This window comes from Ipomoea triloba, chromosome 3 (genome assembly GCF_003576645.1).
Source record: "Ipomoea triloba cultivar NCNSP0323 chromosome 3, ASM357664v1".
Taxonomy (NCBI): domain Eukaryota; kingdom Viridiplantae; phylum Streptophyta; class Magnoliopsida; order Solanales; family Convolvulaceae; genus Ipomoea; species Ipomoea triloba.
Genome location: NC_044918.1, coordinates 14,523,748 through 14,593,201, shown reverse-complemented (window position 1 = coordinate 14,593,201; position 69,454 = coordinate 14,523,748). Strand labels below are relative to the sequence as shown.

General features: G+C 35.6%; 9 protein-coding genes and 3 non-coding genes across 14 annotated transcripts; 5 read left to right on the top strand and 7 right to left on the bottom strand.

The window, feature by feature from the left end:
- Positions 1-10,010: 10,010 nt before the first annotated feature.
- Positions 10,011-13,744, bottom strand: LOC116011841. Its single transcript, XM_031251258.1, has 4 exons — positions 13,191-13,744; positions 11,725-12,198; positions 10,772-11,266; positions 10,011-10,439 (listed from the first exon to the last, which is right to left on the bottom strand). Exons 1-4 carry the CDS (start codon positions 13,671-13,673, stop codon positions 10,350-10,352), a joined length of 1,542 nt encoding a protein of 513 aa, XP_031107118.1. The 5' UTR covers positions 13,674-13,744; the 3' UTR covers positions 10,011-10,349.
- A 453-nt stretch (positions 13,745-14,197) lies between these two features.
- Positions 14,198-17,786, bottom strand: LOC116014341 (probable inactive receptor-like protein kinase At3g56050). Its single transcript, XM_031254379.1, has 6 exons — positions 17,266-17,786; positions 16,986-17,103; positions 15,843-16,291; positions 15,537-15,727; positions 15,313-15,445; positions 14,198-15,037 (listed from the first exon to the last, which is right to left on the bottom strand). The coding sequence occupies exons 1-6, from the start codon at positions 17,378-17,380 to the stop codon at positions 14,469-14,471; spliced, it is 1,575 nt and encodes a 524-aa protein (XP_031110239.1). The 5' UTR covers positions 17,381-17,786; the 3' UTR covers positions 14,198-14,468.
- Positions 17,787-21,655: 3,869 nt separating this feature from the next.
- On the bottom strand, positions 21,656-25,425 carry LOC116011786 (probable methyltransferase PMT23). The gene is made up of 8 exons (XM_031251198.1): positions 24,741-25,425; positions 23,810-23,959; positions 23,441-23,711; positions 23,250-23,360; positions 22,941-23,115; positions 22,571-22,831; positions 22,272-22,466; positions 21,656-22,134 (listed from the first exon to the last, which is right to left on the bottom strand). Exons 1-8 carry the CDS (start codon positions 25,182-25,184, stop codon positions 21,933-21,935), a joined length of 1,809 nt encoding a protein of 602 aa, XP_031107058.1. The 5' UTR covers positions 25,185-25,425; the 3' UTR covers positions 21,656-21,932.
- A 1,834-nt stretch (positions 25,426-27,259) lies between these two features.
- On the bottom strand, positions 27,260-27,341 carry TRNAS-CGA. Its single transcript has one exon. It is a non-coding gene; the product is annotated as a tRNA-Ser (tRNA).
- Positions 27,342-27,436: 95 nt separating this feature from the next.
- TRNAK-CUU lies at positions 27,437-27,509 on the bottom strand. The gene has a single exon. It is a non-coding gene; the product is annotated as a tRNA-Lys (tRNA).
- Positions 27,510-28,153: 644 nt separating this feature from the next.
- Positions 28,154-32,611, top strand: LOC116013452 (probable apyrase 7). Its single transcript, XM_031253219.1, has 3 exons — positions 28,154-28,323; positions 28,909-31,024; positions 31,794-32,611. The coding sequence occupies exons 2-3, from the start codon at positions 29,017-29,019 to the stop codon at positions 32,096-32,098; spliced, it is 2,313 nt and encodes a 770-aa protein (XP_031109079.1). The 5' UTR covers positions 28,154-28,323; positions 28,909-29,016; the 3' UTR covers positions 32,099-32,611.
- A 69-nt stretch (positions 32,612-32,680) lies between these two features.
- TRNAV-AAC lies at positions 32,681-32,754 on the bottom strand. Its single transcript has one exon. It is a non-coding gene; the product is annotated as a tRNA-Val (tRNA).
- A 6,043-nt stretch (positions 32,755-38,797) lies between these two features.
- On the top strand, positions 38,798-40,066 carry LOC116014129 (LOB domain-containing protein 12-like). Its single transcript, XM_031254134.1, has 2 exons — positions 38,798-38,998; positions 39,551-40,066. Exons 1-2 carry the CDS (start codon positions 38,834-38,836, stop codon positions 39,986-39,988), a joined length of 603 nt encoding a protein of 200 aa, XP_031109994.1. The 5' UTR covers positions 38,798-38,833; the 3' UTR covers positions 39,989-40,066.
- An 11,882-nt stretch (positions 40,067-51,948) lies between these two features.
- Positions 51,949-56,891, bottom strand: LOC116013662 (cytosolic endo-beta-N-acetylglucosaminidase 1). Its single transcript, XM_031253544.1, has 11 exons — positions 56,172-56,891; positions 55,681-55,818; positions 55,082-55,191; positions 54,872-54,983; positions 54,679-54,786; positions 54,428-54,540; positions 53,962-54,043; positions 53,704-53,784; positions 53,334-53,386; positions 52,970-53,105; positions 51,949-52,895 (listed from the first exon to the last, which is right to left on the bottom strand). Exons 1-11 carry the CDS (start codon positions 56,661-56,663, stop codon positions 52,176-52,178), a joined length of 2,145 nt encoding a protein of 714 aa, XP_031109404.1. The 5' UTR covers positions 56,664-56,891; the 3' UTR covers positions 51,949-52,175.
- A 2,414-nt stretch (positions 56,892-59,305) lies between these two features.
- Positions 59,306-63,475, top strand: LOC116011713. Of its 3 annotated transcripts, none has more exons than XM_031251110.1 (11): positions 59,306-59,665; positions 59,887-59,929; positions 60,232-60,294; positions 60,974-61,037; positions 61,702-61,758; positions 61,881-62,074; positions 62,176-62,214; positions 62,404-62,492; positions 62,622-62,700; positions 62,793-62,840; positions 62,941-63,475. In XM_031251110.1, exons 1-11 carry the CDS (start codon positions 59,439-59,441, stop codon positions 63,019-63,021), a joined length of 984 nt encoding a protein of 327 aa, XP_031106970.1. In that variant the 5' UTR covers positions 59,306-59,438; the 3' UTR covers positions 63,022-63,475. The 3 variants fall into 3 exon arrangements, with proteins under 3 accessions (XP_031106970.1, XP_031106971.1, XP_031106973.1); XM_031251111.1 differs by having other exon boundaries at positions 59,307-59,665; positions 60,241-60,294; positions 62,941-63,456; XM_031251113.1 differs by having other exon boundaries at positions 59,308-59,665; positions 61,974-62,074; positions 62,941-63,456.
- Positions 63,476-63,943: 468 nt separating this feature from the next.
- On the top strand, positions 63,944-66,080 carry LOC116014326 (protein trichome birefringence-like 33). The gene is made up of 6 exons (XM_031254359.1): positions 63,944-64,144; positions 64,286-64,499; positions 64,884-65,058; positions 65,158-65,330; positions 65,404-65,565; positions 65,694-66,080. The coding sequence occupies exons 1-6, from the start codon at positions 63,952-63,954 to the stop codon at positions 66,037-66,039; spliced, it is 1,263 nt and encodes a 420-aa protein (XP_031110219.1). The 5' UTR covers positions 63,944-63,951; the 3' UTR covers positions 66,040-66,080.
- Positions 66,081-66,346: 266 nt separating this feature from the next.
- Positions 66,347-68,472, top strand: LOC116012951 (protein trichome birefringence-like 33). The gene is made up of 6 exons (XM_031252619.1): positions 66,347-66,536; positions 66,678-66,891; positions 67,276-67,450; positions 67,550-67,722; positions 67,796-67,957; positions 68,086-68,472. Exons 1-6 carry the CDS (start codon positions 66,347-66,349, stop codon positions 68,429-68,431), a joined length of 1,260 nt encoding a protein of 419 aa, XP_031108479.1. The 3' UTR covers positions 68,432-68,472.
- The last annotated feature ends 982 nt before the right edge of the window (positions 68,473-69,454 follow it).

Genomic DNA, 69,454 nt, shown 5'->3' with positions numbered 1-69,454 from the left:
CTAAACCATATTTAACATGTTCATATAGGTTAAAAAGAATCATGTATGTGTTTGACACATGTTACATCCTCAGCTCATCATCCTTAACTGAAAATGCATTCATACAATGATATGTATGTTCCATTGCATACTATATATACTATACGGTGATGGATATATATGATAAAATAAAATAAAAAGAATTAATGTTGCAAGAAATTAATTAAAGATGTGTTTGATAGGCAAAGTTTGAGAGATACACGACTATGTTCTATGTAGCATATATATGTCCGATTCGATGTAAGTGATGATGTGGACGAAATCGCATGCAGTGCATCACTTCATCAAGAATTTTGACTTTGTCATCTACTGAATTGAAGTTGAGAGTTGAATTGAATTATTATGACTTCTTCACTTCTTGACGTAAACCATTCTTCTCTATCTACCTATATATACACAACACAATTTTGACTACATTATATCATAAACATTTTAATTTCTAACCCCATAGTTTGGGACGGTTATTAGCTGATGAGTAGACGATTAATACAATTACTAGTTTTGAGTCATGATATTCCTTCAATAGAGAGTTAAATTTTAATTTGTGAATGTAATTCAATTTGAGTCAAATTCAAATTAGCATCATAACCGACTAAATACATAATACAATTAATTCAAGTTGTGATACCTCTTTCGACCAAAATTGAAATTAAAAAAAAAAAAAAAACACTTATTGCAGTTACCAAAAAACATATATAGCTATTGTGGACAATAATACCCACCATTGTTAAATTCGAATGGAAATGTTGGATGAGTTTGTTGAGCATATATAATAAATAAACATAAATATGCATCCAACTATATATCAACTTAGTCTTTTAGCTGAGATTGAATATATGCTTCAATTTGTTATCATTGTTTGAAGCTCTTCAAAATTAATCAGCTTGCACACGTGAAAAGACGTGTTGAGCATATAATTTAAGAACATAAATGTACAATCCAACTATCAGTTTAGCCTTTTAGTTGAAATTGAACACACGCTTCAATTGAGTGGACCACCACCTTTGTCATGAGATTTTCCAACCACCTAAAATGGTGACCAAATTGATAGACAAACATTCTAATTTAATGTTAGTTAGAAAATACGAATTTTTCAACATTGAACTGAGTAAGGAAATATCAAATTATACCGTAAATATCATCATCATCATCATTATTATTATTNAAAAAAAAAAAAAAAAAAAAAAACTTTTAAGGCTAAACCATATTTAACATGTTCATATAGGTTAAAAAGAATCATGTATGTGTTTGACACATGTTACATCCTCAGCTCATCATCCTTAACTGAAAATGCATTCATACAATGATATGTATGTTCCATTGCATACTATATATACTATACGGTGATGGATATATATGATAAAATAAAATAAAAAGAATTAATGTTGCAAGAAATTAATTAAAGATGTGTTTGATAGGCAAAGTTTGAGAGATACACGACTATGTTCTATGTAGCATATATATGTCCGATTCGATGTAAGTGATGATGTGGACGAAATCGCATGCAGTGCATCACTTCATCAAGAATTTTGACTTTGTCATCTACTGAATTGAAGTTGAGAGTTGAATTGAATTATTATGACTTCTTCACTTCTTGACGTAAACCATTCTTCTCTATCTACCTATATATACACAACACAATTTTGACTACATTATATCATAAACATTTTAATTTCTAACCCCATAGTTTGGGACGGTTATTAGCTGATGAGTAGACGATTAATACAATTACTAGTTTTGAGTCATGATATTCCTTCAATAGAGAGTTAAATTTTAATTTGTGAATGTAATTCAATTTGAGTCAAATTCAAATTAGCATCATAACCGACTAAATACATAATACAATTAATTCAAGTTGTGATACCTCTTTCGACCAAAATTGAAATTAAAAAAAAAAAAAAAACACTTATTGCAGTTACCAAAAAACATATATAGCTATTGTGGACAATAATACCCACCATTGTTAAATTCGAATGGAAATGTTGGATGAGTTTGTTGAGCATATATAATAAATAAACATAAATATGCATCCAACTATATATCAACTTAGTCTTTTAGCTGAGATTGAATATATGCTTCAATTTGTTATCATTGTTTGAAGCTCTTCAAAATTAATCAGCTTGCACACGTGAAAAGACGTGTTGAGCATATAATTTAAGAACATAAATGTACAATCCAACTATCAGTTTAGCCTTTTAGTTGAAATTGAACACACGCTTCAATTGAGTGGACCACCACCTTTGTCATGAGATTTTCCAACCACCTAAAATGGTGACCAAATTGATAGACAAACATTCTAATTTAATGTTAGTTAGAAAATACGAATTTTTCAACATTGAACTGAGTAAGGAAATATCAAATTATACCGTAAATATCATCATCATCATCATTATTATTATTATTATTATTATTATTATTATTTTGGATTTTTAATCTGTGAATATGATGCATATGATGATTTAAAAATGAAGACTAAAAACACTGTACTGTAAATGGAAAGTATATCAGCACATTGAAATCAAAGGCTCCCTTGCTATTAAGACAAAATAGTTTATCGGTGAATGATCTCACAACAATTATACTATACATCGAATGATGTTCACACTGTATCCCAGAAATCAAGATTCCGATGTTGTTGTTAGCTAGTGTTAATATTTATTTATTTATCTATTTTTTTAACGAATAACGTTGACAGTGACGATGATCGATGCTGAATGCTGATCCTCGAGTGTTGACAAATTATAAAAATAAATTAAAATAAAAACAGGAGTGTCTGTATATGTGTGTGTGTATATATATATATATGTGTATATATATATATATATATATATATGTATGTATGTATAAAAGGAATGGATCAAATGAGAATACAGGCCTAGAAAAAAAATAAGAATTCATTACAGTCGTCCATCTGGATAAATCTAACAGATCATAAACAATTTAAAAAAAAAAGTGATGACATTTTTATAAATAATCTAACGGATCATAAATAATTTATATATATTCGGTGAAATTAATTATATTGTGGGAGGGTATGTTGCTAAGCTACTATAGGTACCTTTTGTAATATGTGTGTTGTGCTCTGTGTTCTTTGTCCCTTTTTGTAATTTAAAAATAGCATACATATACGTTGTTGGATGAATGGTTACGTTCCTCTGATCTTATAATAGAATCCTTCAGGGGTGCCATAACATTATTTAGTTAGACTCAATGTATTGCTTAATGTAATAATAATGACTTGTCATAATTCTTTTTTAGACGAAAAAACTCGCCAACATTATTTGATGATGTATAATGAACAAATTGTTTCTATGTAATATAACGTGTATAATCTTAAATTTGTTGTGGATTTTTCTTATTATCTAAAAAAAATAGTATTGACATATATTAAAATTAAGATGATAATATCTGTATCACTACACTAGGAACTATTGAACGGGGAAGTTTGTTAGGGCCCAAATTAAGATTACTTTTTTTTAGAAATTGGCAATTAAGATTTAAAGAAATCTCTCACTTTGCCACTTTTTCAAGTCGTCATCAGCACAGGTGTTAAATGAAGAATTGAGGTTGGGAAGAAACATCGCGGTGATCTTTATGAAAGGTTTTGTATAGATCACGTACGTTTCCTTTCTAATTAATTGTATATTATTAGTATAAATTATACATATAAATTTAAAGTTATTGATTGATATCTTTGGTATTATCTTTGCTTCCAAAAGGTTGAATCTCCAAATCCAATTAAGATCCTCTCACTCCCCAACCCAACAAAGCATTTGGGAGGATGTAAATCAACTGAACACAATGTGAAGTACTGTTGCGAGCCCTCGGCGATTGAGAGTGTAGGTAAGCTAGCTCCGAGTGGAGCGAGCTTGCCGGCAATTGTTGTTCTTATAACGCTTGGCAGTCTAAATTTATTACTAAATTTTTAAGATGTCGACTAGTACCCATGACTATTATACCTAATACCACCTTAAAATAAATAGTGAAAGTTTTGAGTTCATATTGGTGGGTACAAAGTTAATATTGTCTATAAACTTTTTAACTTTGAGTTTGTACAAGAAACACAATGCCGGTCGGTTGTAGTCTTTTATATATATCTGAGTTGGATCAAATATGGTAGCCTCCCTGGGTGCGGAAGTATGGATAGATATGAGTTCTCCATCTAAACATGATCAAAGGGCTCAAAATCAATGAGGAGAAAAATGTGCAATGACATTTTTGTAATTTTGTGCACCAAGCTAAGTATATTTTTGTGGTGCACTATCTTTTGATTTGTTTGGTCTGTAGTGCCCTTAGTGCTGGTCCAAGTGTATGCGCGTGCACTGCGTCTACCATATATGTGTGTGCGTTGTATGGCATTGATATGAGCTCATCCAATGGTCTAGATCTATCTGGACCTACAGACACACACATACACACACATATATATATATATAAGACAACTGTGAAGATGAGCAGAATAATTGTATATCACCCATTACTATCTAACCTAAAAGTTGTGGTAATTAAATAACTCGTTTGGCTATTTCGCTTTTTGCATGAAAATTCAATATTCTGTGCTCGTGCGAAAGATTAAAACAGCAAACACAGCTTCAATTTCCCTACTTTTGTTGAACCCTAATTACAAAGTCTTTACCCTCACGAGCTTCTTGAGCTGCATGCAACTCATCACAGTCGTCCAAATAAAAGCTTACACAGAGAGAGACAATACATACACACACAGTTGGTATATATAATTATTGTCGGGTCGTTATAAAAGTATGATGCACATTATATTGTATGAACATGTATCTATAAAAGCATATATGCACATTATATTTACTTACATAGTAAGTTAATACAATTTTCACGTTATATATTATTTATTCACGTAATTATATTATATGTATATTTCTTATTAATACGTATACACTTTAGTTTTACTTATATATGATGTGATATGCCGACCAATCATCCCTATCAACATATATAAATCGATCAATAACAAATTGCAAGCATTATATGACACTAACATGTTGTACTACTAAGAATAACTAATTAATAACATGTGAAATTTTTAAGACGACCAACTCACATATTTATATTAGTCCCATTGTAATAAATGTTTAATTAGTCCAAAATATTATAAGTATCATAACATATACATTTTATTATGATAATATTAATTCAGTCAAAATGTTACACATTCTCAAACACACATATATATACACATACAATATAATATATGTATGTATGCATGTATGTATATGTGTATGTATGTATGTGTATTGTATAAGGTAAAAGGTAACCTATTTCTTGTGATTAATGTGTGCGTGGAAACTGGAAAGAGAATTGCATACCCACTCCCTTCCAACTCAATTGGTGAGAAAGTTACCCTTTTCCTAACTTTGTAGTACAAAACATATTCCAAGAAAATTAAAATAAAAATAGAATAATAATATTTTACCATTTTAATTTTACCTCTTAATGTTTATCTCTTGACGTGATAATATAATTCTAAATTCATTTCATTCATTAGTTATTGTAAATTAAATTGATTGACCTCGTCTGACATTTAAACAAATTTATTTATTAATTAAATATAAAAAAAAAATATTACTGCCTAAGGAGATGAAATCAGGAGCGGATATATAGTGTTGTGCTTTAAGATAAAAAAAAATGATGAATTTATTAATCATAATAATGAACGAAAAGGGACCAAAAAATCACCCATCTATCTATCTAATTCCTAATGCCTAAATTAAATGGAGAAGTTGGTTCAATTCATTTCCTTCACCTAACATGTCGTACAAATATAAACTAAAGTATTCAAAAAACAAAAAAAAAAACAAAGATTTCATATCATCATATCAATCGGATTCGATATATGTCCAGTCCTATGTAATAGCACGCAAACTAGGTCGCAATTTTCATATCATATCAATCGGATTCGATATATGTTCTCGCTCCTAAATTAGGATCAAGCATTAGTGAAAGCTTTTTATAGTTGCGTAACTGTTAGTGTCACGTTTTGATGACAGAAAGACCACCAAGAGAGTGTTGGAAAAATCAAACTCGTAACTTTCAAGTACGAGAATCATATATGCTCCACCTATTCGGTCACCCCTTTCAAAGCCACATGTTTTCTTTTTCGTTACGTATTATCTTCTAGCGGTATATATATAATAGAAAAAGAAACCCACAGAATAAGTAATTGTCTAGAATATAATTTTTGAATGAATCAAGAGGAGAACTTAGCTTGTACTACTAGCCAATATATATTTAAGAAATTATTTGGTTTGGTATATATGAATGTGAAATGTTCTTGAAAAGGGATTGTATGTAAATTTTTTGCTTAACAATAACTTGGGTTGATATGTCGTATTTAATGAGAAATGTATAAATAGTTTTATATTTGTTCTTTAAGTTTAAAGCTGTATTTAATTATATGCATGTTATTAGAAAATTTAGTTTATTCAATTTTATTAATTAACCACTAATAAAACTAGGATGACTTTTATTGGCAATATAATATTTTTTTATTTGTACTTTGTTTAAATTTTTGAGCAAGTCCAACATCTCACAATCAAAATATGGCGTTGGTTGATACGTAAGTAAGACAATCTGTCAGAACTATGCCAAAAGTTAATAGCGAAGGCTACTCTGATACTAATTATCGAGATCAAGAACTTACCACTACTATACGCCTAAAGTCATAGCTAGCAGTGAATGAGCAACTATATATATTTTTTTATATTTCTGTAGCAGTTAACGTCAAATTTCAATAGCATGATACTAGACTCGACCCTTCAAGCCTCCACCAAACACAAACAATTAAATAAACAAATAAACAAAGATTAAAAATCACTAAAATATCAATACAATTAGCAACAACTTATTAATGACTACATTTCTAAATAAATAAAACTAAATACCTTCTATTTAGAATAATTAATTAAGATATTATCCGACCTAGAAAAACATTAAAAATGAATACTTACCCTCTTGGTCGAGCCTGTACACAAAGTCTTTATAGTATGATTTATCTCTCATTTATATTTTGTAGACTATTACACAAAAACAGAATATATATACGCCATCGGGTAGTAGCTTGGGTTTAATTTCCTCGTCATCATCAAAATTAATTATTATTATTATTATATTAATGAAAATAATCCAAATTAAACAAATAATTACAGATTAAAATTTAAAATTTTAATTATAGTAATTAAAATTTGAGTCCAACACCCTTCTATATATCCTAGTTCGGCCATCGGCTTGCATATTAAAATAAATAAATAAAGACAGGTTGGTCTGCAGGATTCATTTAAGAGCACACAAGCTGTAAAGTCAACCCCCAACGTAAGACAACTTATGTTTTCTTCTGTGAATTAATTAATTATCTCAATTTTAATCATTTTAAATGCCTTTTAAAAAATAAAATAAAATGTTTGAAATTCGTGAAAAGCTATGAATGCGGATCTATCATCTTCTCCTCCATAAAAAATCATGAAAAGCATGTCTGTCCTTTTTTGTCTTTACTTTATTAATTCTCTGAAAAAATTTTACAATGTCGTGAATTATAATATCGTGTACTCTATAATATATAATTTTATAAACATCCGCTATGATATTATAACTTACGACACTGTAAAAATTTTGTTTTTCTGTATGTATAATTTATTTCGAGCTCAGATTCTCATCGAATCATATTTTAATTGAAGAGCTCTCCTAATCTGTGTTATTTCATTATTTTTTTCTCTTTTTTCTTTTCATTAAATTAAATATGCTATTTTCATGATTTTATCACAATATTTTAAAATTAATATAGATAATAATTTAATTCATACCATTAGAAATTAAATATTATGAAATTTGGTATCTTCAATTCTCCCCTAAATGCCATTGAAGAATTTGCATATATGCATGCTATAATACTTAGAATAGAATTTCTTGCCACTTGCCATTGCGGATATATATATAATATAATATATTTGCACTGTCACGTCATCGATATTACCATACAACTATGCAATTACAATTAAATTAATGATAAGTAATTAACTTAATGGTATTCTTAAGTGTTGTTGTCCATTGATGGAGTGAAGGTTGGTCAAATATATATTATATATATGGCTTGGAAACCTAATTATGCTTTCAGAAAACTTAATAATTAAGGATGGAGATCAAGAAACATTTATTATTATTTAAAATATCATTATTAGCATTAATAGTAGGATGTTCGACTCAACTTTTCAAACCTCTATCCAACAAATCTAACATGGCATGATAAATAGATCAGATAAGCATAACCAATGCGAATTTTATATTAGTTGCGTTTCACACTGGTGAGTATACCAGCTAGATCTCTCACGTAAAGAGAACAAATAAATTAATAAATAAATAAATATGCATCATATTAAATATTATCTCCAAACTTTGGCACAAGTTTAATTAAACTCCGGAACTTAAGGGCTCTTCATCACTCTAGCCCAAGAAACCTCAGAATATGGCCAATTGGCCCCAAATACTACATATAGTACGCACAACCAGGTCAAATACATACTTTCCTTTTTTACATTATACCCGATTGCTAGAAAATAAAAATTTATTATAAATTTATTTTGAATTGATTGACCAGTTAAACTGCCTCGAGCCTTCAAACTTTGGTATGCATGGATGTATGGGTGTGAGGGCAGATAAGAGAATATTAATAATAATTAATAGTTGAATAATTGTGTGCCAAAGACCCAAAGTTGTTGTTCGTCTCTACTACTAGTCTCGTTGTCGAGTATATGTTTGTGTCCCACGTGAGTGACATCTCACCTTACATGTTCTTTTCTTTTTCCCCATGGAAGAAGAAAATTAAAGAAAGCAGCCATTAATGTACGGTCCATCTTTTTTAATGAAGGAAGTAGATATACGGAGCATATGGCATGAAATAATTGTTAATTTATTGGTGTAAACATGAATATGGTATTCCATTTCACTTGGCATATACCATGATTTCCCTCACCATTCAAATCTTCTTCAATATTGAATTGAAATATGGTAAATATTTTGATATATATATTGAATGTTTAGGTTTGTAAATTGTAATTGCCCTGATAAACTCTACTTTATAGTTATGACTTATGAATCAGACCACAAATTTCCTCAGCTAAGATCACATTAAGACTAAACATACTAAGTAAGACCTCAAGGTCAACAAAGCATTCATACATAAATTTTGTGTAGTTTGATTCCTAAGGCTTGAACCTAAGACCTTTAGTTAAGTTAAAAGAGACCTACTTGGCCTATTGATTTGAGACATTTAGTTAAGTTAAAAGATGAGACCCAATTGGCATAGTTCTATTTAAATGGCCTTAGGATTACATTAAGAACTCACTTATCAGTTGTTCCAAATTGTTGGGTAAAATCACCACTCCACTTTTTATAATAATCAACATTTTTACTATTCAATGGTGTAAAATTTTCCATTATGTAATACTGGAGTAGCTTATATGAAGTGTTATTAATAGAGCTGTTAAAACGGGCTAAACTCGTCGAACTAACCCGTCCTGCCTTTATTGTTGGGCAGAGCGAGCTTTGATTTTCGAGGCCCACCAAAGTGACAAACTTTCAAGCCTGACCCACCACCCCACATTGACAATACTAACCAAGAGATGTGTTACAAATCTGAATAATCAAAGATTAGTTGGAGTTGGAGACTAATAAACACAACTTAACCATTGCCAGACAATGATTAGCATTAGTGGTATTGTTAGAGATTTCTCAAGATTTGTAATTCTCATAATCCAAGTTGGCATCCTCATAATCCAAGTTGGTCAAATATCCATTTAATCTAAGTGGAATTATGATCTCTAATAACAGGGGTGACATCTAAGCATGAAGTCTATGACTAATTTCAAGATTTGAATATAGTAATCTGTCCCCATAATTATATATTATAATATATCTTCCCCTACTTAACATAAGTGCACAGAATAATATATAGTCCAACTGATCCAAAGAGAAAGCATTCTTTATTTCATACCACATAAAAAGTAATCTCCTGCTGGTAATCCTGTCTCAATATCAACCAACCATTTTGTCTTATTCCTCAACTAGATTACAAAGATGCTACAAGCCTACAATGTTTGACTGAATAGCATTTTTCTTGGAGATTGAATGTTGTAAATTGTAATTGTTGGATCATAGAATACTTGATTGAAGTAGAGAAGAGATCAATCTGAAAGTGAAAGCCATCTAAAACGGGCAAAAAGCGATGAATTTTTACCTTCATTAGATGATCATGATATCAAGTTGAAGAAACGAAAAATTTGTGGCTTCTATGATGATGATGAAGAAGAAAAGCTTAGCTGCAAACCGGTCTTCCCTCTGTCGTGCTCTTGTTGTTTCAGTATGTGGCAGTAATTGACCTGAAGAATGCGCAAAATCAACTCGATCATCAGGCAACCATGGATAATTTGATTGATTTAACAAGAATAGTCTGTGGGAAAGTTCGTCTATGAAAAAGGAAGACGAGGATGTAACAACAATTTTGCCAGTTTCAGAATGCAAAACTTGTTCTGTGGCACATAATTGTAGTGCAATTTCAAATACTGATAAGGAGATACAAAACCAATATAAGCAAAACCTTACGATATATAAACCTTATGTTAGGTTCATGCATCTCGCAAAATTGAAATTTTTGAAAGGAAAAGAGGAACGAGAAAACAAAGGCATGCAGATTGTAAGGCAGATGACCGACCTCCATTCTGAGTCGCTTAAGTGGTACAACAATTCCAAATCCCGCTGAGGCCTTGTATGATTCTTGGAGTTTCTGGAGAGAGAGGTCTCGGAATGTATTTTCAGTCAATCTGTCAAGGTTTCCAGCACAGGCAAATGCATGGCCATGAATCCCAGCGTCTCTGAATAGCTTCAGTGGAAGATCAAACGAAAGATCTGCAAAAGCAGTAACAGCAAGATCTCCAGAAAAATTAGAACTTTCACTGTTAGCACCTTCTCTAACTTCGCTTTGAGGCTCAGCATGGCCAAGCCCGCTTGACTTAAAACCCAATATAGATATCGGGCCCCCAAACGAGCAGACCGGAGAAGAATTACCCCCCATGAAAAACCTCTCACGAAGATACAAAGGCCTGTTCAGGGATCCAGTTCCCCATGGGAAAATCGCACCAGCAGAAATTCCAATGTTTAGTGCAGCATTGTAAAATCCCAAAGGTAAAGCATAACGAAAACCAAACTCCTGTTCCACAAAACGAAAACTGTTGTTAATATTATGAAGTAATTTTTTTAGCAGGGAACATACAGTTTAGGGCCACTTGGGCATACGCTTTAAGCAAACTATGTAGCATACTTGCATAAAAGAAAGCAGACCTTTAAGTGGCAAGCAAATGACAGAAAGATGCAAATCCATCCATAACATAATAGTTCATAAAAAAAACAACACTTAATTGCACTAATTGGCAATGGTATAGAGAATTTAGAGGAATCCGAGAAAAGGAACAGGATAAAAAAAATACATTGAATATTTTACTTCCAAAATTGAAAGATGATAAACTCACAAGGTAGCATGCAACATATATGATAATCAGCCTACATAAGCCAGAGAGAAATAAACAAATAGGTTGACAATAATACACTTAAAAGACAGAACATATAACAAAATAAATGTAAAAGGACAATATGGAGAGTGCACTAAACCTGACGAAGAAAGCATAAGCTCTGATAGTCTGGTGCAAGGCCACCAATTTGTGACGTAGAAGCAAATGCATATCCACGGGTTGGTCTCCAAGATGAATTTCTCTTGTCAATTTTAAATGTGTACTTCAGGACAGAAAGTAAATCATGTCCAAGCAGCTGTCTTACAGCCGTAGATGCTGTTTGTGAGGGTTCTGTCAAAGGTCGCCAAGAGGTATTGAATACTAGCTCATGGTTTCTAGATGATAAAAGGCCAAGAGAAAGGCCTAAAGCTTGGTCTTTGTAAGAAGAAAACTTGAACCAATCATTAGAAAGTAGAGATAATCTAGCAGTCACGGGAGTAAACTTTTTGAACGTCACACCAGCACTAACCTCTGATGTCTGGTCCCAGCCATAGGACAAAGAACCGTCCCACAAATCCCCACAACCAACCAAGTTTTTCAATTTTAATGAGCCTTCAAGTGACCAACTTCTATCCTACAAATGCATTATAAGACATTACAGATCAGATACACAGCAAATGCTGAGTCATTCATGTATAGTTCAAGTACACTAAAGAGCGTCTTGGGGCAGAACCGCAGAAGTATAAAAGAAGTTAATAAACACATAATAGTATCTGCAGATATAATCATTAGTAATAGTGGTTATGTCTGATCTTAAAGGAAGAAAGACAACAAACAGTCAAAACTCTTTCAGCTAGTTTATATGCAGTGAAAAACCTTCCCACTTGGTGACAATGGTAAGAAGTTAATAAATATAATGTAAGAGGATCCCCTTGAAACAGAACTAACAGCATTCCTCATTGACTAATCATGATCACAGAATTTGATGCACATGCTTCCCGGGAACATACCCCAAGTTCCTAACAGCTAGTTTTGTGCTTGTTTGGCCCGGCTTATTTTGGAGCTTACCTGCTCAATTAAGCTAAAAGGAGGACCAAACACTACTTTGGAGCTAAAACCTCTCTTCCCGGTGCATTTCCTATCATTACAATTTGCAAAAAATCTGAAACCTAGTTCTTTTGTATGAACATATACACCCAAAAAAATCATTATCCAGGAAGCACAATGCCCTATCCCACTCATAGGTAGTTCAGTTGGTTCCTAGGTGGCAGATTACAAGGACGCAGGATCGAGCCTTGACAACCGCAATGCGGATTTTCACCCTTTTGTGCAATTATTATACCATGGACCAGGGTTCATATTGCATTGTGAACCCTAATACAAAAATTCTATACCTTCAGTTAACATATTTTGTACTTACACTTAACTTTTTTTGTATATGTAAATAAATAACTTGATAATTGCTAACACATAATATGATAGCTACAAGTACAGAAACTGTCAATTGCAGAATCAATTAATATTGAGACGTATTAAACCAATTACTATATACCATGCCAGAATCAATTGCCACCAGAAAAAAATAAAATTAGAGAAAAATAAATATTGATTTGAGGAAAGGAGTACCTCAGGTTTCGAGAAGATTCCAACGTCCCCCGTTAGAAAGTTTTCAGCTTCGGCAACCTCAACAACCACGGTTGCAGTCCCAGGGAGCTCCGGCGGGCCGGCATCGAGAGTGATGCTAACGGAATCGAAAATTCCGAGCTGCTGAAGCCGAGCATTGGCAATACTGGCGGCCTGGAGCAACTCCTGGACCGTAGAGGCGGACTTCAAGCCCTCCAACTCGGCTTCGATGAGGGAATCTTTAGTGTTAGCGTTTCCCTTGATCAGCACGCTGTGGACTCGCACCGGCACTCCCCGCCTCGACAATTGCCGGACCAGGCTCTCCATCCTCGCCCTGTCCATCGGGATTCCGGCATCTTGACCCAGCGTCTCTAGTTCCTCCTCATCCTCATCATCATCTTCCTCTTCGTCGAATTCTTCGTACTCATCGTCGGCGACGGCGGAGTGGATCGGCTCCTTTTCATTTTCCGGTGATGAAACAGCCATTGATTAACCTTACTACAATTCCGGTAGGTTTTTCCGTTGAGGTTTGCAGGACAGGCGTTGTTGAGTGATGGTGAGTTTACAGCTATAGAGTTGAGTTGAGCTGTGAACAGGAAAACGACGTCGTTTTCCAATAGGAATATGTGTTTGTTTGTGTAAATGAAATGAAATAAGCATATAATATTAGTATAATTTACATTTTAGTTGAACTTTAGATTTATTTTTTTATAACTTAAGTTTTCTAGTTTTGGCCGTCTATAAGGTAAATCGAGCGCCAAGCCATAAAGAGGGCAAATTATCCTGTGGAAGGTAGACTTAGTTTCAAAATACACAATTTATATATACAAAATGTTCACAATTTATATATTAAATGTTCATAACTAAATGTTTACAATTTACTGAACGTTCACAATTTAAATTATAAATATTCAATAAATTATGATGGTACACCTTGTTATAACTATTGCATGGAGAGGTGATCCACTAAATTTTAAGTTTTATAGTAATTTTCAGATAGCTAATGAATATATAGCATGTTGTGAAGCATTATCTACATATTCAAATTACATTCCAAATGTATAATATATTCATCTGATCCCCAAACCAAACAATTTTACAAGCTAAAAAAAAAAAAAAGAAAAAAATGAATCAAACTCCCACAAGCCTTTGAATTTACAGCTTCTGTAAAAATACAAGACTTCTAATTGCCATCAAGAAGATGGCACAAGATTCATGTATCAAGCTGTGTTGAACACAAGTACGATCTCACTATCAGTTTAGACTTTTAGTCGAAACTATTCAGTTAGAAATGTCTGCGGATTGTATCTCGAGCTCGGCCCACCAGAGAGGAGATAGTTTAGGGATTGCACCATCAGGTCCAATCCCAGTGATCTCCCTCAACCTATCTGCAACTTCTCTCATGGTAGGTCTGAGTCTCGGGCTGAGACGCAAGCAAGATTTGATCACTTCACCAATGCCATCAAGCTGGTGTTCTTGGAAGGAAGTGAGAGTTGGATCAGCCATTTCCCTTAGGGACTGTGTGCCTCTGAGATAGTCTGATGCAAAGTCCTCGAGGGCGGTGCCGTTGGGAGAGTATGGCAGCCTCCCGGTCACCACCTCGAGCAGGATCACCCCGAAGCTGTACACGTTGCTCTCTGGCGTTGCGTCTGTTTCGTCGTCAGCAGACTCGTTCCAGACCGCAAAATCTGATATCTTGGCTGCAGAATCCTCCGCGAGCTGTATGGCCGAGGATTTCAGGTTCTTGTGCGCGATTGGCGGCGCCATCTGGTGCATGTGCCCGAGACAGTATGCCGTTCCCATTATGACCCTCATTCGCGCCCCCCAGTCCAAATGTTCGGCCTCCCTAACTGCAGAAATGGCGCGATTCAGACCAAGAAAAACAGCATTCCCATTAATCTTTCCTCATTGTTTGTGTTCCAGTTTCATGGTTAAAATCAGCATTGGCAAATAGACTGAAAAACCAATCTGGCCAGCACTTTGTCCCTTAATTGGGCCGGCCTGGAACAGGGATTAGTCTGAGTATGGTAAGAGCCTCCTACAGTTAGGGTCTGCTCAGGAGACCTCGGTGGTCTAACAAAAAAAGACTAAAGAAGATTGGTAATGGTTGAAGATCAGAGCTTACTGTGTAAATGTTCGAAAAGCGTTCCATTTGGAGCATATTCAAACACCATCATTCTGGTGAAAGGCTCCTTTTCCTCGCAATATCCAATGAGGTTCACAAAGTTCTTGTGGTTCACTTTTGACAGTGAATCAATCTGAAACCACAACCAGATATATATAAGCACTGAAGGATTGCAAATTGCAATGGGGAAAGGGATCTCAAGACTCGAAACTCGAAAGATTTACCTTCTTTCTGAATTGGGCTTCGTGATCTCTCGACCAATCCTTAGCAGACGCGAAAGTAAGAGACATGACAGCAATCTCAACTCCACTGGACAATGTGCCCTTGTACAACGTACAAACCGACGAGGAACCAATGACATTGCTGAAATCTTCGCACGCTGTCTCGAGTTCTTGCCTCTTCAGCTTTGGCACACCTGGTTTTAAGAATGCAGAAACGAGGAAAGCAAAAACGTGAGACAAAAACAGAAGGATATCTAGGAAACTAGATGGAGACCCTATGGTGATTAATTAGCATACAAACAACATTACCCGTGACAAACGCTCTTTGCAGCTGCCCGCTTAGCCCCGTTGCCCAAGGTCTGACAACCGCCATCTTATTCTTCTGAGAGAATACTATGACAATGAACAAAGCTACAACCAAGACAGAACCGCCAATTGCTGCAGAAACTATCAAAACTCGATGGTGTTTCCCACTGAAATTATCAGACGAAACGCTAGGGCTAGGTCCCTCTGCAGGAGCAGGAACTGATGATGGGGTTATAGAAGCAGCACGAGGAGGGGCCGGGGCCAACTGTGGCACCATAGATGGCAATGGCGCAGGAGATGGCGAGAACGGGGATGGAGATGGCGGTGGAGCACTCTGTACAGGGCCCGGGCTAACCCAAAATGGAGGAACAAAAGGGCCAAACAGATTAAAAGGTGTTAGTGTTACAGCCATCAACTTCCTGTGAGCTACATTTCTAGGCTTTTCCACGCTCCTACACACACACAAACGCAAATGGCGTTAGGAAGAACAGAAACCTAACTACTGCAAATCAGAAGAACTAGACCAAACCAATCATATATGCACCGGTCAGAGCTTCTCAATCAAGAATTTGGAGTTATTCCACATGTAAAAGGCGGAAATGGTTTATACTGAATGCTGCTATGTTTCTCAAAGCTTTAACAGAGGTGAAGGATTATCAAGATAATAACATCAAGGAACAAGTTTCAACTTTTAGTCAGAAGACAAACTGCATCATAACATTGGACAATAAGAAAGTATGCATTATGAAAAATTCCTATGAAACAAACAACAGAACTGAAAGATGCGTTCCAACTCAACTAAAACCTAAAACCCAAAGCCGATATGGGCAACCCTAACCAAGTTAATCATACTGTTGACTTGGTAACCACAAGATTTCAAGTTCAACTCTCATGGGAGTAGCCTTTTGGGGTTCGAGCCAGTCAGCTATGGACAACATAAGCTTATTTAGCTAGCTCCCTATGGTCCTTTAGGGGCTAGGGTGGTTTACCCTGTGGAAAACTAACTGTGGGTTTTCTCGTCACTAAAAAGTAAAAGCCTAGAGCCGATAGTGAGACTACAAACAAAACATTAACATAGTCCGACTTACTCTAAAAATGTGTTCGGTCTCAACTAAAATCTAACCATTTCGGAGGAGAAAAACTTACAGAGCCACAGCATTTCCTCTAGAACACTCAACATCAGACCGACACAGATTTTTTCCTCCATTGCCATCCTCAAAAGAATCATGAACTACAGTCTCCTTAGATCTGGACAAAACAATACCTGCATATATATATTCCATACAACACTCATCATCTGAACCCCAGAAATCAATCAACAAAAAATAAACTAAACATTAAAACCCCTCCTCCCAAAGTAATAAAAAAAAAAAAAAAATCCAGCTAAACCCAAAAAGAATTTTTTTTAAAAAAATAAAAATCATACCTTTATCACTCAGGGACCAACAAAAAGACAAATGCTGGTAAACCAAAACCAAAACCAACACCACTGCCAGCAACGCAGGACGAATCTCTCTGAATCCCCAAAACCCATTCATCATTTCCTCAAATCAAAAGCAAAAGTACCCAGTACAGTCTGTAAAACCGCCTCCTTAAACTCATCAAAAAAAAAAAAAAAAAAAAAAACGTAAATAATGAGTGTTCTTCGCGCGTTGCTGGACTAATTAACCTTGGACCAGAAGACGAAGGGTTCTGAAAAACGCGTACAGATACACAAAACCCAAACCCCAGAAAGGTCTGTTGACTTCAAAAGCTGGCAAATCAACCCAAAAAACAAAACCCAAGAATTAAACCCAAAAAAAACATCCTGAGATCTTCGAGTCTTCCGAGGATAGTTTCCCAGGTTGTTTCACTAGATAAAGCTACTAGAACACGATACTTATCTGCGGCAGAATGTGAAGGGGATCCTATCATTTCATAATCATCGTCATCGTATAAGACTATAAGAGAATGATTTTCAGTAGGTTTGTGTTTAATATTATTAATTTTTGTTACACCGGGAAAATGTTGCGTAAAAAAAATGGGGCCAGGTTGACTAGGTAGAGAGAGATGTAAATGACAGGTCAGATGTGGGCCCGGGGGCGTTGTTAATATCCAACCGAATTAGTAGTTACCATCAGAAGTCCGTGAAAAGTGGGGCAGCGGCTTTTGGGCTTTGTAGGCCTTTGGTAGTTAAGGTTGGTGGCCACTATTACAATGACAACTATATATATATATATATATTCTAAATAATATTCGTTCTTTCGATTGAGGCTGTCACATAGGATTTTTTTTATTTCTTTTGTATGATTTGTAGATTATTATACAGGATTACTTAATTTTTTATAACGAAAATCAATGAACGTCACCTTTGAAGAAGAAAAATGTAACTGGTAATTGTTCATTGGCTATCGCAGTTTCTATCACCGGAACCCTGACAATTGGTTGTTATCACTTACCGAGGAATTGTCTATTGGGATCAAATGCACAAAAATAATAAGTTGATGTGTTTAATTGTAACTTTTAAAAATTCATAGACCTAATTGTTTTTTCATATAAAATTCAATAACATTTGATCATTTTCCTACAACAATATAATCAATTAAGTTGTGTTAGAAAAGACGGTTGATCCTCGGTCTAATTCGTGGCATTAGGAGGGGACCCCTCCCAACTTTGTCCTTGGTTTACTTCAGTAATATAGTATCTTTCCATTGTTGGGTTTCAAAAAAAAAAAAAAAAAGGTGTTTAAATATGTATATGTATATTCTAAAATGAACCAAACTCAAAAGTCTATTTAAATTGATATTTATGAATATCTATAATCTACATATAGAAATCCATTAATGTTTTTCTTTAACGGCAATAATTAATGTTACAATTAGATTTCAGTGATTAACTATCCGTTACTTGAAAACATTAGTCAAATGAAATTTACTTAATTAAGTTTAGGATTATGATTCTAAAATCTAAAATGATAAAAGAATAATTTTCCCTTAAATTACCTCATATTTTTCACATCATGACAAAGCTCGTTATCTCAATTGGTGATTCGTAAATTGGTTGATAATACGTATGCGCACGTGCATACACACACAAAATCGAACTTGTGATTTTTCAAGTATGAGAATTATGTTTTATACACTCAAGTGACTCGATCCACTCATTTTTCGATTTTTTTAGAAGACTAATATACACGAATAATGCTATGTACCCCTCTTAAAATTTTCCTCCTTATGTAGTGGCATCCAATTGAATTATTTAGCATTTAATTAAAAGTTTGCGAATCAATCAATTTATGACACCTAGTGAATATGATACACATATTAGGAAAAATTTTGGAAAGATAAATAACATTTTCCAATATACACACCCTTTGATTTAATTTGATGTTACATAGCCTGCATTTGATTTTAGTAATTATTCCTTTCTTTTTAATGACTAAGGAAATACGTAATCACTGCCTAAAAGTGTGAGCTAGATAAATCCTATTTTTGTATAGTAACTTGCAAATCAGTAAAATTATATATGAGAAGTAAATTGTATTATCAAAATCATGTATAACAAGCTTGAGTGAATAAATATTATTATTCCGTATTTGAAAGTAGTAGTCTACAACACTGTTCAATTAAATATTAATGAGAAGCTAATTATGAAGTAATATTTTATATTATTATCTTAAGTCTGCCACTGCTATATTCCTTTTAGTCAACTATCAACAACTAAATGGTTCGACTAGGAATTTTCAATGCATGTTTTACAATATAGTACAGTAATAATATAATATGTTACAAATTTACAATTTTGTGTACAATTTTTTTTTAAAATCTTTATTAAACATGTTTGAACCAAACTTGAATTGGTGGAGTTTGAGTCAAGTAAAATTCGAACTCAGAAAAATTAAAGTTCATTTAAATTTAATCTTAAAATTTTTTTTAATCTAATTGAATTTCAAATTTCGACTATTTGAATTGGACTTAGCTTGATTAGATTATCCTTAATCAAAGCAGATTACATTATTAAATAAGATTTGTTATTATCTATTAGAATTTTGTATAGGATGAATTAAATTTCAAATAGATTCTTCTATTATATTGACTAATACCTGCAGGCTGCAGCAGATATCTTCAAATGCTGACAATTAAGGCAAACAAAAGAATACAACATAAGAAAAGGCAAACCATCGATTTCATGCGACAAACCCATCTTTTATCTTGCAACATTTTTTTAATGACCAGAGAAAATTACAATAACTATTTGAATATACACTAAATAAACAGTAAATTCTGTTTTTGTATAATAACTCATAAATCAAACACTCGATCAAAAAAATGTTAATAAAAATCGAATTAGTGACGTTCTACCCTGAAATGCTATTTTGGAGTATATTAATTTGTTTTTGGTTACTACAAAACATACTTTTGACTTATCATAAAAGTTGTATGATTAAAAATAACAACAATAATAAAATAGGAAGCATGATTTAGTTGAACTTATAGGACACCATGTTACATATTGCCACGTGCAGCACATTAATTATAAGGGGAATAATTCAATATCATTTTATTGAAAATTAACATTAGCATGAGGAGTCATGTGTTGTGGTCTTGTGTCAGTTGTGTGGGGTCGATTGAGATTCAAATATATTATTTGTACTCATGAAATGTGAAAATTAATATACTCCATAATATTTGTTGGGTGACCGTACCAAAAAAAAATTAATTATTACTCAAATAATGTGTATTGACTAAATACTACAATAATTTATTCATGTAAAACTTGTAAGAGTAAGATTATTGGTTTGAGTTTTTTTTTTAGAGGTTTTTGGATGCATGTTGGGCAACAATGGTACACACAAATTAAAGCGCACCATTTCAAAATTATTTTTTACGTATTGAGAGAAGGAAATAAGTGCGCAGATTTTCTTGTCAATCTTGGTCTTACTGAGAAGTGGAAACTTCGGTTCTTGATCCCCAGAGGAGATCTTGTGGCTTAAGAGATGTTAGAGGTGCTCCTTCTCGTAGAGTTCTATAGTGTCGTAATTATAAAAAAAAAATAAAAAAAAAAAAGAAGACGCGCACTAATAAAAACAAACACAAAATATATGCGTTTGATGCATGGTCAGTAGTCACTATCCTGCATAGCTGCAATTACCTGATGTATTCATTATTCTTTATCAACGTATAGTAACTATTATTTCAATGCACATACATTAAATGCCATGCACCATGTCTTCATGCATGATTAGTGATTAATAATTGGAGTTTAATGATCATTTTAATAACTCCCCTTCTGACTCCTCCCATACAGCAGAGAGAGAGGGTCTTATTAATTTATTTTGAGTTCCATACACAATATGGATAGAGGAAACTCATATTGATTTCTGATAAAATAGTAGATAACTTTCATAAAAATTAAAATCCATTCGTAAGTATATAAAGGACGCGATACAATTATTAGTGTTACAAAATACACAATTTACATACTGAATGTTAATTTATAATTTAAATTGTGGGTGAACCCGAGCCCATGGTATAACTATACCATTGATGCTTCACATACACCCCAATCTAGAGTTCAATAGCAATAAACACACCCAACACCCAACATGTGATGACAACTCCTAGGATAGCCTCCTAGTAAATTTTTTCTTGGTTTTCATTAATAAGCATGTTGCATTCCCCACAAGATTAACACCAAACTAGTCTACCGGCCTCCAAATGTCGACCCTCAATTGGCCTATAAGCCTCCAAATGAGTGCCCACAACATTGCACTATGCAACCATTAACAAATCAAAACTACACTTACTAACTTATTTTGAATTAGTTGACTACTTCAATTGTGCTCAGAAACAATATTTTGTCTCTATTGCATTCATGAGTGATAACAAAGTATGCAAAATTACAATGTTCATCTCCACAAAATACATTTGTTCCTCTCTTGCTTCTCAACCCGAAATTTGTTCCTCTGGGATTCATACATAGGGCAAAAAGTTCAACTCCTAGCAATACATTTAGAGGAAAAAAAATATTGATATCTCCTTGAAACGAAAGCTATATTGCTGCATATATATATATATATATATAGCAAGCTAAGATTATACAGCGAGGGTGTGTTCATAATCTGGTCTTTTCATCCGGGCGCCAAAAGCCTTTCTTGCCAACGAGAAACTGTTGTTGCTTTACGGTTACTGACCAATGAAGTGAGCGCAGAATTGAAGTGAGCTTGTTAAGCATATCCATGGTGTCGTGAACTAAAAGAACGCCACCCGGTCTCAAGATTCTGTCCACCTCCACCGCCATGTCTATTATGTCGCATCTGAAAGGGAAAATGAGCACAATAAGCCACAGTTCATGTCATGAATAAATGGAAGGTGTGAAGCATTCTAATCGTAAAACAAGATATAGTTCTCACCGGAGTTTAAAATAGGAGGCAATGATGATAACTTTACATACCTTTGAGCTAACTTTTCGAAGAGGAAACTGGCGTGTAGAAGATCGTATGTGCGGGGATAGGTATTGAAGGACTCACACCAGTCGTGATATACTCCAATCAACCCTCGATCAAATATAACAGGTAAAGTATCTGGCTCGCTGATGGGAACGACGTTCATTACCCATACAGGCTGGTCGATTAATGCTGCAGCAAACCTGTGACCAAAACCAACGATCACTAGCACTATTAGCATCAGAAGTAACAAAATGTATACATACGAACGCTTTTGTAGATATGGCTATATATGTATCTATCTTACCCTCCATAGACAGCATTCATATCCATTACATTCCTAATGCCCGACCAATTTATTTCAAGGCCTCCTAGGTAAACGTCAGAGAGAAGTGAAGCCCAGTGTTTGGTATCCCGATTGAAAGTTTCTTCATCATCACCATTACCTACTAAAGAGAGGCTTGGAGGTTTGCTACTAAGCCTCTTGGGCCAGGGTTCAGGCCACTCGTACAAATTTCCATTGCTCGAGACTGGAAGCTGTGAAAGACAGCTGTCGAGACGTGCATACCTAGTGGATACAATATGAACAATCAATCGAGGGCAGATTAAAACGGGAATTTGGTAATTGAACTACCGGTGAGGGTAACATGATGACCATAAAATTACTCTACGCATACCATGAACTATTTGGCCTAATGGCCTGATCGCAAAGAGGCGGATTATTTTCTTTACGCTTCTTGTAACATGAAGGTGAAATAGGCTTCTGATATATAACCATCCCAATCGAAGTAGCTTTATCATAGGTCTTCTTCACTACCTTCCAACATATTGATTTGGTGAGCAAAACCATGGCTGCAAAGGAAAAGATCCGTTTGTCAGCTGAAAACTCGAGGAATATTCCCTTACAAAAGGAGTCAGACAAAAACCGATTTTTCTACAAATGCAGAAAACGAGCAGCCAAGCAACAAGTAGTCAAAAGTCAAAACCTTCCCAGACTTTACGATCTCTTTCATCATCCCGGTATACTGGAGTGGCAGACCAAATGAAAAACCCACCGGGCCTGAGAATTCTATTTAGTTCCATCAACGGTCTTCCTCCTGCAATTCGTTTAACGCCCAATTAATTACACACTGAAATTCTACGAAACAAGACTGACATCTCTCGGACAATGTACTACCATCGGCATCCCAGTGAACCCTGCAACGCGCACAATGAATCAAGTCATACACATTATCCGGAAATGCCAGCTTCTGAGTTCCAATGACCGAGAGCGTAGCAGGGATTCCCCGTTCAAGCGCAAACTGTATCTGAGCCTCGTGCTCGTCCTTGGGTGCAAATGACATAGTAACAACATTCTTATCCAGCAAAAACCCACCAAAGGTAGCAACACCACACCCAACATCAAGAATGACCCTCGTGTGCTTCCCCCATTTTATTACTGGCAAAGCCTGGATACGAGCAACAACGAAAACCAGCACAAACAGATAAGAACACAACCACGCTAAATCACAACATAACAAACTTGGAACAAGCCGACATGTGCTACCTTCTCTATAGATTCAACATAGTGGTTCACCCCCTCCTTGAACTGCGTCCCCCCGCCGGGAAAAACAAAATAATCCCCAGATTTCACCACCCACCTCTGGTCCTTTTTGTACTCAACAAGCCTAGGATGTGGCACATTGTTATACCATACCTGTGAATAATTAAAGTAATGTTTTACACAAATCAGACTTCCATGTTCTGAGACTCAAAATGGTACGGAGTATTAATTTGCATGAAATATCTGACTGTAAAAAGTAAAAAACTGTAAAATATTCATCTACAATAGATATAAACACTAGCATAGATGAAAGTATGTAACCACTAAGAACTACTCAACTATAAACTACCATACCAGCAAAATCTCCTATGAGTCCGTCTTACGCATGAGCATTCGTGAGACGGGTCAGATTTTTCATAAGTATTACACTTTCCCAAATAAGTATTACAATTTTCCTCATAAGTAACTCTTCAACCTGTAATACGGAGTACTATATTTTGATTTAAAAGTATTACATTTTTTCATCAAAATATCATATTTTTCCTCGATAATACACTTTCTATCGTAAGCAAAAATGAATCATTTTATCCCTGATTAATAGTACACTTTCTCATATGTAGTTGTTCAACCCTTAAATATTATATTTTTCTCAAAATATCACACTTTCCATATAAGGATCAATGTATTCATGATTATTATTCATACTCACTATAAACTACCAGTCTACTGTCTACCACTAAAGTAACATAGATGTAACTACCTTATATAACTACCACTAAACTAACACTGAATTGTGACAAGTTGATTTAGCTAATGGTGAATTAATTAGGTAAAAATCAACACTTTACTAATTACTATTGAGCATTAAGTAAATTTGCAGATAAATTAAACTATATATCTTAAATTCTTACCACCGAAAAGATAACAGTCTCACCATGTCCCTACTCTTGGGCCACGTCACCGGAGCCCGATAACCCGCCGGAAGCGGAACCAAGCACCTCGGAGGCGGGTCGGGGCAGTGGCGCTCCCGGTGCTCCATATGCCTCCTGGACTTCAATGCGCTTATCGCTTTCGAATTATCGAGGCAGGGTATGTAGTCACGCGCCGCCGGATCGCGATCATCGCAAACCGTCCACCGAATCGAATCCGATTCGGCGGCGCCGACATCCTCCTTCTCGGCGGCGGGAGGGGGAGGGGGAGGAGAGAGAGTGGGGAGATGGAGTTGAGGTTTGGCGATGTCGGCGGCGGTGAGGTCGAGAGGGGATTTTTGGGAGTTGGAAATGAGGAGAAAAGTGAGGACGAAAAGGAGGAGGAAAAGAGAGAGAATGAATGGGAATTTCCTTTCCTTGAAGAGATCTCGAACTGATGAAGTTGCCATTTCTGGGCACAATAATCAATCTGAGCTCTTTTTCTTCAACTTGAGTTCATAAAAAGTACAGACATTGTTAAAGAACAGTTGCTCTGAGTGTGAATACGTACATGGTAGTATGATACTGAATTTACTGATCGATCAACGGATGGAATTAAATGTGAATAGAATGGGGAGAGAGAGAGAATGAGAGAGAGTCAAATGTGAAATGCCATTGAAGAAGGAATCTGAGTATCTGAAGGGGTAGATTTGGAGCGAGCGGTGCCCGTGGATAATATTATACTCCGTATTTACGGATTCCCAGATAAACAAAATGGGAAATAGTATACGGACTCTCGTGAAAAATGTTTTGTTATTTCCGTTTGAGTTTTACTTGGAGAGTTCTGCTTGTGCTTCAAAATCTTATTCCATCTTATTTTTTTTTTTATGTGGGTCTCAATATAAATATTTATTTTAAGATTTTATATGTATAAAAAATGGGAATATAAAGTGAGAGTACATGATATGGATTAATTCTTCCATATACTTGGTGTACAATGTATATGTAGAGAAGATGTATGTAAAGTATAGTGTAAAGTCCATAAATTGGCTCAGTCTCAACTCCCTTTTTTCTTGATTGTTCTTGAGTAAATAGAGAGGAAGTCAAAAGCTTAGCATCTTGAGTCTTGTTTAGAGAGAGAAGACGGGAAAAAGACCCCTTACCAAAGGGTCAAATGTCCTTATATAAGCCTAAATGCTGACATGTTGATTTTGACTTTGACCCGAACAGTTTGACATCGACTCGGCTACAAAATTGGAGCGTGAACGTATAGGGAGGTCAAAATCGGAGAATATTCCCTATCAGTATATATAGTATTTTCCTTACTATGAGGACTCTTAAACTTTACTCCATTAATTATACTTTATGATGTGGTAAGTATAGATAATATATTTTCATCTTGTAGGTCCAGACAAAATTGTACTCCATATATGTCTAAAATTTGTGAGAGGACTAAAAGTTGGGAGTAAAATTTGAAAGTACAAAAAGTAGTTTCCTTCCATTTTTGCTGATGTGACGATTATTTTATTAAAAAATATTAATATTTTAAAGTTCTTTAATTTTTTTTTTGAAAAACAAAACATTCAATTAACTTAAGTCATCAACAACTACAGTAAGAAGGGAATTAGGAGGAACAACCATCCACTCCTTACGATCGATTAAGAACAACGCCTTTTGAGCTAGCACATGGGTTGTCTTGTTCGCGGATCGTTTAGAAAACTACGGGTGAGGAGAGGGAAGGAGAAAAGCAAGCACTGACGCGCCAACCAGCAAGTGCACACTGTTGGGCGCTGTGTTGTTAATAGGGTACCACCACGTTAGTAGAAACATGAAGAAAATGTCAATTATGATTTAATTGCATGACTTGAATTATTTTGTGATCATATTATATTTTTGAGTTAAATGAACTCTCAAACTATATTCCATCACTTTTACTTTCAAATGTGACAAAAGATGAAAAGTTATCTTTAATATGTGGGTCCTAAGTAAAATGTCAACATCAAAATTTTGAATGAGGTAATATTACTCCCAAAGTTCCAAATATGTCAACATCAAAATGTTGAGTGAGGTAGTATTACTCCCAAGTAATTGAATACACGCACTAGTAGAACTTGCTCAGAAGACTTTACTTATGGTACTAGCTAATTTTAGTCAAAAGATATTATAGTTATTTAAGCCTGATTCGATTAAGCTCTATCCTCAATTATCTTTTATATAAAGAAACTATAATAGCTTGTATTTAAAAGACATTCAACATAAATGTATTGCTTCACAAACCGCACAATAAATCCATTTAAAAAAAAAGTATAATAAAAAGCATTGACATGCTTAGTGTACCAACTAACTTTAGTCAAAGTTGCTTCAACTATTTAAGGGCCTGCCCGTTTATTTTTTATTTCAAAATTAACCGAACGCAAAAGAGACAGGTGGTTATACAGCTACACCCACCCCTTCCTTAATCGTCTTTACACTAATTTTAGACCTCTACCACTACCCATGGACTACAAGACAAATCCATAAAGATGTAATGCAAAACAACAAAAGGCGTCGACAGCAGGATTCGAACCTGCGCAGGCAAAGCCCAATAGATTTCGAGTCTATCTCCTTAACCACTCGGACATATCGACAAGTTGGTACTCACGTCTGATAAGCTCACTGTAATACCAACTACAAAGACAACCTGTAAGGAAAAACAACCGGCGAGTCGGCGACGGCAAAAGAGCGCCCACCGTGGGGCTCGAACCCACGACCACAAGGTTAAGAGCCTTGCGCTCTACCGACTGAGCTAGACGGGCTTGTTGAAAATCAACCAAAAATATGACAAATAATCGGTAATCATAGAAAAGTCTACACTAATCTCCCATTTAAAAAGGTGAGTGGAAAACCCATTATGTGTTTAGGTGCGCGTATTGCATAAGTCTGCCATTAAACTATTGACCCCATCGCCACCCATCACATCATTCCATCGCTCATTGCCCATGCGGGGGGCTGGTCAATGAAATCATACACTTTCAAACATGGAGACTTAGTAAAATTTAAAAAAAATAACACCCTCAAGTTTTTTTTTTCTGAAAAACTCACAACAGCCAAAGACCTTGCAGTCAAATGGCATAACTGTTGCTCTCCTATATGAGATGTCACATGTTTAAATCTCAGTTAAACATTGACTCTTTGTGCTTTTGTTGATTGAGAAAAGAGATATTAACTTTTTGTACTTCAGTTGGTTGAGAAAACTGCGTCGCCAGACGAGTTCGACCGAAAAATTGAGGGGGAGTGTTCTTCAATGGTCAAAATAGAGGGGTGTTATTGCAAAATTATCCACTATGAATTATATTATAAATTATACAGTAATATTCGTACGAAATGAAATGAAATAAAATAAAATAAATTGGAATTAAAAATTAAAGGAAAAAAGGTTTTGCACTTTAAGACGGGGAAATGACGGGGGTGATGGAGTCGTTCAACACGGCGAGCGAGTTAGGTACTGTTCGTTTCCGTTAAAATTCAGTCCTCTCTTTTGGATCTTCGCCGTCCCGGAATTCTTCCCGACGATCTCGCGGAGCCAAACAGCTCTTCCTCCGTCCTTACCGCCGGCGGCTTCTGAGATCTGTAAGTAGATTGCACTATTTCACCGACAATTTAACGCGTGATGTAATGCTAGAACTCGATTCGTTAAATTTGGAGCATAATTTCTTCGTTTATTGAGATTTTCCGTGGATAAGGAAGTGAGAAAATTTAATACAATGTTTAAAACGTGCTGTTAATGTTATCGGCGAATGTTTATTGTGTCTAGAGCTCTGGCGTTCATATTTAATGTAATGGAATTAAGTTTGAAGGTTAGTTCTCGTTTCCTTTAAATGCGAGTGTCGTTTATGAAAATTTGCAGTAAACAAGGTGGAAATTTTGGCTGTTTTGCAGTCATTTGGTTGAATAATTTCATGTTGAGCTAGCACTTTACTAGCTGTTAGAGGAAACACTGTTTGTTGAAGCATTTGGAGTGTTTTGGAAAGCTTATTTAATTAGATTATAGATTACCTTGTATGTTTACAACACCTTTTAGTTTATTTAAGCTAATAAGCCATAAGTGAATTGGACTAAGGGAAATTGTTTATCATAATCTATAATCATAAGTTCTACTAGTCAGGCACATAATTGGTTTCAATAAATTGTTTTACTTTGTGGTTATTTGCACAGGATGCCCGAGTGTTTTGTTGCAATGAGCTTTTCACATACAACATGAAGATGGACAAGAAAATCATGTTGAAGCACGTTTTTGCCTACAACTAGTAAGTTTCTGCAAAAATGGTGCTCAGCAGCATTGCTGAATTTCTTGCTGCTGCAGAGGCTCGCTTCTCAACTTCAAAGACCTCTAATGGTCCTTTTGTATCATCAGCTTTGCCACCATTGTCAGGTTCATTCCATGGATATAAGATTCCTAGCATAAGTCAGAAGAATGCATTACGGCTCTCCTCTTCCATTTCCCTTCAAGATTTTTCCGCATTTCACTCACGTGATCCAGAGGATGGTGATCCTAATCCTGGAGCAACGAGAAATTCAACTGATGCAAGAAGGGCTAACTTTTTTTTGAGAAAAACTGATGGATCAAGTTTTTCAAAGGATAAGGGATCTCCAGGAATCCCTTCTACACGCAAGAAATGGAGGCGAGTTATTCTGGTTATCCTCTGCCTGTTGTTTGCTTTTGTGTTGTGTGCTTCACTGTTTTATTATTTTAATTTATCCGAAGGTGCTTCCGAGTTCTATGTTGTGCTTGATTGTGGTAGCACTGGGACTCGTGTGTATGTATATCAAGCGTCGATTACCCACAAAAATAGCGACAACCTACCTATATCATTGAGATCAATTCCAGGAGATTTGCAGAGAAAACCAAAATCTCAGAGTGGACGGGCTTATAACCGAATGGAAACTGAACCTGGATTGGACAAATTGGTGCATAATATATCTGGCTTGAGGACAGCAATCAAACCATTAATACGATGGGCTGAGAAACAAATCCCCAGGCATGCACATAAAACTACCTCCCTATTCCTTTATGCAACAGCTGGGGTTCGTAGGTTGCCAAGTTCGGACTCAGAATGGCTTCTTGATAATGCCTGGTCCATTCTGAAATATTCACCTTTTTTATGCAAGAGAGAGTGGGTCAAAATTATCTCTGGAAATGATGAAGCTTTTTATGGTTGGATAGCTTTGAATTATCACAATGATGTCTTGGGGTCTAGACCTACAAAGGAAACATTTGGTGCACTGGACATGGGTGGCTCATCACTCCAGGTTACTTTTGAGAGTAAGGAAATTGCCAATGAAGAAACTACCTTAAAGCTGAGCATTGGTCCTGTTAACCATCGCCTTACTGCCTATTCCTTGCCGGGATATGGCCTGAATGATGCTTTTGACAAGTCTGTCTCCCATCTTCTCAGTAGGCTTCCTATGTTGAGCGAAGCTGATATGGTCAATGGGAACATTGAGATAAAGCATCCTTGTTTGCACTCTGGTTACAAAGAGCAATACATATGTTCTGATTGTGCTTCCCATCATCAAAAAATGAAAAACCCTTCCATTGTAAACAGGTTAGTTAATAAAGGGGGAAAACCTGGAGTTCCCATTCAGCTTATTGGAGCTCCAAAATGGGATGAATGCAATGCACTTGCAAGAGCCGCAGTCAATTTGTCTGAATGGTCTGACCAAAATCCAGCACTTGATTGTGAAGTGCAGCCATGCGCTCTTAAAAAGACTGACCCCTATCCTAGTGGCAAATTTTATGCTATATCTGGTTTCTATGTTGTCTATCAATTTTTCAACTTGACTTCTGATGCCACACTAGACGATGTATTAGAGAAGGGTCAAAATTTTTGTGAGAAGACTTGGGATGTTGCAAAGAATAGTGTTGTGCCCCAGCCTTTTATAGAACAGTATTGCTTCAGGGCACCATATATAGTGTTTTTATTGAGAGAAGGATTGCATATCATTGACAGTAATGTAATTATTGGCTCTGGAAGTTTTACTTGGACACTTGGAGTTGCTCTTGTGGAAGCTGGAAAGGGAGTTTCAATGAGGTTGGAATTTCAGAGGTATAACATATTACAGAGGAAGATAAGCCCAATTATTCTCATAGCCATTCTGTTTGCTTCATTGGTTGTTCTACTCTGTGTATTATCATTTGTTGGCAAGTGGATACCCAAGTTCATCTGCAGGTCGTATCTTCCCCTTTTCAGAAATAATGCTTCCCCTACAACATCTATTATCAATGTTCCAAATCCTTTCCGGCTCCAACGTTGGAGTCCAATCAATACCGGTAATTACTTCTACAAACCTCTGACTTATGCCGTACTTCTTTATGAAATTATGGAAAGCCTATGTTTATATTCCATTGTCCTAACAATTTGAAGGAAAAAATACCATCTATTTTGCTACATGAGCATTTGGTGGGTTCATTTTCATGGATAAGTGTCTGTGTTTGGCTCAGCAAGCTTTCCATGAGGTGTGATGTCAGTCAACTGACTAAGGATTTAGAGTAATTAGTATTTCAATTTGTCATACCTGGACCTTTAATTAGAGTAATTAGTACAGGAAAAACTTTTATTGTTAAGGGATTTTTCTACCCTTTAATTTCATTATGCTTCCCAAAGACCTCATCTTATTGTATTCCCAAGCCAAACAATGATGAACTTGGCTGCTCCAATTAGGATAAGGTCTCATATTCTCTTCTTTGGCATATAGAAGTTAAAGTTCCTAAATTTCCACCATTAGTTGACGAACTCTCTTGGCTGCCCTACATCTTTAAATCTCGTGACATGGTCAACCTCTTTTTGATGCCTGAAAACAGCTGAATGACTCCAGCTCAATCTCTTTTTGGTTTAGTGTCATTGAAAACTATTGTGGGTGCAATCATAATGACAGTAACCCAATAAAGTTGAAGCCTTTGCTGTGCTTCATGTAAAATTAATGCTCTCATTCATATGGCACCTATATGGTATTCCTGATGAATTGTCTTTTGTCTTAAAACGCCATGTTTATTGTTGGTGTAATTGTCGTTTAGATCATCATTTCATTTTGTGTTTCAGGGGAGGGAAAAGTGAAAATGCCACTCAGTCCAACGATTGCAGATACACAACGGAGATCATTTGACACTGCATTTGGTTTCAGGGGAAGTAATAACCACCCCGGTGAATCTTCCCTGTACCCATCATCTAGTAATGTAGCGCATAGTTATTCATCAAGCAACTTGGGGCAGATGCAGTTTGATAATAGTAACAATATGGGTTCATTCTGGTCCTCACATAGAAGCCAACAACTTCAGAGCAGGAGATCACAATCTCGAGAAGACCTTAATTCTTCGTTAGCTGAGGGGCCAATGTTCAAGATCTAAAGAACAATCCTTTTTCTGGTTTTTAACAATTCCTCACTGCCACAAACAGAAACTGGATCTTAGAACACGAAGCCTCTCATTGCTCCCTTGCACAGAGAGGGTGCAACGTAGCTATGTTACAACTTTGGTCAGCTGAATGATGAAAGCAGGGATAGTTCCAGACTGAGAAAGTTTCAAAATTCGTCGAGAAAGCTGAGAACTGACATGGTTGGCAGTGGCATTGAAACAGCAGAGGAAACCTGTACAGTGTAGGGATTGGAGAAAGATATGATCTCAACGGGAGGGAAATCGAGAGATGAGTATCTGAACATTATTCAGAAGCGCATTGCCACGCCTGTTATGACTGTTTGATCCTTTCACTAATTCGATAGCTGGCCTGAAATCTTGATAGCAAACTTGTGTTGTTGATTACTTTCTCCCTCGAAAATTTTGGAGGAAACTCACTGTATTATGTCAGATTATAGATTAGCTCGTTCTGATTATAGTATCATCGTTCATGTTTGTGCAGAAAAATGAATTATTAGCAAATGTCTTAGTGACATGAAAGTGGGGAAAAGGCAAAAAGTGGGATGTGAGAAAACATGGCTTCGCCCGGACTCGAACCGGAGACCTTCAGTGTGTTAGACTGACGTGATAACCAACTACACCACGAAACCTTGATGTCTAGTTGGTCCATGTGTTTTATATTAACGCAGAAATAAACATGCATGGAATATTCATTACATGTGGTAAGTATGGATGACAATAGGATGAGAAATGTGTGAGGGTATACTTTCTCTTCTATATCCCTATTCTTGCCCCAAGTTTGAGGGAATATTTCCCCATCCTGGCAAAAAATATTGTTAGGTCCCATCCTCGTATATGCTTAAAAGTTTAGAGTATCATTACACATTAGTACGGGTACGGTGGTGGTGGTTCAATGCAAGTCATGGAGAGTATTTCCCTTCCTTAATTGCTTTCATTTTATGCATTTTGCCTTCCTTGAAATTCAAATTGTCAAATTGACTTCCCGACAAATTAATTAGAAATAATTGCCACCTCTAGTGCTGACCGACTCATTTCACGTAAGAATAATATTTACATGTGATAACTAACTACACCATGTAACCTTGATGCCTTATGAGTTATGAGTGTGTGTGTGTGTGTTTTTTTTTTTTTTTGTGGGTAAAAAATAAAAATGAAGCATCACTGTTAGTACATTACGTTGCAGTAATTAAGTAGGGATGATAATAGGACGAGAAAGGTAGGGGGGAGGGGGTATACTTTCCTCTTCTATCCATGTTCTTTCCCTAGGTTCGAGGGTATTTTCCCATCCTGGCAAAAAATACTATTAGGTCGGTCCCATCGTCATATATATGTTTAAAAGTTTAGAGCATCATTTCAAATTAGTATAGGGTGGTGGTGGTTCGGAGCAAGTCATGGAGAGTGTTCCCCTTCCTTAATTGCTTTCATTTTATGAATTTTGTATTCCTTGAAATAGAATTCGTCAAATTGAGTTCCCAACAAATTTAGAAATAATTGTCATCCCTAGTGCTGATGGACTCATTTCACATAAGAATAATATTTACATGTGATAACTAACTACACCATGTAACCTTGACGCCTTATTATGAGTTATGAGTGTGTGTGTGTGTGTGCGCTTTTTTTTTTTTTTTTTTGGGTGAACCTCAAAAATAAGCATGAAGCATCACCATTCAGTAGGGATAGCAATAGGACGAGAAATGTAGGGGTATACTTTACTCTTCTATCTCTGTTATTGCCCTAGGTTCGAAGGAATATTTCTTTATCATCTTGACAAAAAATATTATTAGGCCACATTCGATCATCATATATCTTTAAAAGTTTAGAGCATCATTTCAAATTAGTACGCTGAGTGGTGGTGGTCAGGGGCAAGTCATGGAGACTGTTCCCCTTCCTTAATTGCTTTCATTTTATTAATTTTGTCTCTCTCAAAATAGAAGTTGAATTTGTCCTCATTTCTTATGAGAAGATCAGAATATTTACTTCCTTTTAACAAAAGTATATATATGAAGTATTTAGTATTAAAGTCAAATTGTTGTTTTTATCCCCCTTTTAGGTTTTAATGCTTTGTGCTAGCTAGCTGGACTCCTTTTTAACATTACTAGGGAAACTCCGGTCAACTCATGAAACATTGAAATTTCCTTTACTTTATATTTTGGTACATATATGATGAAGGGGGCGGCAAGAAGTGAAATTTCATCTCAAATCAACTATATAAAAAAAAACAATATAAATTAAGGATACATTAAAAATCGAGCTAATCTTTCAACAACAAAAAATCGAGCTAAAATGCAAGGGAATCAAAGCTCAATTATAGAGCATTTAGGTTATGTTATCTCCCATAATCTTAGAAAAATATATGAGGTTAGAAATGTAATATTTTCAAACTTTATTTTTAGTTCATTTTTTGTAGTATGAGAACCACATTTTCCTACATTTTAAAGTTATGTAAGATTCTAAAAAATATTATATTATCTCAAAATAATCATTAAATCGAATAATTAAGAGTGGTCATATAATTGCTTGCATGAGAAGCTCAGTTGGTCACATGAGTGAAGTTTGAAAAGAAAGACTAGAGATCGAGTTTTAGCACAGCTCGCATAGATTTATGTAGATATATACATTCAAATTTGAGATCTCCCATGGGAGAATCACAGTTATGCCGCTTGGTCACAATGTCTTTGGTTATAGGTATTTAATATATAGATAAATCTAAAAGTATTATTGTAATGTAAAGTGATAAGGTTTGAATTGAATGACTCAAATATGAAATTAGGGGTTTGAATGTATGTGTGTGCAATAATGGTGCTCTTCATAAATGTATTTAAGAGGTAAATAGATTATTATTCAACAAAAGAGTTTGGAAATTAAAACAAAAGGGAAAGAGTAAGGTTATTGTAACAAGACAAGAAAAGAACATCAATTATATTACTCACAAATTGCTTTCATAGTTTTCATGCCAGAACTGAAGGTCTCATTAATGGCTTTAATTTCTTCAGTACTTACAATGCTTCATACTATACCCCCACCCTAATGTCATTCAATATCTCATCATTGTACAACTAACTTGAATGGACCCTACAAGAGTTAGAGTTAATTTAGATTTTTTTAATTACACAATCAGTATTTTCATCACAATCTTTCTATACTAGTATTTGATCCTACGATCACTCATTTGAAAGGGTAATAGAGGTGTCATCACATTAAATGATAGTTTCCATATAAAAACATTTTTATATAGTTGCATGCATGCATGTCTTTCAAATTGTTTCATTAAGAAATTAAGGTCTTGTTTAGTTTGAAATTTATTTTTAGACATTTACCATGTACTTTTCATAATTCTAGAATTTACCGTTTATATTATCCGAAAACTATGGGTACCACTCACATTAAAAGACATGAATAGGAGTATAGTACTCCATATACTATTCATCTACATTATCTAATAATTAAACACAAAGAAGTGTATATTTTCAATCCCCCTTTAATATATATGCATGTGTTCTTTTATAATAATAATAATAATAATAATAATAATAATAATAATATATGAAAGTGCAATTAAGCACTTAAACTTCAAAAAAAAATGTAATTAAACACTTGAACTTGTCAAAATGAATCGAATAAGTGATGTTTACCGATAACCAAAAGGTTACCGGCAAAATTAACGCCATTGACCATCGTCGTCGCCGGCATTTAATTCAACCGCCGGCGATCAAATGATTGTCTTCCTCATAGGAAAAGATGAAGGACATTGGTTTCTCCACTAGAAGGTGATCATCATCGCTTTCTCCACTGGAAGGCGACCAAATGGTCTCCTTCTATGGAGAAGGCGACCAAATGGTCGCCTTCTCGACAACGATTGCTGGTCATCGGAGCACTGAGGTTAGTAGTCAGAAAGTTAGTGACTACTTATTAAAGGTCATTTACAAGTCATTTAGTGGTTGATGGGCTTTAATGTACGAAAGTAATATGTTAATGTATATATTAACTTTTTAGATGTTCGATGTTTTAATTACACTTTCGTATAAAGATCAATGGCCTATTTGACTATTTTCTATTATTATTATTATTATTATTATTATTATTATTATTATTATTATTATTTAATTCAACTCATCCTCAGAAAGCGAAATCACTCGTCCCCAGTCCTCACACCTCGGTTCGACAAGATTGTGAATGTGTAAATTACAGTGACTCAGTAACCTCTTAGGTGGGGATCAAGAGATGTTGATCAAGTGATAGGGGTTAATTTGGGTCTTTTAAGCATGTAGTTAAAGGTTTGAATAATCCACATTAGTATGCTAATCATCTTTGAGAACGCTATCTTTGAATGGGATCCGACCGACACTCAACTGGATTAGCTTCAAACACTTTGTATGCAATAACACCTTTAGAAAGCTGAAATTTTCCTATGAATAAGACCCGATTGAAACTCCACTAAATTAGTCGTCTCAACTTGTACTTCAGAAGTAAGGATATCAATGTGGTATTGGAGAAAAAAATATAATCAACTAATATGTACGCCCAAAATTAAATGTCATTTAAGAAGTTGATGATGAGTGAATATCTATACAACAGATTTTGGTGCCCATAATCAAAAGATAAGACCCTACACAGTACACAATGATACTAAACTTATCATTTTATTTAATTATTGTCGGCCAAAACCTCGATTTTTAGTCTAACCGTACCATTAACGTTAGACACACAAATCTTTTCTCGAGAGAAACGATTGGATTTATTTTGTGCATAGAATAGACGTTATGAACCAGTCAGCAGCTTGCTTTTTCTCGTCACCATAACATATAAACAACAAAAAAATATGTTCAAATTCATGTACCATATTGAGTTGTTTATTGATTTTTTTTTAATTTGAGTTGATCAGTTATGAACAATTTAAACAGGTTTGTCTCATTGTATTTCTTTGTTTGTTAGAGTCACAAAACGAGTTTCACCCGAAACACATACTTGGATAACAACTATGGACTTTGGTAAATCAAAGACTTGCTGCATAGGTTTGTGACCATCCTAATATTTAGGAGGTCAGTTAACAAGTTACCAGTTATAAGATAAATCAATCAGCTACCAATTAACAATCATTTACCAAATTAAGGTTTTATGGTTCCAATATTTTGATGTCTGTCTAGTGTCTACAATGGATTAGGTGTATGCTTTTTTGAGGATGTGATTAGGCCGGGTGGCATTTTCATGGTTTAATTTTTGTACTTGCTAGTGTTTTTCTATTGCATTTAATAATAATAATAATAATAATAATAATAATAATAATAAAAAAGAATTAAACAAATTTATACGCGAAAAACAACAAGCTATAGACTTTATTCGGAGAAGTTGCTGGGATTCAAAAAAAAATGTGTCTGATTATAGTGTATCATCAATTAGTGTGTGTAAACATTAGCATTTTTTGATATAAAAATATAAGAACAAAACTAACCAAGATTCAAATACAATAATAAAGTTGCACAAAATCATGTAATATAAAAACATTTCAAATCCTTTGACTTATATGTGAATTAATTAATATATATACATTCATGTGAATGGTTGTCTAACAAACATTCACGTTGAGCCACTCCCCTCTAAACTAGAACTGCTTATTATCATTAATAATAATAATAAAGAAATTAAACTATAAAAAATGGTCAAAATGTAGACTAGGAACACTATGCAATGCATGGACCACAAATGTAAATAAAACAATTATGTCATCTGCTAGTAGGTCTTTTATTAAATAATTTAGGGCTTTTGTCTCTTGTCTCTCTGTTTGGTCCGTTGTGCAAATTAAATTAGAGTCATTTGCATTTTATAAACAGTTTATTTAATGTAGCTCCTACAATAAATAAATACTTACATCAAAAGTAAATTTAGTTAAAATTGTCCAGAAAGAAGTGATTATATTATCGTCAATTTTTTGTTATTCAATTTTATGCAAAAGTGATTGTATTGTTTTCATCCTTGATTTTTATTAGAATTAATTTAAAAAACTACTTCACAAATAAGTAAGGAACAAAAATGTTATTTCTCTATAATTTATGCAAAAAATGTCATTTTTCTTTATTCATAACTAAGTTTTAAGCTGAAGCAACATATTTGGTTTAGGGTTTCATTAAATTAATGCTTGGACCAAATTAATCACTTTATTCATAGTTATTTATGTGTGTTGCACGAGTAAAATACTAGTTTGCAATCTAAAACTTAAATGACTAAATTTACACCACAAATGACTGAATAGACTTGGCTGGCGGCCGGTGAGATTGACAACAACTTTTTTTTTTTTTTCAAATGCCAACGTGACATATTAGTATTTAGTTAAATATATGTTAGTAAAAAAAAAATTAAATTACCTAATAAGTAATAACACACAATGTGATGTGTTTATTATTATATTAATTCTTCTAAAAGACAAGAATGGTTTACTTTGATTTGATTTGCTATTTTATACACACTTAAGCTTCAGCTGCCCAAATGACTACAAAAGAGGTAGCTTCATTCTAGTTATTAATATATTATAATTAATAATATATAAGTAAATTATACCCACAAAAAATTAAAAAAAAAATCCTTTATCACTAAATTAAAATATAGCATAAAATACTTTGGCTTATAAATATACCCATCCGATTCCTTCACAACCAAGTCTGTACCTGTAACACTGCACACTTCTTCTTCCTAATAGATCAGAGCTTCTTAAAAATGGCAGCCGGAGCTTCCAATTCCCCATGCGCTTCATGCAAGCTCCTACGACGTCGTTGCGCCAAGGATTGCATCTTTGCTCCTCATTTCCCCTCCGATGACCCTCACAAGTTCGCCATCGTTCACAAGGTGTTCGGAGCTAGCAACGTTAGTAAAATGTTACAGGTACGTTACATAGTCTCTTTTTTTATCGAGTAGTACAGTAGCGTGAATGTTTAAATTTTGAGGATTTTCGAGTATCATGTATTCATTCTTTAGGGTAACCTAAGAAACCTACAATTATTACCCAATATATAGTAGATAAATCTTGTCTTGTGATCCTACTCTGGAAAGTAAATATATAGGCTGTTTCAGAATTTGTAATTTTGTAGTTATCAAGTTAACAATATGATCAATTTGGTTGGGGTCTGGTTGAGTTGCCCCCAATATCATGCATTCTTGCCAATAAAAAGTGAAATTCCTGATCCCGAAGCTCAAATTAAGAAGTCGATAGGCTGCTCTGACAGAGGCCGAACTTGTAATCTTGTAGTTACCAATAGGTTGGGGTCTGGTTGTTCAGTTACCCTAGCATCATGCTTTCTTGCCAATAAAAGGCGAAATTTCTGACCTCGGGACTCCCACATCTCAACCACAGAGCATCATGTATTCTGTTTCAACTAAAAGTGGGCCGAGAATGTGATAGTAGGGCTAAAATGTTTGTGTTGAATTTTCCGGCAGGAGATTCCGGCGGATCACAGGGCGGACGCGGTGAGCAGCCTGGTGTACGAGGCGAATGCGCGGCTGAGGGATCCGGTGTACGGCTGCGTGGGGGCCATAACCTACCTGCAGAACCAGGTTTCGCAGCTGCAAATGCAGCTGGCGGTGGCGCAGGCGGAGATACTGTGCATCCAGATGCAGCAGCCGCCGCCGCCGCCGCAGGATTCTTCAGCCACCGTGCCGCCGCCGCAGATTCAACTGCGAGATGCGGCGGCAGATCTCGACGACGACGATGAGCGGCGTCTGAAATCTTTGTTTCTGCATCATCAGCAAAACAATCATCATCAGTGCTTCAACAACTTCACCCCCTCCGATAACACTGTAATTCTCCATGAATCTTTCAAGAGAGCACCATTCTTTGAACATGATGACATGGTTTCTTCATTAACCCAGCTATGATTATATATCCATCTAAGATATATATTAATGGAACTTAATTAGTGATTAATGCTTAATTATCCTTTTCAATTTCTTCAATTCATGCATGCTGTCAAGACCTTTTTTTTTTTTTCTTTTTTTTTTTTCTTTTTTTAAAAATCCTGCAAGCATAATTAAGCTAGTTGCTAAGTCAACCATACATGTGGGAGGTGCAATTTAAATAATATAAAACCATTTTTTTTTTTAAATGCTTTTTTTTCTTCTTCCCAATGAGGCTACCTAAGCTATGCTATGCGAATCTCAATGGTTTCAGTTCTGTATAATATATATATATTTTAAGATTTATAATGAGGCGAAAAGCAACTTTAACTTGGGAACTGCGAACTTGTAAAGCATTGCACTGTACTTATTATATGATTGCATTGCACTTATTTCAAGATTGCCCAGATACAATTGCACTGCAAAGTCCTCCAGGTATGTCCGGGAGTCATAGCAGTGCAATCATGTAGTAGTTACTGTCCAATCCTTCAAAAGTTCGCAGTTCACAGATTAAGATGGGTTATTGGCTGATTAGAAATAATCTATATTTTAATAAATATAAAATGAATAACACAATATAATATTTTGCTTATGTTTGAAGTTGTAACCGCGAGTTCGGGAGGATATTAATAAGAGCAAATTGTCATTTTGGTCCACTGACTATAGGGGTCTTCTTAATTGCAGTCCACGACTTTCAAAAGTGTTAATTGCATACCCTGACTATTCAATTTCTGTCAATTTTGGTCACTCCGGCCAAATTACCGGCCAAATATCACCAGAATTTCCTAAACCTTAAAATACGAGGGCATTTTAGTCATTTCAAACCCTATTCTTCTTCTCCGCGAATGTACCCTCTGCTTCGTCCCGTGCATTCTTGAACCACCATTATTTTATGATCAATCGGGATTTTTGGTTCTTGAACCACCATTATTTTATGATCAATCGGGATTTTTGGTTCCGAATCCGAGTCGGACATTGTTTGGGCCGGTTTGGGAGGTTTTAGAGGGGACATGGGCATGATTTGAGGTGTTTTCTGAGGTTTTAGAGGGGACATGGGCATGATTTGAGGTGTTTTCTCAAAAGTTTTTGGGGATGGCGGTGGAGCTCTCACTGGAGAAGTTAGTTTGGGTGGAGGATTATAATAATCCTTGAATGGTAGAGGTTGAGGGGGACTTTGAACTTTGGGTTTTGGAGAATAGGAAGTGAACTCAGTGAAGGAGAATAGGAAGTGAACGCGGCGGCGATTATTTAACTGCCAGAGAATAGGGCATTCGCGGTGAAGCTGCCAGTGGTGGAGGAGGAGACATTGCTGGCGGCGGTGTAACTGAGACAGGGGAGCGCTGACCGAAAGCCATAAATGGAGAACGTGTGGTAGGAGTTGGTGACAGCGGCGACAGTGAAACGACAGGTTTTGGTTGCGGCAGCGACGGAGATGGCGGCGATGACGGTTTATTCGCCGGAGAAAAATGGTAGTTTGCCGGAGAAGATGAAATAGGGTGTGAAATGACTAAAATACCCTTGTTATTTTGAGGTTTAGGAAATTCCGGTGAGATTTGACCGGCAATTTGGCCGGAGTGACCAAAATTGACAAAAATTAAATAGTCAGGGTATGCAATTAACACGTTTGAAAGTCGTGGACTGCAATTAAGAAGACCCCTATAGTCAGTGGACCAAAATGACAATTTGCTCTTATTAATATCCTCCCGAACTCGCGGTTACAACTTCAAACATAAGCAAAATATTATATTGTGTTATTCATTTTATATTTATTAAAATATAGATTATTTCTAATCAGCCAATAACCCATCTTAATCTGTGAACTGCGAACTTTTGAAGGATTGGACAGTAACTACTACATGATTGCACTGCTATGACTCCCGGACATACCTGGAGGACTTTGCAGTGCAATTGTATCTGGGCAATCTTGAAATAAGTGCAATGCAATCATATAATAAGTACAGTGCAATGCTTTACAAGTTCGCAGTTCCCAAGTTAAAGTTGCTTTTCGCCTCATTATAAATCTTAAAATATATATATATTATACAGAACTGAAACCATTGAGATTCGCATAGCATAGCTTAGGTAGCCTCATTGGGAAGAAGAAAAAAAAGCATTTAAAAAAAAAAATGGTTTTATATTATTTAAATTGCACCTCCCACATGTATGGTTGACTTAGCAACTAGCTTAATTATGCTTGCAGGATTTTTAAAAAAAGAAAAAAAAAAAAGAAAAAAAAAAAAAGGTCTTGACAGCATGCATGAATTGAAGAAATTGAAAAGGATAATTAAGCATTAATCACTAATTAAGTTCCATNATGGAACTTAATTAGTGATTAATGCTTAATTATCCTTTTCAATTTCTTCAATTCATGCATGCTGTCAAGACCTTTTTTTTTTTTTCTTTTTTTTTTTTCTTTTTTTAAAAATCCTGCAAGCATAATTAAGCTAGTTGCTAAGTCAACCATACATGTGGGAGGTGCAATTTAAATAATATAAAACCATTTTTTTTTTTAAATGCTTTTTTTTCTTCTTCCCAATGAGGCTACCTAAGCTATGCTATGCGAATCTCAATGGTTTCAGTTCTGTATAATATATATATATTTTAAGATTTATAATGAGGCGAAAAGCAACTTTAACTTGGGAACTGCGAACTTGTAAAGCATTGCACTGTACTTATTATATGATTGCATTGCACTTATTTCAAGATTGCCCAGATACAATTGCACTGCAAAGTCCTCCAGGTATGTCCGGGAGTCATAGCAGTGCAATCATGTAGTAGTTACTGTCCAATCCTTCAAAAGTTCGCAGTTCACAGATTAAGATGGGTTATTGGCTGATTAGAAATAATCTATATTTTAATAAATATAAAATGAATAACACAATATAATATTTTGCTTATGTTTGAAGTTGTAACCGCGAGTTCGGGAGGATATTAATAAGAGCAAATTGTCATTTTGGTCCACTGACTATAGGGGTCTTCTTAATTGCAGTCCACGACTTTCAAACGTGTTAATTGCATACCCTGACTATTTAATTTTTGTCAATTTTGGTCACTCCGGCCAAATTGCCGGTCAAATCTCACCGGAATTTCCTAAACCTCAAAATAACAAGGGTATTTTAGTCATTTCACACCCTATTTCATCTTCTCCGGCAAACTACCATTTTTCTCCGGCGAATAAACCGTCATCGCCGCCATCTCCGTCGCTGCCGCAACCAAAACCTGTCGTTTCACTGTCGCCGCTGTCACCAACTCCTACCACACGTTCTCCATTTATGGCTTTCGGTCAGCGCTCCCCTGTCTCAGTTACACCGCCGCCAGCAATGTCTCCTCCTCCACCACTGGCAGCTTCACCGCGAATGCCCTATTCTCTGGCAGTTAAATAATCGCCGCCGCGTTCACTTCCTATTCTCCTTCACTGAGTTCACTTCCTATTCTCCAATTGGAGAATAGGAAGTGAACTCAGTGAAGGAGAATAGGAAGTGAACGCGGCGGCGATTATTTAACTGCCAGAGAATAGGGCATTCGCGGTGAAGCTGCCAGTGGTGGAGGAGGAGACATTGCTGGCGGCGGTGTAACTGAGACAGGGGAGCGCTGACCGAAAGCCATAAATGGAGAACGTTTGGAGAATAGGAAGTGAACTCAGTGAAGGAGAATAGGAAGTGAACGCGGCGGCGATTATTTAACTGCCAGAGAATAGGGCATTCGCGGTGAAGCTGCCAGTGGTGGAGGAGGAGACATTGCTGGCGGCGGTGTAACTGAGACAGGGGAGCGCTGACCGAAAGCCATAAATGGAGAACGTTTGGGGATGGCGGTGGAGCTCTCACTGGAGAAGTTAGTTTGGGTGGAGGATTATAATAATCCTTGAATGGTAGAGGTTGAGGGGGACTTTGAACTTTGGGTTTTGGAGAATAGGAAGTGAACTCAGTGAAGGAGAATAGGAAGTGAACGCGGCGGCGATTATTTAACTGCCAGAGAATAGGGCATTCGCGGTGAAGCTGCCAGTGGTGGAGGAGGAGACATTGCTGGCGGCGGTGTAACTGAGACAGGGGAGCGCTGACCGAAAGCCATAAATGGAGAACGTGTGGTAGGGGAGCGCTGACCGAAAGCCATAAATGGAGAACGTGTGGTAGGAGTTGGTGACAGCGGCGACAGTGAAACGACAGGTTTTGGTTGCGGCAGCGACGGAGATGGCGGCGATGACGGTTTATTCGCCGGAGAAAAATGGTAGTTTGCCGGAGAAGATGAAATAGGGTGTGAAATGACTAAAATACCCTTGTTATTTTGAGGTTTAGGAAATTCCGGTGAGATTTGACCGGCAATTTGGCCGGAGTGACCAAAATTGACAAAAATTAAATAGTCAGGGTATGCAATTAACACGTTTGAAAGTCGTGGACTGCAATTAAGAAGACCCCTATAGTCAGTGGACCAAAATGACAATTTGCTCTATTAATAATAATGCTACAAGAATCTTACTTCATCTACGTATTGGGTCAGAATATTTAAGTTTTTGGGGATATCTGGTAAGTAATTTCATTAATAAGTTACACAATGGATTTTCAAAAAGTTACACAATTAAACTTTACTTTTTCATTGGTATAATATATCATATTAATTAAAATTTGCATTTAATGTGTCCGCACGAACATAACTCAGGTGATTGATTATGAACAAGGAGATACGATCGAGCCCTAGCAGCTATGCAGAGTTAAACATGGGCTAATATATATTAGTCTTTCTACCTAAGAAGCGGTTGATGAATAACTGAGAATATAATGCAATTCGCAGTGGGATCTCAAAAGCACATAGGCCAAGCTGGGGAGTATCCAGTCAAGATGTACATACAATATAATTACAAAGTATATGAAAAATTAGGAAGCATCTTTTAATGTTTTTTTCAAACAAATACAATCCCACATTTCCTTTTCAGAATTCCGTCTCCTATATATAACGTTAAAACAAGGTAAGCCAAAGGCAGCTTCGGCCTTGTTTGTTTTCGACACAACCGCAGCATGCATGCATGCATGCTTTGCACTTTAAATCATCGGACAAGACACATCGAAAACTTACTCCATCATAAAATCTTAACCACACACGTTATTACTATGGACCACAACTTAGAAGATCGAGTTCAACAACAAATAAATGCATCAATGTACTACAAAATGCACCAAAACGTACCATTAAGACACGCCGCACTACACAGTGTTCATAAACACACCATGCACGATAAGACCTGACCGAATTGGAACTTGGCCATATATATTAGAGCAAAACTCATATACTTTTTCAATGTGGGACAAAAACCTCTTCCAAGCCTTTCAATTTCTAATTTTTTTAAACTCGAATTGGTATGCTTTGAAAATTAATTTCTCATTCACCCATTATTCATTTTCAGTATAAAATATATCAATTTCTTTATCTCGCTTAAAAAAATCTGAATCCATTTTGATCCGACCCAAATTAAAAATAAACCCTATATATTGTATAGTGTATACAAGTAAGATGCAGACTGGGCTCGTACGTTAAAAAGTATATTAAATTGGGAAGAAGAAGAAGAAGAAGAAGAGTAGAAGAGATTAAGGAATGTGATGGATGGGATAACGATAATATAATCCAAGTAACGTGATATTCATCGATTCTCTATGACGAACTCATTCACATGGCCTATGGGGATTGTGGGGGCACCCATAAAGTGTCCAAATTCATCACTTCATAACAGATGTTTTCCTTTAATTAATTAATTAATTGTTGAGGATCACACTCACCACACTATGCCAAAGCCAAAAGATATAACTGTTAGCGAAAGTGTTGCTATGATATAAATTGTCAAGATTAAGAACATATCATTACTGAAAAATTATACTTAGTATCGAAAACACAATTTTAATTTTTTTTATATTTGCGTAGCTGTTAACGTCATTTAAATTACAGAATATTCGACATAACTCTTCAAGCTATCGCCCAATATTTAATGATTTTAAATGGTAAGTGCGGATGCATTTAAAAGCTCTTGTTTTGGGGGGAGGGGGTGGGGGTGGTTTGTCTAATAGTGTACTGTTTGGTCAAACTTATATTAAATGCTTACAAAAAGATTTTTTTTTTAGATGTATGGATAGGAGGTTTTCCAATCTACCAAAAGTAATATTGGCCAAGCATATATATATATATATATTTATATACAAGAAGTTAATACGTGTACAAATTAAATGGTTTTCTTAACTTGTGAGTTTTTCAAAAACTTAATTTGAATACTTTTACCATTTTGCTAGGTATGATTTCGTTTAGTGTTTGATTTTTTATTCCAAATTTTCAATGTATTTAAAAAAAAAAAAAAGTAGTAGAAGAAGAAGACAAAGCATTTGTTCAATTTGGTTGTAGTTTATATATGAGCCATTTATTTTGTATAGTAATATAAAGATATTTTGTAAGATTTAATGTTTTAATCTGTCTTATTTTCGTGAAACATTGTTTTATCATTCATTATAATTATGGTCAATTGACCAACTAGATTCCAAATCGATCATAACCATATATCAGTCGATTTCGATCCCTAATTGGCTATTTTGATATTCAATCAATTGCAAATGTTATCTTGTTTTTTTCATCAAGTAAGATTTAATTAATTAATCCATCGATATATGAATAATGATTTTATTTAATTCTAATTATCTCTAAAAAGTTTAAATGATTTCCGAACAATTAAAGTATAATTTTACCTCACTAACGTTGAGATCAAAAGTTTAGATGGTACCATGTGCCATTTACTTAGTATTTTTATGTCATAATTATGATTTCAAGACATTATTCATCTATGTGCATAGAAAGACAAATTAATGTATCGCCTTCAAGACGTCTAGTCTTGATACTACTTACCTTGAGCTTTGTTGGGCAGTAGTTTGAAAGGCCAAACTCAACATCCTATCATTAAAACATGGCGTTCATGTATAAAGAAATAAAGTTGTGCTTTCGCTAGAAGCTATAGTTTTTAGCATAATGTTAAGTGCACGATCCTAACAATTGGTAACATGTTGTGCAGTTGAGGGCAGCGACTTGATCATGACAAACTCCATGTTTTTGCGACCTTGTTAGAGAGTTGGGGTAACGGCTTGATGATGACAAGCTCTATATTTTTGCGACCTTGTTAGAGAGTTAGGGTAACGGCTTGATGATGACAAGCTCCATATTTTTGCGACCTCGTTAGAAAGTTTGAGGCCTCGNTACTACTAATAAAAACAAAATTCTACTTTTAAATTCCCTGCCCAAACTACCTTCCAAGCTATTGCTATATAAAATCTAATAATTATTATAGTAATAATAGCTCAATAGATATGATAACTTTTATATATTTATATATATAGAATCCTAATCATAATGAGAACCAATCCCAAGTGACAACGTGTGGACAAATCCAAACCATTGATCTGCAGAATCTGATGGATGGGAAATCAAGTAAAAAATGAGCCGTGTCATTTTCATAAATATTACAAATTTTTAAAATGAGCGGGGTCTTTTTCATAAATATTACAAACTTTGGTTTATTTTGAACCGTTAGATTTACTAGATCAGTGGTTTGGATTTGTCCATTAGTTCTCACCTGATTAGGAACCATTATAATATGTAATACTATAAGAACAAAATAAATTATTCATATTTTAACGTGTAATTACTATGGTAATTTTATAGTAATCTCTCTCTCTTTTTCTCTCTCTCTATATATATATATATATATATATATATATATATATATATATATATATATATATATATATATATATATAACAACTCCCAATAAATTCACACTTAGCTTCTAGAATATAAACTTTACATAATTAAAATTTTCCACGGTCAGTTTTTATATAATAAATTTGTCATTTTCTATGATTTCCTGGAGAAGGTCTGGATGGCTAGCAGCATGGATCTTCCAAGAACAATAATAATAATTATTTAATTATGCCCGTGACACAAAGTACCTTTCAAACTTATATATATAGACTTGAAGCCAAGCAGCACTTTATTGAACTATATTTTCATAGTTGATATCTTTATTTCAAATATTGCAACTTGCTTTTTGTTTGTCTAGTTCATTACTTGATGATGTGTTGGGGGGGGGGGTGGATCTATCAACTTTTGTAAAGTTGATGGTTATCTTATGATTGTTCATGATATGATCACACCAATCCAAAAGAAAAATAAATTATTTACATAATTATTGAATTGTGTCAAAGTATGCATGCAATTAGTGACCATTTCAAAGATATTGTGACACATGTGAAAAATAAAAAAATAAAAAAATTTCAAGTTAATGAGTTGTGTATATGTTGATAACTTAAAATCTAAGGTATTTTATATAGTTACTTAATTATTTACGAAAATGTCACCGCATCATTTTTTTAAAAAAAATTACATTTAATTCGTTGATCTAGACATGTGAACGGCTGTGAAGCGTTCTCGTCATTTCTTTCCACTTGAGCGCGCTTATATATATGCGCGAGAGAACAATCATCCTCTGCATAAATAGAGGTAGGTATAGTTTGATCCGGTATGATTTTCGAGTCATCCCTCTTTGAAGGGGGAATAATTCATGAACAAATCTCAAACTATTTCCGATGAGGTAAAAAAGAAAAGGATGGACCGACTGATCCTATAAGAGTCAAGCATAGTTGTAGTTAGTATAATGCCTGGCACTAACCTGGTGTCCACCAAAATTTATAAAACGATGTTTCATTTGTTTGGTTGTATATATACATTTCCATCACTCCCTTCTCCCTTTCGTTACAATCATCTCTTTTTTCTTTTGTTTTCTTTTTCCTTTCTTTTTTTTTTTGTTAGACCACGAGGTGCCCTGAGCATATCCTAACAGTAGAAAGCACCTTTAAGTACGTACCATATTCAGACTAATCCTCATTCACATCGGACCGATCCAATTAAGAGACAAAGTGCTGATTAGATTGATTTTTTCCTTTCTTGGACTCTTCCTTATGTGTGATATGTAATCTCCTCTCATGTGTTTCACATACTTAATTGGCTTATTTGCCGTGGCTTTTGATTGAATATTTTTATACCCTACCATCATATCTTATGTTTTTTTTTTTTTTTTTTTTTTTCACAATTGTTTGGTTGGCTAAATTTATATATGTATATAGATAGATTGTACGGAAATGAGAAATGTATGAAATGAAACACATATAGGAAAAGNGGATCTATCAACTTTTGTAAAGTTGATGGTTATCTTATGATTGTTCATGATATGATCACACCAATCCAAAAGAAAAATAAATTATTTACATAATTATTGAATTGTGTCAAAGTATGCATGCAATTAGTGACCATTTCAAAGATATTGTGACACATGTGAAAAATAAAAAAATAAAAAAATTTCAAGTTAATGAGTTGTGTATATGTTGATAACTTAAAATCTAAGGTATTTTATATAGTTACTTAATTATTTACGAAAATGTCACCGCATCATTTTTTTAAAAAAAATTACATTTAATTCGTTGATCTAGACATGTGAACGGCTGTGAAGCGTTCTCGTCATTTCTTTCCACTTGAGCGCGCTTATATATATGCGCGAGAGAACAATCATCCTCTGCATAAATAGAGGTAGGTATAGTTTGATCCGGTATGATTTTCGAGTCATCCCTCTTTGAAGGGGGAATAATTCATGAACAAATCTCAAACTATTTCCGATGAGGTAAAAAAGAAAAGGATGGACCGACTGATCCTATAAGAGTCAAGCATAGTTGTAGTTAGTATAATGCCTGGCACTAACCTGGTGTCCACCAAAATTTATAAAACGATGTTTCATTTGTTTGGTTGTATATATACATTTCCATCACTCCCTTCTCCCTTTCGTTACAATCATCTCTTTTTTCTTTTGTTTTCTTTTTCCTTTCTTTTTTTTTTTGTTAGACCACGAGGTGCCCTGAGCATATCCTAACAGTAGAAAGCACCTTTAAGTACGTACCATATTCAGACTAATCCTCATTCACATCGGACCGATCCAATTAAGAGACAAAGTGCTGATTAGATTGATTTTTTCCTTTCTTGGACTCTTCCTTATGTGTGATATGTAATCTCCTCTCATGTGTTTCACATACTTAATTGGCTTATTTGCCGTGGCTTTTGATTGAATATTTTTATACCTACCATCATATCTTATGCTTTTTTTTTTTTTTTTTTTTTTTTTTTTTTTTTTTTTTTTATCACAATTGTTTGGTTGGCTAAATTTATATATGTATATAGATAGATTGTACGGAAATGAGAAATGTATGAAATGAAACACATATAGGAAAAGATAAGAGTTGATGTCAATTATTGCAGTTGTTTATTTGTCAACTTTTAATTTAATTTAAAAGCATTATATGTATCTATCTAAGTTGTGTTATTAGTTTTTGTTTGTTGATAAAGGCATATATTGTATTCCAAAATGTTATATGCTACATTCTTATTTAACAAAATTACACTTTTGTATATTTTTGTTGAACAAAATTTCACTTATATATACCATGTAACTCTGTTACTATTTAATGAATCATAACATTAATAACTAAATAAAAATGAAAATGCACAACATATGTAGTGTAGAGGCAATAAATTATTTTTTTTAAAATGATTTTGCACCAATTGTCTTTATAAAAAACACGAAGTTAATTTTATACTTATCAAAAATTTATAAAAACAAAGCTTATTTTATAATTATTATTACAAAATTAAAAATTTAATCATGATAAAATTTTAACATTTAATTTCATTCTCAAGATGGATGGTATGGATGTGACCTTACTTTTTATAATGGAAGGTGTTTTCACCTAAACCTTCTCCTATATATATATATATATATATATATATATATATATGGAGCTTATTTTCTTAGTATTTTTTGGAGGGCTCGAGGCCAATGCTTCCAAATGAAGGATGCATTCATTGTATTGGCCTTTCAAATCTCAGAACTCAGAAGTCATCACCCCTCTAGCAAACTTTCTTTAATTAATTCTGCGGTGAAATAGACGAAATTCTTCACTCTAAAATTACACATTTCTAGTCTATAAAAATTATAAAGTAGTTTAATTATAGTGACGCAACGACATCTTAAGTGAAAAAATGTGTTTATAAGGAGTCATTCCCTAAAAATGTGTGAAATTTTTACACTATCACTATCAATATTTAATTTTATATCTTCGAGAACAATCTCTCATTCATAAACTAACTGGCGTCCATTCAGCACTCATTTCAATTTTCTGTCTTACCACCTTGGAGAGTGATTATTAGCATCTAAGACTGTAAAATTTTTTTGTACTTTTATAATTGGTTTGTGTATATAAATTCTAATTAATTGACAACCACACCGACTTTTTCCTGAATTGTCAATTTTATATGGAGGCCTTCCACTAACCCCCACTCAGTTTTAGAGTCCAAACCTGTACAAATTCTTTAACTATGTTAATATTAGTCAAATGATCTCATTGAAAAAAAAAATTAAAAAAAAAAAAAAAAAAGTAAACGAGAAAGAAAGAAAGCAAGGTCTGTGTGCGTTCATCTGTATACACATGTTTCTATGGATTATGTCTGTGTGCGTTCATCTGTATACAAACTTTATGTCTGTGTGCGTTCATATATATATTTCTTAAATGATGAGGAAACCCAGTCACTATTTGAATATATGTAATAAGGAGTAAATCTTGAATCTGCATTGGATAAATCTTGTTCTGTGACTCTAGCTGGCGAAGGATCACATGAAAGTAAACCATGCTAAGTTGCCCATAGCTAAATGGTTTAAACTAAGAAGGTCAATAAGCTACTTCTGCTAAGAGTCAAACTTATAATCTTGTGATTACCAAATTAACAACTTGACCAACTTAACTATAGTTACTCCATTCCATCAAGATTTTTTAGAATAGAATTGCACCATTTGATCCATACATATATTCACTGAGAGGCTATTTCATGCACGAACTGGATACGAAGTTCATTATTATGAAATAATTGTTCTACATTATTATTTGATCGGAATAATTATTACCCTATCCCTAAAACCCTAGAAAAGGGATAGAAATCTAAAAACATTTATTTTTGTTTTTATTTTAGGTATACATAAATTGACAGGAAAGATGTTATATTCATAAATAAAAAATCACACACACACACACTGAAATGCAGAATACTTATATTATGAATCTTGAACTTTCAGCTGATAAGATGGAGAATCTTCTAGCTTTTGGGAAATTCCATCAATGGTGACTTGGATGATGAATTTGAGAGTGGATGTTCCATCTGGAATCTCCAGATCAGAGACATAAAAGGCCTCAACCATTGCAGCTCCAAGAAACTGTGCTCCTTTAACCCCATTGTTGAGTTCTTCATTTGAGGATTTGGTTACTTTCTGGACATGTATGTTGTACTGCATGGACAGATCAGCATTACCATTTTTCAGTTGCCATGTAAGCATCATACTGAGTTTCCTTGGGCCTGAAGACCATGCAACATATTTGCTGTCAATGAGCCATGAATTCGCGGGTGGTAAGATCGGGTTTGTTTCAGGAGTTGTGACTGCAATGTGCCCAAGCACTGCATGGTAGTCCGATGAACCAGAAGAGGATGTTGTCTGTTCAGGCTCAGTAGGTTCAGTCTTGAGCTTATAACACGTGGCACCAATTTCTGTTAATGTGTATCCATCCATTGCTATAGAACTTTCTTGTACAACCCATCCTGGTTTTGCTCCATGCTTTGTGACTTGGTGAGGCATGATAACGCTGTCAAAGTGACTTGCTAAATGGTCGTATGTGTGCAAGGGATCACCGCTACATGCTAACAATACTGACTTTTTCTCGTTGGATGCAGACGAGAAGAGAAGAGAAAGACCTATTAGCGAGCCCCCGCTAGATTTTACCTGTATCAGTTCGGAAAATGAGCTGCTAAAGAATTCAGCACCAATGATTTATTCAACAAATGTAATTGGCTTACAGAATATGTGAAGTTCAATGGTGACTCTCCCAAAAGAAGCTTTCCCTCGAATAACCTTGTTCTGAAATGAGCACTTTTGTCAAGAGTTCCTCTAAATGTGATGTTCCCTCCACCGCTATAAGATCCTTCCTTAAAACTACAAAATCCGAAGATAGGTTAAGCCTCATGTGTAAAATCAAGTAATCTATTCAGAACTTTAAACAGAAAAAGTTTTTAAAACCATGGGATAATTCTTTCAAAAAAAAAAAAAACCATGGGATAATTTATGAACAAGCCTTGGGAAAAGCATTAAGTTTTGATGTGAGATTGTTCGGTGTACTTAAATGTCTGAAGGGTGCAACTGGAATTTAGCAAATAAACTTACTCAACAAAAACTTCAATTGTGCCAGTTGTAGGTTCTCCAGAAACAAGGAATGGCTAAGACGAAATCGATAATATCAGTGAGGAAAATCCAATAAGGTTACAAAGAAACACACAAACAGCTCTGCATTGCATGGAATAGTAATGATAGGGTCACGAGAATTAGCACTACATTCAAAACTATGAAGCATGCTGACATAAACTGAATCATCAAGATGGAGTATTGGGTTGAACATAGAGGTGTTAATATAGGTTGTATATAAAGTCTGAAATTGCAAAATGTGGAAAATTTGAAGTGTTCATAATGGACACCAGAAAGTCGCATAAAAGGGAGAAAGAACATATGGATGGAACTATCGATATTAGGAGCGTACCTGGAAGCTTTGTAAAGAAATGTTGTTCCAAGGAGCATCTAGTATTTGCACTCCATCAATAAAAACATGGTAACCATGACCCTAGTGACAAAACATGAAAAAGATCTATTCTGAGAATAGTTTGCTCATGGGTACCCCAACTCAGGAATATTGTATCAAATCCAGTTTTGGCGCTCAAACAACAAAAATGAATGGAAATAGCAGCATAATTTGATAAGCAATGCATCAAATAAAATACTCCATGTTCAGAGTCGATACCTGATCAAAGTTTGAGTAAAATGGAAGCACTTGGGGATACTTCTGTGAAATGCCCCAGGATTTCTCTACAAGCCCCCACCAACTGCAAATAAATGGCATAGAGAAATTCAGAATAAAAAGTTACAATAAGTTTCCATGAGGATAGAAATTTGGTGCTATACTTTGATATATACTCCATATAATGTAGTCCAGTCAGACAAAAAACACAATGCTCAGTTTAACAAGACATGTAAGACAGATCTACCTTTTGTTTACCTAATTTTCATTAACAAATTATAACTCTGAGTAAGATGGGACTTAATATAACAGTCTGACATATATTACAGGCTCAGAGCTGCCCCTCACTAAACCAGATTAAAAGGGACAAATTAAGAGAAGAATAATCGCATTTCAGGCAGAAGAGAAATAATTAAAACGGAAACAATGGAGCATGTTGAACCTATTCCAAAATAATAAAGTGTCCTACCGATTTTGAGCAGTCTGAAAATCAGGTGGCTGCTTAGTCTCATACACCCATGCAGGGGCAAATATGGCTGCCGAAACATTATCCTTCTTAATCACATCAAGAGCTGCATTTGTCTGCACAAATCTCACAGGAGTTAGTAGTGCTTTATGTTCATTCAACTCAGACCTTAACAATGTTGTGAATTTACAACTGACTGTTGAGAGGCAATATAAAAGCAAAATATGTACAGAGTAATTAGTATATAAACCTACAGTCCATTGTCCACCACCATAAGTATTTCTTCCAAAAACATCAATTCCCATGTAGACATCATACTTTCTTTCACCAGCAACAGCAGCTGATTCCATAGGGTAACTTTCCTGGAAAGTATAGGAGAAAAGATTAAGCAAGAGACCGAGGTAATATAAATTAACCATGATTATAAGGAACTCAGTGAAAGAATACCTTCCATGTATAGTTCACGAATATGCCATCACATACATCAAAAAAAGGCTTATTTTTTTCATTTAATTGATCTTGCCAGAGAAGACTACCATCAGTGGTAACACTATCATACCTGCAGCATAATGATAATGTATAATCAATAATTGCACAGTGGTTCCCCTAAAATACGGCAACTTAAATAATCACAAGGTTAAGCATCATGACACTTGCCATATAACCAAAGATTCAGGGACTGAGGAATGCATGGTCTCGGTTAAATGGTTGACAAATTCTATCAGGTTAGGGATTTGTCCAACGTCCAGCTTAACTTCCATGTTAATCTGGCAATAGACCACAGAATAAATCATACAAAGCAATTTACAGAAAGACAACTTAATTTTTGCTATCTATTCTTTAGTGTGCTTCCATATAAATTCTCACAGACATCTTAGTACTGCGTTAAGGATAATTCTATAAAACCAAAGATGGTTTCTAATCATGAAGCTTTGCATTCCTCGATCCCGGTTTATGGAGGAAAACTACCAGAAAACACAAGTAGGCATATGAAAATTTGATCATTATATAATTATGTGATCATTGATCCAAACAGAATATAAAACATTGCTAAATCATGTATGTCAGAAACAAGCGCTTGCGCCAAAAGTTATAACTAGTAACGAAACTACATTTTATAGGAGGATGCTAAACTAGCTCGAATATGATAGGATGCTAAACTGGCTCTCCAAGCCACCACCCAACAATATAATTTTTAAATGAATTCAAAATAAATAAAGGGTAAGAAAGGATTTCACTTGGCACCCAAAGCATACCAGCCAGCCATCAAAGCCTAAAGCAACAGCAAGCTCAGTTAGTCGCTCGGCATACATGAAAGCAGAGTCCTTTGTTGATAGTAATTTGCCGGCAAGAATTACCCCTTCATCCCACTCCATGATAAAAGTCCCAAGTACCTTATTTTAAAAAGACAATTGAAAAATAAAATAAAATTAAAATCAAACTTGAGAGTAAGAGCTCAATATTAGCAGTGTTTAACAAGGAAAATACTATATGTACTTCCATTCTACTTCCATTTTTAGGTCCACATGAAAAAAAAAATAGTCAATCAATGTCTGTCACATCATGAGGTAAATTTGAAACAGTAAGATTTTAGAGTACATATAGTAAAATTTGTTTGACAATGAGCGGTTAAGTGATAAATTTATTAGTAGTAGATAGTTAATTGTGTTAGGTTTTGATAAAATGATAGTATTAATTGATGATAGAAAGGTGTTTAGCTATTTTGGGAGAAGCAGAGCATTAATACCTTAACGCCATGCTTGTGAGCAGTGTTGGTCCAGCAAGGAGGCGGCAGAGTAACCAAATTGTGCGAGAAGTAAACGAACACATCCATCAAATACCAATGCCATATAGCATAAGCATCGGGATTACTCCCGCCCTGTATCCACTTATCATCGAGGTACCCTCCCTCCAAGTCGTGACAAACCAGAATCCTCGGCCGCTCCGGCAGCGGGCCGGCGGAAGCCGCGGGGAGCTTGACGGAGGCCTTGTTGAACGGGAAGTGGAAGGAGTCGAAGTAGGATCTGGACTCGAGCTCCTCCAGAGTTTTCAGCGGGTAAGAGATCGGAATTGACGGAACTGAAGGATCGAACGGCGGATCCTCGCCGGCGGAGGAGCTGGAATCGGCCATTGGATTGAATGCGGAGACGAAACGGAGGAGAGAATCGAGACGAGATTTGAACTGCGCTAGGGTACGGCGGTGGCGGGGTTTTATATACGCTCGGAATGGGGATTGCATCGGATAATAAACGCTGGATTTGAGAAATTTGTACAGAGCATTGCGTGAGAATCCATGAACGGAGTTGACCGTTGACGTGAACGTTGAGATTACACAACTGACTTTACAGTTTTAAGTAAACGGAAAGGAACTTTTGGATTGGAAATTACTCGTCACCCGCCATTGACGCCGGTGTGTTTGTCCCGAGGATTCCCCTCGTGGATTAGATCCGGATAATAGTGATTTTTTTTTTTTTGAATGATCCGTGAGAAATTTGTAATTATTATTTGAATGTCTATATAAACTCAAGAGTAAATATTAATTTGTTACTTTAGCTAGTAAAATATCATAAATAAAAAATAAGTCAATTCTTTGTTAGAAAGCTTGAATATGATTAATGTTGAAGACATGGTACATTAGTCTTCTAAAAGAATGTAAAGTGATATTTAAGTTTGAACAACATCTTCATTATTGAGTTAGTTTTTGAAGTATAATTAAGATATTTGTTTGAGTGTCATATTATTGGTATTCCTGTTGAAATGTCGGGACATAGTCAGGGAGGACTATGTTGAGTGAGAGTTTGGAGGGTCAAATTTAGTATCCTGTCATTAAAACACGATGCTTACTATTACGTAAATAAAATAAAATAACATTGCGCAGGGTTTTACGCGACTCGTATGGTAGTTGGTGTGGAGGTTTTGGTTGCACGATTAGATCAAATATGGTGGCAATCACAAAAGCTTTGCTATCCTTAAGGGGATCGAGTGAGTTTGGAACAAAGGAGTGCGAAAGTTGATTGTTGAGAGTGATTCTAAAAAGATCATAGATTGGATCAAGAACATGAATATGGCGAAAGGACCTTTATGTAATATCATTGAGAGATGTAAAAGTTGGAGGGATAAACACCGAGAGATTTTTTTTGAACACATCTTTAGATAACATAATGCAGTGGTGGATATCTTGGCTAAAGACTCTCAGTTTGAACAGACATGGGTTCGTTGGGAGGAACCCCCTACCAATGTTAAGGATGCGCTGATAGTTGATTCAAGTGTTGTGCCTTGTGAGAGAATTATCACCGGGGGTGTTGATTGTTAGACGCTAGGCTCGGCTCTCCTTTTGATCCAAAAATAAAAATAAAAACTATCATTGACAATTAAATAGATCCTCAACTCAACTTTAGTGTTAGACAAAAAGATCATATATCCAACAAGGATGACTTCTTCAGTAGCAAAGCAAACTGCTTTCTAACCCAATGGGATTGCTCAAGTGGCAAATGAGCTCTCTTTATGGGTAAATTATACCATGCACCACGGTGCACATAGCAATGTGCCCCACGTACGTAAACGACGTCGTTTTGAGCATTGTAAATTAATCGTCTCTTTTTTTGGAAACCATGTTTCCCGTTTCGGTCGGTCTGTGTATTATGTTAATATTCTGTGTATTCTAGGTAATCGTTCTGTGTATTCCAGGCAATCATTCTGTGTATTCTAGGAAACCGTTATGTGTATTCATGTTAGTAACACATGTTGTGATGTGTTTGCACATTCGAATGTTTAGGAGGATGAGTTCTGTGTATTTTGTGTCAATATTCTGTGTATTGATGTTATTAACACATGTTGTGATGTGTTTGTGCATACGAATGTTAGAAGGATGAATTCTGTATATTTTGTGTCAATATTCTGTGTATTCTGGGCAAACATTCTGTGTATTCTAGGCAAACGTTCTGTGTATTCTAGATAATAATTATGTGTATTATAGATAATGAATTTCCTGGAGTCATTCGCGTCCGCGTCCACTAACATCGAAACGACGTCGTTTTGGATCGTGGTGCACATTGCTATGTGCACCGTGGTGCAGGGTATAACGATTGCTCTCTATGGGGAAGAATTTTGGGAGAATCCGGGTTCACTTCTTATAAGTGACGATTCCCCCTAGGCCAACTCCCGTGTCTTCCGGAGCTCGTCAAATCCTCTCCTATGAAGTAAACAAAGCCTACGCTGTCAATAGAACCGTTGGCCTAAAACCCAATAGGAGCTAATAAGACTCTCCCAATGAATTTGACTAAGACACCCCTTCTCCCCTGGCTAATATGGTTCCGGTGGAATAGGCGAACATAGAAGATGTGGAATGCGCATACTGTGACCCGTAGGAATTCGACCAAGGCAAGGCTATACAAGCCAGGATGCTAAACCATGTACTGCCGCCAAAGAAATCGTACCCCATTCAACCACTAAGAAATTTTTTTACTTACCATGAACTATAAACAACTCCCTTAAAAAAGCCCTAAGAAATGCAAAAATAAAGAATAAAAGGCAGAAGTTTGGGGCACCTGCTATCGGATCTCGTTGAAGTTTACTTTTAGAGTCTGGATCCGGTTGAAGTTTACTTTTAGAGGTCGGTCTAACACAAGCCAACGAGTTCTTTCAATAGTAGTCCCTTGTCGATCTGGTTGAGGTACCATGTCTTCTTTTGGACAGATGGAAATAGCTTCGAATGATGAGAATTTACTAATACATACTCTCGGAGTCTCGGATATTGACCGTTATCTCTCGTTATAAAGTAATTTGATATTTTTTTAAAGGGAGAAAAAAGGGAAAGGTTAAATATTGGGGGGCTAAATTTCATTTTAATTACGGTGTAATTTTCTTCTTCATTTTATAATCACTCCCTAGTTCTTCGTTCGTTTTGCTGCGAGTTATTCCCAGCTCGCTTCATTAATAAATGTTCATGAATTGAAGCTGTAAATCTGCAATTATTCTTTAACCAAACGCTGCATATGAAAATTTCTGAAAAGAGATGATTTTAGGCGGCAGCTCTCTGCATCTGAATCTGAGTCTTCTTCGTCTTCTTCGTCTTCTTCGTCTTCTTCATCTGATCTTCACTCTAGCGATTCTTGACGGGCTCGGAATCAGCTCCGTGTCCGCCTCCTGCGATTACAGTTTCGGGCAAAACAACAAGCTTTACACTTACAACTTAACCTCCCCGATTTCTAATTTCCCCCATGGCGTCCTCAGCGAAGATGGGTACTCTCTTCTCTCTCCCTCTCTCTTGTTCTCCACACACACATAAACACAAACACCTTGTATGCATTATTTTACTTAGTGCTATTTGCTATGACAAAAATGCGGTTCGTTTACCTTAAAATAGTAAAGAAATCCTAATTTGTAAGTATTCCATTGATATCCTTGTTGGGTGAATGGGGAGTCTAATTAGTGAAATGTGTGATGTTTATTGTGCTTTTTAGGTTCTATAGAGTGGCAGCTAATGGAACGGTGATTTGGTTTCAGGTTGGCTGATTTTTATTTTATTTTTTATTTGTAAAGATAGTTTCTTTATATGAAGATTGAAGACCCATTTTATATAGTTTGATATATGCACAAAAAAGCTGAAGTAATGCAAATTATAGCTAAGCATTCTTGTGGATAAAAGGGAATTGGTTTAACTAGGTGTTAGTAGCTTTGAAGGCAGTGGTTTTATTTTATACTAGCCAATTAGTTTTCTTTGGGTAAATTATGATATATTTACTAGTTAAACTGGGGGAATGACTTTTCGTTTTTCTTGTTGTTATCTCCCTTTCATCTACCTATATGTGGAGCAGCTGTGTGAGACAATGCTTTTCAACCATGATCCTCCTATGTGTGTTGACTGCGTGGTGAGTGCTTTCGAGTTGCACCTGATCTTCTTCTTTATTGAAGGTTTCATGAAGTGGTTCAATTTACATAACCTTTTAACATTGCTAAATGAAGCATTTGTCTTATTTATTGTTGGAAATCAACTAATTAAGTGGTGTGTTAATTCTCAAGCCTATATTCTGGAGGCATCCTTGCCTTTCATGTCCCACACTCATGATTAGTTGATGCTTTAGATTATAAGTTGGCTGGCAGTCTTGTTGAACATTTTACAAAAACATATTTTTCACCCGACTGATGTCACTGGCACGCCATACTCCAGCTCCTAGGAATGATATATAAATTTTGTTTTGCCACTGTAGAATCAATCTTATGTAATAGAATGTTCAAATCTGTATCAGTTTCAAGTAAATTCTGGGATTTGGGAATATATTTTTGTTAAAATTTTTAATATACATGGCTCGATTTGGGGAAGAAATCTATAGGGTAATGTGTAATAAGGCACTAAACTGATTCTGCATTAGTAGTTAGCTGAAGGTTATACCTCATTTATTGGATTATAAGCTATGCAAGAAGCATGCAAATCATTTGAAGTGCCAGTATGTCTGTGTCCTAATAAGTAATAAGTGACAGTGTTCTCGCATTTTCTATGAAGTGATAGCTGTCTAGCTTACTTGAATATCCTTGCACTTATTCTTCTAGGACTGTGGTGGTGGATCTCGTTGTGGCATGGGTTGCAGTGCACTTGCATCTAGCATCGTTGGAGGTGAGTGCTCCTTGAGCTTCTGTACATGTAGGATCAATATGAGATCACGGTTAGGAAGCTTTGAGATCCAGTGGTTTGCCATGACAAACCACTGAACCCTGTTCAATAATTGGAATGCATCAGTCACCCACTCTCAGATGTACAAAGTATTAGAATATGGGTGGATGCACACAGTTATGTGAGCTTATGACTGTGAGTTTTTCTTTCGTGCTGCTTCCTTGATTTTAAATCAAATCTGCGAATGTGAACTAAGATGGCATAAATGTTAATATAATTGTTGGGTATGGCTCATATGCAATCAAGAGATGATAGATGCTTGAGTGGAGTGAGAGCATGTCTCCAAGTATGGGGTTTCAGTTGGGTTGGGGGTGCAGGGGCGGAGCCCCTGCAGTACAATATAGGGGTAATATTGTAAATTTACCGTGAGTATAGGGTTACATTAAATATTATTATATTTATAATAAAAGAACCGCTTTGCTCCTGTGGACGTAGGCACACTGCCGAACCATGTAAATCCTTGTGTTCTTTATCTTTCTGTTTTTTATCTTTAATCTTGCCCAGATTTCTCAACAATAATTCTCTAAAAAAAGGTATTCATTCTTCTTATTGTTGACTGTGTAGTGCTTCCATTTTCTTAAATACGATATTGGTATGGTTACTGCAGGTTATCCTGTGTGCTCTACTCTTGGACGTCCATCAACTACATCTATTAGCCTCATAGGTTAACTTACATGTAATTTTTGCTTATTTCTTTGATATCAATGAAGAGAAGGCTGCCTTCATTTACTTCAAGTGGGGCAGCTACTTCTTGTTTATAAAATAATTGGCAGACTGTTGTTTTAGTTGCCCGGGATGCTGCAATCAAGGCTGTATTTTACCCTTCTACATCTGAGTTAGTGATGCTAATATTTTTTCTTGGATCTCTTGATGGGACAGACAACAATAGTCCCCTCAGAGGTATTGTTGTTAAGACGTACCACAGTGCATTGAAGAACTGTTCACTTGCTGTCTCTGTTGTTTGTGATGAGACTGCAACTGTGAGGGCCTTTTCCTCTTTTATTTGGCATTCTTCACTACATGTACATTTCTTTATATAATGGTCTATGATTTTCTTAGAATCACTTTGTATCTTTGACAGGGTCCTCAAACGCTGGAAAAAGTTGGGACTTGCGATTTTGTGAGTACTTCAAATTTCTACGAGTGTGGCTTTGCTCTCTAGTACTTATTTTCCACCGTCCTTGTCTATATATTATGTGATAAGGAGCATATATAAGCAGATATGACACGTTCTTCCTTTTCTAAGTGCCACTTGCACATCTAGTTTATCCGGTACACTCTTAAGTTTATGCCTTGCGAATGCTGACAGACCACAGAACTAAGGCATCCTTCTGGCTGCGGGAGAGTCATATCGTCTAAAGGGAAAGGGCTGGGCTGGTTTGGCACTTTATTGATCATGTAAGGCTAGTAGATTTGTCCCACCGGTTTATGTTGTCTCAAATAATGTATATATGTTGTCTCAAATAATGTATAACCGCTACTATATCATTGAAGAAAACTTCTATACCTAACTCAATTGCTTTGTAGAATCCTATGCCTTTTTGGAGCTTACTTCTTGGGTGGGATGATCTATCGGTACTTCTTTCTGCACATTCGAGGCATAGATGTATGCAATCTTTTCATTTTTCATGAGCTCCTCTTTATCAATGGAAGTTATGAACTGTCGTTCTCATCTGACTTTATTCTTGCACATTGTAGATAATCCCAAACCTGGAATTCTGGTCCAGCTTACCACATAGAGTACAGGTATTTCACTAACGCTAAAGTCCATGATATCTTTTGCTTTTCTCGCTTTCTCTTTCAGCACAGAAGTTTATGTAATTATATCTGTTTGTTCTCTTTGCAGAGCTGGTTTCAATCCATATCACAGAGGTTGAGAGGACCTTCTCAGCATCACCGGAGCACGTATTCTCCTGTGGAATTTTGAACATCGACATCTTCTTAGCGAGAAACCATTCACATTACTCGAGTCTGTCTCTGCCACACTTACTCCCGACATCTGCATTCCGTACGTTCAAGCATTCGCTTTACTCTTGAAGGAAATGTGTATTTCTTAACGCTGATCGACATTTCTACATTGACAACCATCGTTGCAGAACACGAGTTCTTGAGAAGACTGAGGCTTTTGTTTGTAATTCTGTGCTAGTTGAGTAGTTGATATCATCATTTTTTGTAGGTCATTGGCAGCACTTTGTTATATATAGATCAGACAGGGTTTTTGCAGCAGTAGATCTCAATAAAATTCCTGAAACATCTTACAATAATTAACTCTTTGTGAATTGATTCATTCTACATTCTATACAAATGTGTACTACTTCTTGGAAGTGAACTTTGATTTATGGGAAAGTTTGCCTTCACTATTCGAAGGTGCGTTCTGAGTTCGAAGGTGCGTTCTGAGTGAAGTCTGCCTTGTAACCTAGTTAGCAAATGATCATAAGGAAGTAAATCAACTTAGTCGTTCATACCTAACTGATTGACTCAAATCAATAAGGCAGATAAACAATTTAATTTGAAACTTTTTGTCTTTAGTGGATACAGATTATTATACAAAAGTGAGGTTTATTCTTTTCTAAACACGTGCCTTTTTTGGTCACATGATTACATAACCAAAAACAAATATAATATATTTTTCTTTTTTTGGGGTTGTATTATCATAAATTACATTAAACACGATCATGGGAGTTGAACTTGAAGATGAGATAATGAAAAAGTGAATCAGTTAGAGCTATATATATTATATACACCGGACGCTCCATCAATTAGCTAGCTATATTATGTATGTATATATATGTATATGCTATTATTGATACATGCATTTGATCTTCATCATATATGGAAGAAAGGTTGAACAGATGAGATGATGCATAAATCTGGTTGGAATTGCCCAGATTTGAATGGAAAGCCATGCCTTTCTCCTTTTGTCTTCACCTTACTAGCCTTCATCGTCCTGGCCGCCGTCTTCTACCACAGACAAGACAACCTGGGCGACATTTTTTGCCTCCTAGATTACTCCAACAAAACTGCTGCAACCACAACAACACCACAATTCAGTGAGTAAACTAACGCTACGTATGTACACGTACAAATTAAACCTGCAGTACGTATAGTATTCAGTTTGATGTATATAGATTCATCTGAAAATCTGAAATGATGACTTTGTGAACTGAGTTTTGTTTTTAATGTTAATTTAGAGACGAGGACGAAGCTGGCGTTTGCGATCGGAGAGACGGAGAAAGATTGCGATGTTTTCAGCGGGAGGTGGGTGTGGGATGAGGAGAACCGACCGTTGTACGAGGAACATGATTGTCCGTACCTATGGCGGCAGGTGACGTGTCAAGGACACGGCCGCCCTGACAGGGAATATTTGCACTGGAGATGGCAACCTCATGCCTGCTCTCTTCCCAGGTCAGTCATGATTTTTCAGTTTTACTCTCAATGTTAATATTTTACGCACAAAAATGATGTATGAATCTTTAATAATGTTAACGGTTCATACACAGTTTTACCTAATCTTACCCTCTGATGGATATCATAATTGTGATTTTTCAGTTTTACCCTCCTCATCGTTAATGGTTCACACACAGAAATGCGATTACAATTGGAAATAATTCAATACTTAATGACTAAATTTGGTAGCCATTAAAATTAATAATGAGGGATAGTTAAAAGATTAAATTTAAAATTAACTTTATCCATAAATACCCTCTAGGCCTAACCTATATATGATTTATCTCTATTGTGTCAATAACACTCTTCTTCTGAATATGCATTTATATAATTATTATACAGTTTCGATGCAACGATGATGCTGGAAAGCCTTCGAGGGAAGAGGATGTTGTTTGCCGGAGATTCCTTGAACGGAGGGCAGTATATTTCCATGGTTTGTCTCCTGCAAAGAGCCATCCCTCATGACCATGCCAAATCCTTTGTAGGTAATGAATCACTAGCCATTTTCACAGCTAAGGTAAGCCAAAGTATTATACCCAATAATGGTTTAATTTGCATTCTTTCAATGTATTTGATTTGACTAAAAATTTAAACTGATAATGATGCAATGGAGAAGGATTACAATGTGACAATTGAGTTCTACTTTGCACCATTTCTTCTGGAGGCATCGACAAGCAGAATTGTTCGCAAAGATTCTATGAATGCCAATGGGCAACACTGGAAAGGATTCGACATCATAGTATTCAACACTTATGTTTGGTGGATGACTGACGCAACTGTCAAACTCCTGTGAGTAAATAATACTCCGTATTTACATTCGAATCCCGTGATGTGATATGTTATAACATTATTATTTGTGAAGGCAATCAGGATCGTTGGATGATGAAAAGAAAGACATAATAAAAGTATCTCCTGAAGAAGCTTATCGAATGGCAATGAAAAATATGTTGAAATGGGTAGAGGAGAACATGGATCCTAAGAAAACAAGAGTGTTCTTCACTAGCATGTCACCTCTTCATCCAAGGTGACTTCTCCATTACTAATAAATGTATTATCTTATCCGTTTTTCTCTGTCCCAAAAAAAAAAACTAAAATTTTTTCAGTTAATAAATTTTGAATATATGGTGATTTCACTTATTTGTCTTCGTGCAGGAGTATAGAGTGGGGAGGTGATCCAAATGGGAACTGTTACAACGAGACAACGCCTATAAAAGACCTTAATTTCTGGTCGATAACTACTAAGAAAAGCATAATGGAGGTGATTAAACAAGTGTTTAGTGAGTCAAGAGTGCCCATCACATTTCTAAACATCACACAACTCTCAAGTTATAGGAAGGATGCCCACACATCAATCTACAAGACACAATGGAACCCTTTCACTGGGAAGGATGAAATAGCCAACCCAAAGACCACCTATACTGATTGCACACACTGGTGTGCCCCTGGCCTTCAAGATACTTGGAATGAGCTTCTATTTGCTAAGCTTTTCTATCCTTAATTAGAGCTGTAATTGTTGTCAACAATAATGAAAAAGATTAATTTGTTTTCTCTAATTTTTATTAAGTTCGAAGCCTACGCGTAATTTTCGGAGGAAGTAAATCGCAAGATGTATCTGAACTGATTTACAACCCCTTAAAGCCCTTATAACTCTATGGAGAAGGTAAATTACGATATGTGAAAGCCATGGACACTACTATCTACAGACTCGTGCTTTGTCAGTGGACTTGAATTGGTGGCGGCTAAGAGTCACTTTTTTTTTTTTTTTTTGATAATGAGGGAAATAGGTAATTACTATTCNTGAGATGATGCATAAATCTGGTTGGAATTGCCCAGATTTGAATGGAAAGCCATGCCTTTCTCCTTTTGTCTTCACCTTACTAGCCTTCATCGTCCTGGCCGCCGTCTTCTACCACAGACAAGACAACCTGGGCGACATTTTTTGCCTCCTAGATTACTCCAACAAAACTGCTGCAACCACAACAACACCACAATTCAGTGAGTAAACTAACGCTACGTATGTACACGTACAAATTAAACCTGCAGTACGTATAGTATTCAGTTTGATGTATATAGATTCATCTGAAAATCTGAAATGATGACTTTGTGAACTGAGTTTTGTTTTTAATGTTAATTTAGAGACGAGGACGAAGCTGGCGTTTGCGATCGGAGAGACGGAGAAAGATTGCGATGTTTTCAGCGGGAGGTGGGTGTGGGATGAGGAGAACCGACCGTTGTACGAGGAACATGATTGTCCGTACCTATGGCGGCAGGTGACGTGTCAAGGACACGGCCGCCCTGACAGGGAATATTTGCACTGGAGATGGCAACCTCATGCCTGCTCTCTTCCCAGGTCAGTCATGATTTTTCAGTTTTACTCTCAATGTTAATATTTTACGCACAAAAATGATGTATGAATCTTTAATAATGTTAACGGTTCATACACAGTTTTACCTAATCTTACCCTCTGATGGATATCATAATTGTGATTTTTCAGTTTTACCCTCCTCATCGTTAATGGTTCACACACAGAAATGCGATTACAATTGGAAATAATTCAATACTTAATGACTAAATTTGGTAGCCATTAAAATTAATAATGAGGGATAGTTAAAAGATTAAATTTAAAATTAACTTTATCCATAAATACCCTCTAGGCCTAACCTATATATGATTTATCTCTATTGTGTCAATAACACTCTTCTTCTGAATATGCATTTATATAATTATTATACAGTTTCGATGCAACGATGATGCTGGAAAGCCTTCGAGGGAAGAGGATGTTGTTTGCCGGAGATTCCTTGAACGGAGGGCAGTATATTTCCATGGTTTGTCTCCTGCAAAGAGCCATCCCTCATGACCATGCCAAATCCTTTGTAGGTAATGAATCACTAGCCATTTTCACAGCTAAGGTAAGCCAAAGTATTATACCCAATAATGGTTTAATTTGCATTCTTTCAATGTATTTGATTTGACTAAAAATTTAAACTGATAATGATGCAATGGAGAAGGATTACAATGTGACAATTGAGTTCTACTTTGCACCATTTCTTCTGGAGGCATCGACAAGCAGAATTGTTCGCAAAGATTCTATGAATGCCAATGGGCAACACTGGAAAGGATTCGACATCATAGTATTCAACACTTATGTTTGGTGGATGACTGACGCAACTGTCAAACTCCTGTGAGTAAATAATACTCCGTATTTACATTCGAATCCCGTGATGTGATATGTTATAACATTATTATTTGTGAAGGCAATCAGGATCGTTGGATGATGAAAAGAAAGACATAATAAAAGTATCTCCTGAAGAAGCTTATCGAATGGCAATGAAAAATATGTTGAAATGGGTAGAGGAGAACATGGATCCTAAGAAAACAAGAGTGTTCTTCACTAGCATGTCACCTCTTCATCCAAGGTGACTTCTCCATTACTAATAAATGTATTATCTTATCCGTTTTTCTCTGTCCCAAAAAAAAAAACTAAAATTTTTTCAGTTAATAAATTTTGAATATATGGTGATTTCACTTATTTGTCTTCGTGCAGGAGTATAGAGTGGGGAGGTGATCCAAATGGGAACTGTTACAACGAGACAACGCCTATAAAAGACCTTAATTTCTGGTCGATAACTACTAAGAAAAGCATAATGGAGGTGATTAAACAAGTGTTTAGTGAGTCAAGAGTGCCCATCACATTTCTAAACATCACACAACTCTCAAGTTATAGGAAGGATGCCCACACATCAATCTACAAGACACAATGGAACCCTTTCACTGGGAAGGATGAAATAGCCAACCCAAAGACCACCTATACTGATTGCACACACTGGTGTGCCCCTGGCCTTCAAGATACTTGGAATGAGCTTCTATTTGCTAAGCTTTTCTATCCTTAATTAGAGCTGTAATTGTTGTCAACAATAATGAAAAAGATTAATTTGTTTTCTCTAATTTTTATTAAGTTCGAAGCCTACGCGTAATTTTCGGAGGAAGTAAATCGCAAGATGTATCTGAACTGATTTACAACCCCTTAAAGCCCTTATAACTCTATGGAGAAGGTAAATTACGATATGTGAAAGCCATGGACACTACTATCTACAGACTCGTGCTTTGTCAGTGGACTTGAATTGGTGGCGGCTAAGAGTCATTTTTTTTTTTTTTTTTGATAATGAGGGAAATAGGTAATTACTATTCAAGAGTGTATGTGCGCGAGGATGGGAGCGGTGGGGGTGGCCAAAGTGATTGAGTGTTAACTCGTACAACACATATATTATCCTTTGCAACTAACAATGTTTATCAATTTATCAATTTAATGTTTAGTAATGTTAATGCTAAAGACTTTATGGTCAAACAGCATAACGTACTGTGGGTAATAAGAGTAATAATATTTATCAACTTATTGTATTAGGTACTATATATTAATACATGTATCCAGTACTATAGATTATATCCGATAAACCGATACTATGCTAATCCACATTGTAAAGTTTCCAAATAAGAAAATATATAATAATAGCAAATGGGAGTATAAATAGATGCAATAATAAAAATAGGCAAACACGAGGAACTTGAATAAAGGCCTTGTTGCCCCACTTGCACGCCAAATTGCAGCAAAAAATTCATCTGCCGAACACAAAATAAAATATTAAAAAAAAAAGGGAAAAAAGAAAAAAAAAGAGCCACCCCACCCACTGGTTGCAAGTTGCAGTTAGTTTGCAGAGCAAGTTGTAATGGATTTGAATGTCAACTTGGAATGGTCTGTTCCTTCTTCAATTCTTCCATCACAACAACTAAGCAAGAGGGATATGAAATGAATGATGAATAATTATCCCACCCCACATACAATTTCTTTTTGACGTGTGACAGCCTTTGACGGATCGGATGTGTTTACTTACTGGAGAAGTTTTCTATTTTCCTGG

What these genes read in the sequence shown, in the direction of transcription:
- LOC116011841 (XM_031251258.1), bottom strand. Translation starts at nt 13,673, where the DNA reads ATGGCTGTTTCATCACCGGAAAATGAAAAGGAGCCGATCCACTCCGCC. An exon ending in GAATCTTCTCGAAACCTGAG is followed by an intron (nt 12,199 to 13,190) that starts GTACTCCTTTCC and finishes ATGCATTTGTAG; the next exon opens with GATAGAAGTTGGTCACTTGA. An exon ending in GCTTATGCTTTCTTCGTCAG is followed by an intron (nt 11,267 to 11,724) that starts GTTTAGTGCACT and finishes TTTGTGGAACAG; the next exon opens with GAGTTTGGTTTTCGTTATGC.
- LOC116014341 (XM_031254379.1), bottom strand. Translation starts at nt 17,380, where the DNA reads ATGATGAATGGGTTTTGGGGATTCAGAGAGATTCGTCCTGCGTTGCTG. An exon ending in GCAAAGAGCGTTTGTCACGG is followed by an intron (nt 15,728 to 15,842) that starts GTAATGTTGTTT and finishes TCTTAAAACCAG; the next exon opens with GTGTGCCAAAGCTGAAGAGG. An exon ending in GCTTTTCGAACATTTACACA is followed by an intron (nt 15,038 to 15,312) that starts GTAAGCTCTGAT and finishes CCATTTCTGCAG; the next exon opens with TTAGGGAGGCCGAACATTTG.
- LOC116011786 (XM_031251198.1), bottom strand. Translation starts at nt 25,184, where the DNA reads ATGGCAACTTCATCAGTTCGAGATCTCTTCAAGGAAAGGAAATTCCCA. An exon ending in GGCCCAAGAGTAGGGACATG is followed by an intron (nt 23,960 to 24,740) that starts GTGAGACTGTTA and finishes AATTATTCACAG; the next exon opens with GTATGGTATAACAATGTGCC. An exon ending in AGATCGTAAAGTCTGGGAAG is followed by an intron (nt 23,116 to 23,249) that starts GTTTTGACTTTT and finishes TTTCCTTTGCAG; the next exon opens with CCATGGTTTTGCTCACCAAA.
- LOC116013452 (XM_031253219.1), top strand. Translation starts at nt 29,017, where the DNA reads ATGGTGCTCAGCAGCATTGCTGAATTTCTTGCTGCTGCAGAGGCTCGC. An exon ending in TTGGAGTCCAATCAATACCG is followed by an intron (nt 31,025 to 31,793) that starts GTAATTACTTCT and finishes TTTGTGTTTCAG; the next exon opens with GGGAGGGAAAAGTGAAAATG.
- LOC116014129 (XM_031254134.1), top strand. Translation starts at nt 38,834, where the DNA reads ATGGCAGCCGGAGCTTCCAATTCCCCATGCGCTTCATGCAAGCTCCTA. An exon ending in ACGTTAGTAAAATGTTACAG is followed by an intron (nt 38,999 to 39,550) that starts GTACGTTACATA and finishes ATTTTCCGGCAG; the next exon opens with GAGATTCCGGCGGATCACAG.
- LOC116013662 (XM_031253544.1), bottom strand. Translation starts at nt 56,663, where the DNA reads ATGCAATCCCCATTCCGAGCGTATATAAAACCCCGCCACCGCCGTACC. An exon ending in ACAATTGAAGTTTTTGTTGA is followed by an intron (nt 53,106 to 53,333) that starts GTAAGTTTATTT and finishes CGGATTTTGTAG; the next exon opens with TTTTAAGGAAGGATCTTATA. An exon ending in CATTGAACTTCACATATTCT is followed by an intron (nt 52,896 to 52,969) that starts GTAAGCCAATTA and finishes GAACTGATACAG; the next exon opens with GTAAAATCTAGCGGGGGCTC.
- LOC116011713 (XM_031251110.1), top strand. Translation starts at nt 59,439, where the DNA reads ATGATTTTAGGCGGCAGCTCTCTGCATCTGAATCTGAGTCTTCTTCGT. An exon ending in TACATCTATTAGCCTCATAG is followed by an intron (nt 61,759 to 61,880) that starts GTTAACTTACAT and finishes CTGTTGTTTTAG; the next exon opens with TTGCCCGGGATGCTGCAATC. An exon ending in TTTGGCACTTTATTGATCAT is followed by an intron (nt 62,493 to 62,621) that starts GTAAGGCTAGTA and finishes ATTGCTTTGTAG; the next exon opens with AATCCTATGCCTTTTTGGAG.
- LOC116014326 (XM_031254359.1), top strand. Translation starts at nt 63,952, where the DNA reads ATGATGCATAAATCTGGTTGGAATTGCCCAGATTTGAATGGAAAGCCA. An exon ending in CATGCCTGCTCTCTTCCCAG is followed by an intron (nt 64,500 to 64,883) that starts GTCAGTCATGAT and finishes ATTATTATACAG; the next exon opens with TTTCGATGCAACGATGATGC. An exon ending in ATGTCACCTCTTCATCCAAG is followed by an intron (nt 65,566 to 65,693) that starts GTGACTTCTCCA and finishes GTCTTCGTGCAG; the next exon opens with GAGTATAGAGTGGGGAGGTG.
- LOC116012951 (XM_031252619.1), top strand. Translation starts at nt 66,347, where the DNA reads ATGCATAAATCTGGTTGGAATTGCCCAGATTTGAATGGAAAGCCATGC. An exon ending in CATGCCTGCTCTCTTCCCAG is followed by an intron (nt 66,892 to 67,275) that starts GTCAGTCATGAT and finishes ATTATTATACAG; the next exon opens with TTTCGATGCAACGATGATGC. An exon ending in ATGTCACCTCTTCATCCAAG is followed by an intron (nt 67,958 to 68,085) that starts GTGACTTCTCCA and finishes GTCTTCGTGCAG; the next exon opens with GAGTATAGAGTGGGGAGGTG.